A 72089-nucleotide genomic window follows, 5' to 3' on the forward strand; every position below is an offset into this window, starting at 1 on the left:
CGTTATGTTGCAAAAGTATTCAAGAAATCATAATAGGTTTTTTTTACATGAAAAAAATAAAAATCTGAATTTCAATTCAGAAGTATTAAAATACACTCTTTTTAGTAGTTTTGATCATACATATATTCCAATTACCTTGTTACTTTCATATTTAAGCAATTTAGATTTTTCTTATAAGCCCTAATTCTTATTAGTGAGCTTTGACTAGTAGTAACTTTTTATTTGATTGTATACTTGATAAAAAAAATTGTATGCAATTGGTAATATAAGTCATCTACATGCTCAAGAAATTTCAGCCCAATCAAACTTACAGATTGTGAGAATATCTTTAAAAATTGCTCTAATGTCACTTGGTTGCCAACTTAAAAGGTGATGTAGAAGTTCCAACAGTGATTTTTCATTCTCCAACTATTAACTTCAACTCAAAATTAGAGTATAACTTGATCTTTATGTCTTCCAATTCCATGCAAAATTTTACCTTGATCTTACTAATAAATATCTAGATATCATAGAAATCCTATCTAACCCCAAACTGCCAATTTTTGATATGTTCTTGTACCAAAATCCAAATATCTCTCAATTGCACTGTTGAATAATCACAAAATTTCACAGAGACTTGAAAAACCTAATTAACTAAGCACTCATAAAATTTGAATTGTAGATGTGATACCAATTTTTTGAACTAGTTAAGAGTGCTAGCCTTAATTTCATTATATAAATCCCAAATTTCTAATACAAACCTTGACTTTCAATAACAATTGCTAAGTTCCAACAAATCGTATCAAAATCAGCCTTAAGTTTCTAGAACAAGCTCTAATCTAGCTCTCAAACCTAAATCTCCAATCTTCAAATGAAATCCTATTTTTCCCTAGGTGGTTGTTTAGTGGCTACAAGTCTGATTTTGACACTATCTCACAAATAGCCAACCTCCAAGTATCAATCTAACCTATCCTAAGGATTTTTTAGCCCAATCCTATCCTCAACTTAATCTTAGTATCAACTATACTAATTATTTATCTCTTCTAAATTGATTTTATCAATTTATGGTCTTTCTAAGGTAGTAAAAGAGTCTCTATAGCCTACAAGGTAAAATTACTAATTAACCTTCAACCTACTAACTATTAAGATAAAAAAAATAACCTAAGAGGCTTATATAAAAGTCATATTTAGATACCTCAAATTATTATTGAATCAAGATAATTAGATATTAATTATAAATTCAATTTTGATTATAGTTTCACTATATAGTCATATAACATGATGACAACATACATTAATTTGGTACATTTATTCACTCAAAAAATACTTTTTTTTTACCAACTTTAGTTATTATCCACGACTTAATACTTTTGACTTTTCAAAAGTTGATAATCTTGCGATAGAAGATTTAACAAATTTATTTGTCAAAGCTACATGCAACAATGAAGGTATAGTTGAAGGGAGCTCAAGAACAATAGAAGATTAATGCTAATGCTTATTGCAAGAAATGACCATAATGCAATGTAGATGACAAGGTATGATTATTTCATGACAATATCAAGACTATTTGTCCTTGTGATAAGTTAGACTATTGTAGGCTTGGACCTTTTTCTATTAGTAAACAAGTCAATCTTATTGCTTATCAATTATATCTACTGGAGTTTATGAAGATCTACCTTATATTTCACGTGTCTTTTCTTGAGCCATGTAAGATAGTGAATATCTAGAAAAAAAGACAAATGCCACCTCTTCCTATAGAAGTGGATAATAATCAAGAATTTGAGATAGAAGAAGTCATAGATTCAAGGTGGCACCAAAATAGGTTAGAATATCTTATTCATTGGCATAGATATGATATTAATGAATAAATTTGAGAGCTAGTAAAGATTTTTGTAAATACAACAAAGATTGTTGAGTCTTTTTATCGATGACATCTATCAAAACTTAGATGAAGAATAGAAAATCTTTGCTATAAAAGATATAAGATCCAAATATGATAACATTCTATCTTCTATCCTTCTTAGTAGCTTTTATATATGTGTGATATTAAGAAGATGGTGAACCAATAATCAATAGATTCAATTCAAGAATTTTTACTTGCTCACTGACTAAAGAAGACATTGCAATTGTCACAACCTTCAAGACAACATTGTTGGGTTAGAAAGAGTTTGCCTCAATAAAGCACTAGGCTCTTGGCTGTCACTAATTGTTCAATCAAGCTTCAAAATAAGAGAAGCCCTAAGTTTATATATAAAATTTCTCTTTTGGAGAAATTACACCAAATACATAAGCCTAAAGTAACCAACAACCCCCAGAATATGATAAAATACTCTAAATCCTTGTACATCCTTATGTGGAAATTTTTCCAAACTTCAATACCTTATAACTCCTGATCCGACCGTCAAAACTTACTGAAAATTTGTATGAAGTACTAATGTATTCTTATCAACTTTGATGACAAATTTAAACCACAAATTTATTGCGGATCTTGAAATATCTTGAAAACCCTAACAATAGCTTCAAACCCTAGTTTTTATACACTCATATGAAATTTCTTTCATATCTCACAAACTAAATATTCAAATGCCACAAAATTTATATTTTCAGTTTTTTAATACAATTATCTACCTTCTTGAAAAGGTTTTAACCAAAACTTCATCTAAAAACCCAAGATATGGCTCCAACCATTACTATGAACAAAATCACTTACTTATTGCCTTTTATTTGCATGCATTGACTTCAACCCTCTATAACTTCTTCATTTAAACTCCAAATTCATCAAATAGTATATGAAAAGTGTATTAAAAGAAGTTCTTTTTCCAATTCCAGTCTTCGATCTTTTATTGCTCTTTGTAAACGTATGTTATGTCCCAAAGAGTGACAGTAGGTATGAAATTGACACCTTAACTTTGAGTGCCAATAACTCCTTCATTAAAACTCCAAATCATACAAAATTTATATCCAATTTGTACCCAAAACCCTAAACTTGCTGAACCTAGCCTCTAAAGCTCGAATTACTTCGAAAAAGAAACCCTAATTCCTAATAAGGCCTCAGACAGCCTCCTTAAAGCCCATTGGGCATGGCCTTCGGCCAATAGGAATAAAGATCCCCATTCCTTGCCTTCATCCAACAATTCCTTACTATCTTACAAGTCATATGACATGTATCCAACTTATGAGGTACATGTCAAATTTATAGGGCAAGTTTTTAACATTTACACCACATAGCCAATTTCTAATACAAGTTGTTAAATGTACAACATATAATCAATTTATTGGCTAAGTTATCAATCAACTAATCACATATAAATACATATAAGGTCTAGACAGCTTTTGGAAATTTTTCAATAAGATATCAATAATTTAGCATACTTCTATTTATTTCTATATAACTTTACTTATTTAAGTAAATATGCTAATAAATATAGCTATTTATTATGATCATTCTATATCAATTAATAATATCTTAAAATAAAATAATATTGCTACATATATCAAAAATAGATTTAAGATTTAGATCAATCAATTTAATATTTTTATTTATTTTTATATATTTAATTTATATATATTATTATTATCTCATTTATTCTTATTCCATTAAATTCTTTTATTTTAAATAGTCTTAGTTAAAATTATATGTATTTTTTATAATTACTAATATTATTTTAAAAAATAAAATGAGATAAAGATATTTAATTTAGTTTAAAAAAACCTATATGATTTATAAGATTAAGAAATACTACTAAAGACTTTTAATTTTCTTAAAGACGTCTATAATTTTACAATATCATCTAAAAAGAATTTTGTATAGAATATTTATTATATAACTTTATCAAGACAATAAAAGCAACAGCTTAAGAAAAACCTCAACATCTTATGTAAAATATAGGTTTGAATATATCAAAGAAGTGGTTAAAAGTTTTCTCCTACCAAAAAAATTAACAATTAAATATTTTATGCTAATAGAGATCTTGGTTTCTTGTCTATTTTATTATATATATATTATTTTTGTAAGAATGAATTAAATAAATAAATGATCCACACACATACATATACATCACTTAGAATGTATTACTTTTGTATAGTTTTTCTTTTTCTTTTTTTCTTTTTTTCTTTTATTGTAGAAGTTCATGTTTTAACTATTCTTAGATATATTGGTTATATTATTTCTATTGTTTTTTAAGACAACAAGATTATAAATAGTAGAAAAAATTAGTAGCTATAGATAGCACCTTGATGCAATTAATCAAATTAAAAAAACAAATAATACTTGTTGCAAACCCCTAATTGGTATTGGAATTTATTCCATGTTTGTGATTACAAATAAAATAAAGATCAAAGTATTTAAATAATAAATAATATAAAATTGAGATAGAATATTGATTTTATTAAATAAAAAAGAAAGAGCTCATTACAATCTTATTAGACCACATTTTTTATTTTTAAACATTATATTTATATTATAAATATTATATTATATTATTTTTATTTATATTATATATATATATATATATATATGTTTTTAACTAGGACTAAAATCATGTTTATGATTGGGATAAATATAGCAATGTGAAAAATTAGATGCTCATTGTCTTAGCAGAAACAAAATTTTAAAAATTACAACTCTTAAAAGAAAAAGAAATATATATATATATATATATATATGTGTGTGTGTATTATAAATTATTACATTAATTAGAAGATATAATTAATAAATATATATTATGTGTTTTTAGACTTATTTTTTAAAAAAAAGTATGGGTTTTTTAAAGTTAGTATCTATAAAAAGATAATAACATACTTAAATGATTTAAAAATTATATTTCCTGAAATAAAACGAGATTAGCAAATTGCCACCTAATGAATTGTTTTTTTTTAATGCAATTCAGTTTTAATTGATCATTTAATTAAAAAGAAAGAAAAGACCTTAAAATCACACAATTAAATACAACAGCTAAAACTATCGATGTTGTTTAAGTTCAAAAAACTAAAAAATGAAAAAGAAAAAGAAAAACTCTCTAAAATAAACATACTTAAAATTAGTACATCTTACTAATTTCAATTCAGTTTTAAGAATATAAACGTTTTTAGTTTAAAAACAATGGCAACAACTGCATCGTCAATGGCGACGGGATCCAGAACACCGACACAGCGAGGCAGACATAAGTAGGCAGCGCCGGTTGAGCAATCCCGTTGGGGAGAAACCTGATGCCAGCCTGCGAGTAATCGAGTGAACGAGAGAAAAGTGGGTGCTCACAATGCATGCGCTCTGCAATTCGCTCTCGTTCTGTCCAACAACACACGCCGTCACTTCATCGTCAAAGCAGGCTGCAATTGAGAGACCGAAGCAGTTTTCGACGTGCTTCCAAATCTACTGCAGGAGGTACAGCCCATCTCCCCCACCGTGATCGAAACTAAAACTCTCCAGCTGGCCTGGAGCGCGCAGTTCAACGGCGATTGGGTTGGCAAACCTGCAGGTATGCCGTCCCCGCGACTGCTCTCCCTCGTGTGCAAGTGGATGCAGAATGGAGATTAGAGCTATCCCCACCAGCGCAATGGGGCGTTGCGATTGTCAACGATGGGGACCTACGCACAAAGTATCGCGCCACCTACTGATCCGCGTGCGAGTCGTAGAGATTCCGAATTCCACCTTGACTTCCCCTGCCTGACCTGCATCTCTATAAATGGAAATCGCATTATCCTCGAGAACATTCCCGCGCATCCCCAATCCTCCACATATTCCGTCGCGCCCGTCGCCTTGAAAATTGGGGCAAGTTTGACTGGGGGGGTATTTATCGACTGACGACGTGGGTTAGCTTCCCCTCAACGATCACTGTCATGATCATGCCCATTAGGGTTAGTTCTACCGTTACCGCAGTTTCACTTTCAAGCGAGTTGGAGGATCATTCTTTTGGCATCATTTCGCCTGAGATGGATCTCTTAATTCGGATTAGATCTGTTTAACCAATTTGGCTTAGAGACTTTTCAACATATGGGGATTTTAAAGTTGTAAACCAAGGGTGGCCAACTTGAAATGAAGAAAGAATATGATATTTCCACAAGCAAATCAAGGTCAAGCCCATGTAATGATACTGTAGTGCACAGTTTTGTGGTCTTCTAGTGCACCCAATACTAGGTTTCAGGGCATAGCCACCATTGTTGCCATTGGCCATGTCAAATGTCCCAACTTAAGAATAAGCTCCATTGCAGCCCATTAATCGGCCTTGGCAAGGTCAGTCTTGGCACAATAGAGGTTTTCCCATCAACATGTCATGAAAACTTCCTGTCCTGGTTGGGGCTCAGAGTGGGGTCCTGGAGAGCTACTGTAGAGCAGATAGGTGGCTTGAATGTGACTTTTGTTGGCCACCTTGTGGAGACTGCCTCATGTCTGCGTTTGCTGTGGTGCCATGAGCCCATGACACCCACTCCTAGGCCATTCCTATTAGCACCAATGGGTGGTGATGTTCTTAGCATGGTTGCATGGTGAGAAGAAATATATATATATATTTTAATATTAGCTATATTAATTTGAATAATTATTATTGTAATAATTATTCAAATTAATGGATGAATTGATATATTAGATTTCAAGTAGATAGTAAAATTATTTGCAAAGAGATGCATCTTCAAAATTAAAAATAGTAATATATATATATATATATATATATGTTCATTTATTTCTAATAATAACCATGATACAATTGAAGACACTTGGTAGCATTTTTTAATTTTTTTAATTTTAATTTTTATACTAGTGGATATATCATTTTTGATGGAATATGGATGAACAATGGAGTGGATGGGCAAGAGAATGGATGGATGGTAGTGCCAAAGATTGCAATGCGCAATGGCATGGGTTTTTGCCAGAAGATATATACACATATATAATTGTACCTCCCTAAACTGATTCCCACAAGGATATTATCTCTTTCTTGATATTGCTTCCAATTCACCAAATTGATTCTATGGCTACAAGTCAAGTTTAAAGAGGAACTTCACAACTCAATACCCTCTACTAAATAAAATTCTTCCCTACAAATCATATCAAATTAGAGAGATACAACTATATATGTATCAATTAATTATAAAAGTAGCTGTAATCTTTTACCAAATTAAAAAAATTAAAAATTAAAGTCAGTATATATATATATATATATATATATATATAGTATTTTCTGAATGTAGACTTTTGCTAAAATATATTAATTTTTATGCAATATTAAGTAAGCCAAAACCAAGAAGGCATGCAATTGGTGCAGAGCACACAATGAATATCTGAACACAGGATTCAATAATGTTTCTCACAAATCAACATCAAGTGAGTGAATATTCCTATTGCTAAACATTTTCCACCACATTTGGAAACACCATTTTTAAAAGAAATACTAAATCATTCATTTTCAGTCACAGACATTGGATTTAGTTACATTTAAAATACCACAAATCCATCTCCCAAAAAACACTTAATACACCACATTGCGTCGTCTGAGCATGCAAGGACTCGCATACTCACAACACCGTAACTCATCAAATCACTTCCATAAAACAAAAAAGTGTAAAGAGAACAAAAGAATCAGAAAACTAGAATCAACGGATATCCGACAACAAAAGAATGAGAGAGTACAATGAAGGCAAAAATGAAAGCACAAAGGAACAACCTGACCATTAAACAAAGGCGAAGCAAGAGCTTACAAAAGTGGCACCGAGGCGTCGAATTACGACAAAGTGAAAAGTGCGATTGCAGCACTAAAGACAAGAGTGAAGGAAAATTTGTACTGGAAATCACGGCAAAAAGACGAACAGTAGACACAGTGGTGGAGGAGAAGCGTGGCTGGGTGGATTTCGTCTATGGGGCCTGCCCTACCTGCCTGCTTCCGGCTACTCCCGAACTTCCCGATGCCGGCATTGTAGCATGCTATGTTCTACACGCGCTTCCTCGTGGATGACCAGTTGTCCTGGTGATATGTTTCACGAGCAGCCCCTCCTATTTTTCACGACTGCTACTGTTGGTGCAATCGGAGGGTGTAGAGGGAGTGCGCTCGGTGTTGTGGAGGACGAGACGGGAGTCAGTGGCACTCGGTAAGTATCGCTTGTCCTTTAATTGGTTTTTCAGGTGCTGGTGCTTCGTGTATCCCACAGGAGGATTCGGGAGCTGTCTTGGTAGTTCCACTGGATGCGAAATCTCGGTGTTTATATTTTTTTGATGAGCCTGGACGTAGGTTGCGAATTAGGACGTGTTTTGCAGCAGGACCAGCGTGCGAAAGATTCTGCCCGAACTTTTCTTCGTTCCTTGTCGTTCCAAGAGCAAGCAGTATCTGTAGTCGAAAATCCGCCTTCTTCTTGCTGAAGTTCTTCTGAACCCGTTGTGCTTCGGCTTGCTTTCTGTTCCTGCAAGAATTGCGGGATTCCATTGTGTTATTGTTCTTGGAGCTTAAGAACTAAGCTGGCGTAGGACCTTGTGTTTTAAACCTATATGATTCAATCGCCACTAGCTGAAGCAGCAATATCAGTTTCGTTTTTAGGAAATAGTTACTTCTGCTTTTGATATTAGATCTACCTCACTGCAATGGAAGATTCCTGCGCTTGCTTCGTTTTTTTTTTTTTTTTTTTTTTTTTTTTTTTAACTTACCCAAATCTTGTGCTAAATGGATGCAAACTTGGATCAGTGAGGGGCTTTGCTTGAGCGATTCTGTTGAGGACATTTCCATCTGTGTTGGTAATTCTATTGCAATTCGTAAACTTCGGATGGAACAGTATTGAGAGCATAGTATCGCCTACATGGAACACGAAGGATGCAGAGGGTTTAGGATTTATCCTGGTTTCACAGTAGTCAATAGCAACAGAGCTAATCTTTGGGTGGAGCTGGCTAGTTGTTATGAATCTGTGTGATGCAAACACATCGAAGACTCAGCTTCACAAATCCAGGATGGGCATTAAACAGCGCTTCTCGCTTTGCTTGCTGATCTGAAGAATAGTTGTGGACAAGAACCACCGTGTACGAGAGAACCTTGTGGGGGCATGACTGAGAAAATCTGTTGAAATTGATTGTAGGTAAGGTACGTCAAGGAAAACATTATCTGGGAACTTTAGAAGACAATTTACTGTTCGTGTAGCTCGGTGATCACTGCTAAGGAAGCTCTTCGGGGTACAAAAAAGTGAATAAGCCGCACAAAATGTTTCGCATGGAGTTTAGGGGGGAAATTATTGACTCGGAGTCGGAAGACGATGAGCCTTCCACGACATATGTTAAAAACGAGAATGGAGGCGTGAAGTTTGAGAGCGAGAAAAACAGGCACAAGATTGCGGATGATGAGGAGGATCCTCCAAGATGTTTCGAAGGTCGAGTGGGAACACTTGGGCAACTCCAGCGGGTCTCGATATCCAACGAGGTCGAGCACAGTGTATCACGTCAGTCTCCTGTAAACACCTCTAGTTCCACACTGAACTCCAGCGGTTCGGTGTCGAAGAACTGGGTCGAGGCTGATTTGATTGACCTCGGATCCCCTAAGGCAGAAGCAGCGTTGCAATCTGCCGAACCCCAACCTGCCCAAACCAGTACTGTCAATTTGAAGGTGATGAGGAAGACCGTGAAACCATTAGCATTGTCGGTAAACGTAACTCACCAACCTAGCGGAAAACGTATAGATAACGATGCGTTCGTCACGTTTCTAGAGCACCAACCTAGACAGGATGTTGGACTCCGGGACTTGCTCACAGACGGCGTTGACAAAGTGGAGGCACCATCTAGATTATCCCGGAGTGGTGAAAGTCCCAGGTTAGGGGTGAGGTCTAGTTCAGTGCAAAGCTCTCGCAGCAACTCTTGGAGCGACTCGTCGGATGCGGAGGTTAACGCCTCTCACAGGAATGTTAAAGACTCAAGGGAGAGAGGGAGCCCTGCTGCAAGAGCCTTCAAAAAGCTCATAAATAAGAACAAATCCGGAGCACCGGACGCTGTACGTCTCCCATATGACTGTCTCCAGCCACATGAGAATGTCTGTCCATTGTTAGCAAGTCGGTTGATAGCAATTTCTTCGTTTCGTTTTTTTTTTTTTTTTTTTTTTTTTTTTTTGCATGTGAATTGAAGCAGCTTTGTCTTGCAACTGGCAGAAATTCGTCAAGCCGTGGGAGGAGCCGTTGCTTGCTGTGCACGAGCAAGTGAAGTTGCAACGGAAGGCGGCCAAGTTGGAAGCCAAAAGGGTTGCGGAGGAGTCCGAAAGGGTTGCGGAGGAGGCCAAGAAAGAGGCTGAAAACGCGAAGCGCGAGGTAATGATCGACCCACTTCCGCTGTCGTCGCCACATCAGTATTTTGCGGTAGTTATGTATGAACATTAATATGTTCTTGTGACGCTTAAACCGTGCCTCTCACGACTGGGTGACCTTGATTGCAGCTTCTCAACCTTGCGAACCCTGTACCTGAATCTACACTGAGGAATCAGTCGGAGCATCATAACAGGCGCATAGGACGTAAGCAAACTTTTGAAGCCCGTCTACTGAAGAATTTCTTTGTTGTCTGCTTAATATGGATGTTGGGTTTTGACTTATGGTTAACTACATTGATTTCGCATCGTCAATGATTAGTCAAGCATGTGCAAATTCGTCCTTTCCGTTGGATCGTTCCAATAAGTTGGCTGTCTCTGGAGTTTCCTAATCCTGTTTTGTGATGTGTGCAATTGTGTGGATCCAACTATTATTATCGGCGCAGTACACAGACTGTTCAGCGGAGTAAGTGACCTTTTCGAGCCATGGAACAATCTGTCTTAGCCTTATGGATTATTCATAGGAATTATATATGTGTATATATTTATATATATATATATATATATATATATATACATGTTGCACGGGAGTGAGACATCCTAAACTTTAATTCTTGTTTCTTGCAGATGCATTCCAACTCACCGTCACCAAAGGAAAGTTTTGTAGCTGTAGATGCTCGAGAGTCAAAATGTGAGCAGTTGCATAATTTCTCCAGATCTTGTTGAAATTACAGGCCTCTCATGTCCTTTCCTGATTATTAATTCCTTTGTTTCCCTTTTCTTTGGTTCCTGCTTCAAGCCAGTGACTTGAGTGTGATTTTCTGGTGTGGCAGTGGTGATGCCAAGAGCCAGTCTGTTTGAAACATGCAGTAGTCCATCCTCCACAGATGTAGCACTAGCCTACATCAGATCCGGAACCCGACCAGTTGCAAGACAAGATATCCACTTCGCAACAGTTGAATCAAATGTGAGCGTTACTCGATCAATTTCTTTCCAACCTGAACATGACACTTCTTCTCATCTGTGGTAATGAATTACAAATCAAAACACCGCTGCTGAGTTTTATTGGACATGATGTGCAGCAACGTGATGTGGAGGCATGGACGATGGAACAGTACATGGCAAAGAATGCTAGGCTCGAGGAGTGGAAATCTAGGGTAAGCAGTTTTCTTGCATCTCTTTACTCAGCCATAAAACTGCCTCAGAGCACGTGTGTAGAGCACATTTGTGAAGTTGTAATAAACTGCACTGTTGCATGAAATTTTCAGGATGACGACGAGGAGTTCGGAGGAATTGAGGGCAACCAGCTGATGAACCGGTTCGACGACCACGATGTCACAAACAATTACGACAGCGACAGTGACTGAGAGACCTGTGAACCTGCTGTGTTTGTTTGCACATCATATGCCGACCGAGGTTTTCGACATGAATGTCTCAATACAGCATCGTCGATTGACTAGGTATATGGCTACAAACATGCCTGCTGGTACCAATTCATGAAGACCTGGACATGGAATAGCCTTCAGTTCTGTACATTATATTCACTGCAAGGACGAAGAAACTGATTCAAGGAGTCTCGCTTTCATCCTATCTGTGTGGCATTGTTTTGTTCACATTGTCTGTTTGATAGGATTGACATCTGGCTAGCTAGGACTTTAGGAGTTATAACATTAGTATGCTCCAGAAATAGCACCCATTCTCGCTTCTTGTTTTTTTCTTTTTGGATATCCAGAGCAGTTGGAGAGCAACTGCTGCTGTCCTTTTCATGTTGGATGACGGTCGCGTACTTGGCTGTAATTGCCTCGAATCGCCCGGAATAAAAGGTCCTTCAATGTCTTCGTAAAGAAAATCACTGTGGCAGTGCCTGTGTTCCAAAGAGTTTCAGTTTCGGTTTCGGTTCGTTCTCGATTTTGACCCCATTGCATTAACAGCCATAAGTTTCGAAGCAAGCTGGTTGCGTTGTGGTGCAGTTACTGAGTTTAATTCTTGCGCAGATCCTCACCATAATAGATTTTTACAGTGTCTGAACATGCTGCAATTGCAGCTGTTGCAGTTCCAAGAATGATAAGAATCTTTAATCCTGCTTGGCAGACTCGTCAGGTTAACACATGCGTAGCACAGCTATAACTCCCATGACGAATTCTCTTCGCTAATTTAGACCCATCCCACTTACCAATGGTTCCAAACAGCAGATGCGCACACAATCTGAATCAGTTGCTATTCGCTGACATCATTTACTCAAACCCAGATATTGTTCTCCAGGACCTCACTGTGTTACATCCACCGCGAGAGTAGAAAATACACATTCAAACAATATAAGAAGCAGAAAAAATCACATTCCTCCAAACTGCGGTTTACATTCGCAAAGTACAAGCATACGGATCACAAGGTACTTTGCTACTGTCCAGCTTCTACACAGAGATGGGGACAACGGCGACTCATGTAACCGATCAAGTGCCAAGTGAAGCAAAAGGTGATGGATGTGAGAGGGGGCTGCTGGGTACTCCCTGTGTCAGCGAGGATTGAGAGGTTACATGTGCTTGGAAGAGTCAAGAGTCAAGACTCGATCTCAATGGCAGACGACGCAAATTAATGGACAACTTAAATCAGTACACAACAAAAGCAAATAGGGGAGGAGGAGACATGGATGGGTTTGTTGTCATGCTGGTGGCAAGTCACCAGTCTCGTCAAGCTAACAATTCTCACAGAAAGACAAGGTTGACTGCCATAGCCTGTGACTCTCTTAAGGTTGCAGGAAAGACCCAGTGGGGTCTTTACATAAGTGGCTCCCACCCAGTTGTGCTGATTGTGATCGCCATTGCTGTCTAGAACTCTTCAACATTTTTGTGGCTCCGCACTTTGAACCGAAGGAGAAAAAAAAAGGGGGTGTGGAAAACGAGGCGGGCGAGTTTGAATTTTCCCAAAATTTTGTCTTTGGGGTTGGAGAACATTTGTACTGCCGCTTGGTTTAAAAGCTAGCTATCAGCTCATAGACCCATAAAGGAAAAAAAGAAAAAGAAAGAAAAAGAAAGAAAGACATGGGCTTTAATATCTTAGCTTGCATGCAAATCCAAACCCAGGTGCAACGGCTCAAATGACTTGGAGATGGTTCCATCAACATGAGACAATGGATACCATGAGATTTGATCTCCAGTCTAAACCCTAAACTTAGTGGGTGGTACAAAATTTATATCCAAAGGTAGCCTATGAGCTTGAGGTTTGGATAGGGCTTGCCCTTTAATTCACCTTTAAATTATTATATGTTTAGAACGAATGTGAGTGACTTTGGAGGCTCTGTTGCTACTATTGGGGCATTGATGGAAATTGATGCTTTAAAAAGAAAAGTGATGCGTCACCGTCCTACCCACACATGGTCCCTATTGGATTTGATACTGCCCAGCCCAATTTCCCCTAACCACACATAATCTCTAGTAATGAATGCTTTTTTTGTAATTAATGAATTCTATATTTTATTTTTTTATGACAATGCAATGAATGGTGAGAGAATGATAGTTTGGTCCAAAGCACTCAATTATTTCCAAAAACAAATAAACTTACATGAAAATTATCTCTCAAGATACCATGTTTTTGATACAAAAAAAATTGTATAAAATCTTGTGATATCGCTAAATTGTTAAATCACCTTATTTTTAGTAAAATCGTAAAAAAATTACATAAGTGAGAAGAATTGTTACTGACACAATAGAATGACTATGTGGCACCCAAAGGATTTTTTTTTAAAATTTAAAAAATTTAATTTTTATCTTCTTTATTTCATTCTTTTCAACTCTATTTTTTAAAAACAGCGTCATCCACTTCATCACGAGCACCAAGTAAGGAGACCCGCAGCCGAGTGCCTCTCGGTGATAGATTCCCAAACTAGCGGTAATAGGTCCGAAAACGTTATTATGTGGCAGCACACGACTGTCTCGTCCTGTCGGGCAAAAGGAAAAAAATTCAAAAACTCCTTTTCCAAGACGTCTAATTCAGTGCCCTGGCCGACAGAAAAAAGTTTTTAAAAAAAGCTATAACCAAAACCGCAGTTAAAAGTAGGCTCACAGTAAAAGTAAGAAGAGCCGGTCGCGATCAGAAAGACGACATGCACAGACTTGAACTGGAGTTGCGATTTTCCGAAGCATTTTATTTTATTTTACTTTATTTTTACTTGCTTTGTTTGTAATAATCTGTTCCAGCCATGGCTATGGTGATCCACTTCCTGTGCTGTCTTAAAGCCTTGGTATCTATTCTGCCACAGTGCCGCCCCCTTGCTTCAAGTCGGGCGTAGTCGGGATAGGTAGCCTTGCGGTCTTTTTTCGCAAAGCATCTGGTTAATCTTTTGCTCTTTTTCGGAAACAATTTGTTATTAGTTGATGCGCATGCGTCTCGTTCCATCAATCGATTCCATCTCCTCTGCCATTGCCTTAAGAGTTGATTTCGTTTCCGGTGACTAGCGTGTGATGTTGTGGCGGCTCAATTCGACGGTTAATCTGTATTCCGAGGATATTGTGTAAATTTCAACGAGGGTTGAGACGGTTTTGATGACAACGGTGAGTAGGGCTTTGAGGTTGCGAGTAGGTTGCAGGACAGGAAAGCGGAGAGCCTGATCAGAGGAGGCTCGAGGTTCCCTGGGAGACAGTCTAGAGGTGTAGGGTGAAGTGTCGAGGAGAGGAGCTGGCTTAGAGGTTGAGGCAGTTGAATTGGTGGCTTCGTTTGGAGGAGTTGAGGTGGCAGGCCTGGCGGAATTGGTGGAAGTGTGCGAGTTGGACTGAACCAGGGTCGTTGAGTTTTAGGAGAGAGGCGGAATTCGGAGTGGTGCAGTGGTCGGGGAGTTTTGCAGTGAATAATCAGGCGAGTGGCGGCTTGTGGGATTGGATGGAATTGAATTTGTAAGGTGCGACGTGATGGGGCAGAAAAGGAGTTCAAGGTGAGTGTGCAAGAGTTGGAGGAGATGACCTCAGGGAGAGAGATGACAGGGTAAAGAAGACGGAGAATAAGGGCTTTTAGGTTTGAGGTAAGAGCAAGGAGGACATGGTGGGAGTAGACCAGGCCGTCGGAGGCGACTCTGGTCTTCACCCCGTCTGTATGTTGCTATGGGCTTGGGTGACGACAATGACGATGCTGCTGTCCTTTTCGGTGTGTGCATGGCACAGACGACGTATGCAACGTATGCGAGAAGGTAGGGTGACTCGTGTTGTTTTCCTTTATTGTACTACATTGAATTCTCTTCCTTCCCAACCCGCTGATCGGTCAACGTGTCTCTTATATTGATTTCACGATCGTGTGAGTGAGTAGCCACAAGTGTCCGCTCTGGGCTTCCTTCTCTATGGGTTTCGTGATTGTGACTTGTTGGTTCCGTTCATTCGAACGTGGTTAATATGCGCTTCTGGTTACTGTCCAAGTTTTCCTCTCAAATTTATTTCCGGCCGATCGAAATGTCAGTTCAAATGCCTTGGTGTTTATCTTTGTTATAGTTTCGTGTCTGATCGGTAGTACGTGAATTGATCCCTCTTGCTTTTGTCTCAGTGCTTGATCAGCAAAATATACGCCCTCGTACTTGCAATGTGTTGACTTGCCTACTCTGCTGTTGAACTTAATGACGGTGCTGTAGTGTTGCAAAAGCTCGCAGGGCATTTTGTGGAATTTCATGTTAAATGCATTGGGTATTAAAGCATCAAGTTTGTGACATAGTAGAGTTTTGCAACATTTTTTGGTTATGAATTTATAACATCATCTTGTTCGGAAGTTGAAACTGAAGCATTACTACAACTATAATACGACAGGTTCAGAAGAGGTCCGATTCAAGTAGGTTGGAGGTGGTTGGACGTTTTTCGGTTGTGGGCCTGGATTAGGTATTCTTGATTCCACTAGCGATTGTGATCATTGTTGCGTGGTACGAAGTTCTTCGTGTGATGTATTACTAGGTCGTCCAGATGTTCATACGGGGCACAATGTCAAGAAGATTTGACGTGCTCACTTGATACTCTGGTAGTCGCTTATACCATTTACTGAGTTCTTGAAGTGGTGTGAACAATTTTCGTACAACCTAGGTGAGGTACTCTTATTGTTTACATCTTTACAGTATACACGGTTTTTAACACCAGTGTTTTGACATTTATCCCATGGGCAGAGTGTAATTAGATTTTTTAGTTATCAAGAGATCTTTTAGTCAGTGTACCTTCGTCTTGTCTAAGTTCCTTACTGCTGTCTGTGAGATGTTCAGTCACTTCTTACGTCGAAGACGCACTCTCGTTGCATTAAACGATATGATGTAATTTTGATTCTTTCACTTTTTAACGTCCCTATGGTTTAGCCTGGTGACCTAGAATTCCAGTGGTCTCTACATAACGTGATTCTTGAAAGAATGTGTCGTCTTTTGGGCTTATTATCGTGTGAATTCTACTTGATAGTGCTGTTTTATGATACAAATCTTCGACATCTGAGCAATTTTTGCTCAAGCTATTACTGATTTTTGAGTCGCAGGCAGCCTCTCACTTCGTTAACACGTCCGAGCAATTATGATTTGGTGCTTCAATAACGAGATAAAACTTTACTACAACCATATTGTTCGCTCAGATTTTGCGATTTTTTGCCGTTTGCAGCTGGAGATTTAGCTGCAGCTATTCGACTATCCATGAATGACAATCAGCAACAAATCGTCGTCAATATTCCCCCTGGCGCTATCCCTGCTCCAATTGTCAGAATTGATAGCTCACGTACTCAGGATGCCAGAGTCTCACCTGCAGCTGATGTGCCCAGCATCAAGATTATACATGAGCTCAAGGACAGCTTGAGTATCGGCTCACTCTTCAAAATGAAGCGCGACTGGCTGGCGAGGTTTGCAATATAATCCTTCTTATAGTTTGATAATTTTGCGCAACTTCTGCTAGGTCGATGACATACGTAACAAGTGAAAAGTTGTCCATTTAAGGTGGAAAATTCGAACGTAAGTTACAGTGATGTGCTGTTCGTAGAATTCATAGAATAATTGGCCCATGTAGGAGCAGTAAGCTTTAGTACTTGAAGCAGTTCAACCGTACATCTATCTTAAATTCGTATATATTTCCTCTCTTTTCAGATCTACTGATAGTATCCAGAATAATTTGAATGAAATATAGTTCAATAGTACTTGTTATTTAATAATAAGTTATCTATTAGCTTAATTCAGCGGTACCTCCAACCTCATGTCACTTCAGACAGCCTCAATTATCTAAAACTTCATGTGCTATTTTAGAGAACTGTCTAAAGGAAAGGATGGTAGCAAGGGTAAACCCTCTCCTGCAAGGCATGAGCGGAGGCTTTTGCAGATTGTTGTGCGTAGAGACCACGTTTTCCAGGATTCTTACCTGCAGGTATCTTTTGCTATTAGTTGTCTTGTCTTTTAAACTAGTAGAGCAGCTATTTGATTATGCCATACTTTGTTACTTCTTTTTTCGAGATCAGGTCCCAGCTATTATATCAACATGCATATTGTCTTCATGCAATCTTATTGAAGGGATCCCTGTAACATTTTGCAGTTCGCATCCCTCAGTGATGACGATTTGCGGAATCCCCTGTCGATTCATTTTGTTGGAGAGGTGGGACGGGACGATGGAGGTGTCACCCGCGATTGGTACAGTGTGCTCGCGAAAGAGATATTCAATCCACAATATGCGCTATTTACTCATAGTGCAGTGGATGACTACACATTCCAGATCAATCCAAATTCAGGCATCAACCCTGATCATCTGGACTTCTTCCGATTCATTGGCACAATAGTTGGCAAGGCTCTATACGATGGTTGTCTTTTTGTTGCCCATTTTACCAGATTTGTATACAAACAGATTCTGGATGAACCAGTTACTTATCATGACATGGCCTCTGTCGACGTGCAGTTTTACGAGAGCCTTTGTTGGGTAATTATTCCTCTTTGATCTCAATGCTATTACTTGCCGTACTCTTGGGGACGCCCAAAATGACATGTTTCCAAGGTGAAATTCTGAGAGAAGGGTTGGTACATTTATCGTAACAGCTTGTTGATAGACTCTTTAACGAACACCCCTTAGTCCTCTTGCCTGAAGTTTAACTAATGATTTGTGAGGTGCAGCTTCTTCAGAACAAATTGGAAGGCATGGACTTGGGTTTGACCTTCTCTGTTGACACGGATAATTTTGGCTCCTATGAAGAAATTGAGGTTTGCGAAAATGTCCCTCTTGATCCTGTTTGTTAATCTGACTTGTAGCAGTCTATTATGTTTGCTGGTCTGATGTGTAAGCTGTTTAAGTAATCTGTTTTAATTCCTTAAGGTATGGTATTGTTTTAATGAATAATAAAGGAACCCTAAAATATATAAGTATATAATAATAGATTGCCGTGGCTGTCAGCAATCAGCTAACTGAGGTACGAGTTAAGTTTTCCATGTATCTAACGCGTGGCCTTCTTATTGGCTGCAGCTCAAGAAGAACGGAAAAGAAATAGCTGTAACAGAGCAAAATAAGCGAGAGTATGTCGATCTGTTGACAAGCTGGCGTCTGAAAGGTTTCTGTTTCTCGAAGAACAATTAAGAAGCTTTAATGTCACAACTTTATTTCTTTGTGATCCTTTTGGGCGTATTCTGAGCACTTGCTTGAAATGGGATGTGATATTTTTGCTGGGAAAACACTTACCCTGTTTCTCCTTCGATGTTCTTTGTGATACAGAAAGTGTAGAAGCGCAATTCGGAGCATTTCGAAGTGGATTATCTCGGATAGTAGACCCAGCTCTTCTGCAGGTTTGTGGGGTCTGAAACCGCTGTCTTGGCTGGCTTAAGTGGTTGGTCACTTATCCTTATCAATCAGTTAGCCTCAGAACATAGTCTCAATGTTTCTTGCTTGTTTTAGAACATACTATTTCTTCTGAGTTCTTGGATCTGATTCTGTTTTCTTTTTTTCTCAGCACTTCGATGAGGCAGAGCTCGAATGGCTTATTGGGGGGCTGCCAACTATCAATGCTGGTGATTGGTGGGTTTATGTCTCACGTCTGACACTGAAATTGTTGGCTGTGTCGTGCTTGGGTTATGGTCGTACTTTCTTTGAAAGTTAAGATCAACGGATGTTGTAGCGATCCTGGCTCTGATTGTCTCGCAGTCCCGCTTATTGCTCGTTTATTCCAACTCTAGTATTTATGAAAGAAATGAATTTGGTGTGCAGGAGGAAAAACACGGTATACAAGGCAGGGTTTAGTGACTCTCCCGACTGTCATGTAATTAGGTGGTTTTGGCAGGTACCTATTCATTTTTGCTCATCACATTCTCGCCACCTGCTTGTGAATAAATCCTTGCATATTTATAATTGAAAATATATCTTAAGCAATGTGTAGTTGATGGAACTTGTAAGAATAGTACATGTACTTCAAATTTGTCTTAATTTACTGTTGTGGAAAAGCTTCTAGTTGCAATCACAGGTTTGCATCCAGAAATTTAGTCTAACATTAGTCTGATATTTTCGCTGCAGTTGGTTGAATCTTGGGATCAGGAAATGCGGGCAAGGCTCCTGCAGTTTGTTACTGGCACATCGAAGGTGATAATTTGAAGATGCCTCAAACCCTAAGTAAAAAGAAAGCTCTGCGAGAATTCTTTTGTTTAATTCAGATGAAAGCATGCATCCACAGGTAGTTAATCATTTTGTGGGATTTTTGCAAGCAGGTTCCGTATCCTGAAGGTTTCAAGGTTCGCTCCTTTTACTTACGAAAAAATACTTCGTTGAGTGTTGAACTGCTCGTTGTGTTGCCATTATATCATTCCCAATGCCTTGGAATGTGAATTCTCATGCCTATGAAGTCTTACTTTTGATGAATACAATTTACATTTGGCTGCAGGGTTTGCGAGGTAGCGAAGGATTAAGAATGTTCCACATTGTTCGCGTTTCAGACTCCACAAGGTTACCGCAGGTGAAATCCTTTAACATTCTATGCGGATTTTTGAACCTAGTTTTCATTAATGGGCCGTAGTTTGTGCAGAAGTCAGAACAGCAACTTCCCTATGGTAGTCCTATGAAGTGGATCCTTTCGATCAAATTTCATGTGCGTCTGAGTCTTGAAATACCGTTGAGCATCTTTTTGTCTTTTTATGAAGCACGTTGCTTTCCACACTGTGTTTTGTTACTTGGGGATCGTTACAGTGGCTACCTTTTACAAGTGCATACACATGTTTGTCATTTCTACAGGCGCATACATGCTTCAACGAACTGATACTACCCGACTATGATTCATATGAAGAATTACAAAGGAATCTTAATACTGCCATCTTTGAGACAGGAAACCAGTTCCAGCTTCGTTAGTCGTTGTCCATGAATTACTTTCTCGTCCTTGATTTGATAAGGCATTAGCGTCAGCGCAATTTTATGCAGCGCAATTGGTCATGGTTACCCAGAGCTGGATTGAAGATACTCTGGCAAAGGTTCCACTGTATAACAGCCAGTGACAAGTTAACGGTCAATGCGGATGTGTGTTGGTTAAGATTTCAACGCCCACATCCTTTTTCGTTTTTTTTTTTTTTTTTTTTTTTTTTTCTGTCTACGAATATGTAGGCCGACGGGCAACTGAGATTGAATACGAGTTATCAAATAGAGGACTTGACAAACAAGTCCTATTCTTGGATTTGCAGTTTTCTGCAAACCTAATCAACAATGTTCGTAGAAGTCGCCAATTATTACACAGCTATTCTATGCCGTTAAAACTTTTTTTCGGAGAGTTTAGATGATACCTGTACTGATTACAGTTCTTGTTGTGGATCCCTATCTGTACACATCCTGTTATAAAGAATTACGGTTTTCCTGATGCATCGTGCCTCATCTCCAAGAGTCGTAGACAAGTATTGCGGTATACAATGCTGTTTGCTCCATTTGCACAAGTTTTTCTCCATATTCCAGTCAGGCTGGTCCCAATCACAGCACAGTTAGAACTTCTTGGTGATCTCTACAAGGCATACGCAAAGCTCTGCTAAATATCTTGAACATGCCGAATTCCGTCATGTCAATTCTAAGGTTTCTAACATACCTCACAAGCATCTTCTGGTTGTTAGTTCTATACGTCGTGCAAACCAATCAGAGTTGTAATTACTTTGTATGCAGGGCTGTGGATCGGAGACTTAATTAGAGCAGTAGGCAAGCCGTAGTTACTCTTTATAAGTTACTTTGTGAGGAACAGCCTCCATGAGTTGCTCTTTTCAATGGTTGAAACTATACCAGCAATGTGATTTAGTGGTGGGCTTTTCAACCTATCAGTCAATATTATGCACAATGTACAATTGAGCACACAAAGAAAAGTTTCGTATTTAGCGTTATCTTCAAAAGTACTTCGTAACCTGTGACGTAGCTATTGGAGAGGAATTTGAGCACATGGCCTGTCTCCACGAAGAATCTGAAAGTGGATTCTGGGCCAGGAGAGATTGTAGAGGAACCAAGACTAATATTCAACAGCATAGAAAGGACGATTGAAATGCAAGGTTGTGGCACAGCCACACCCACCCCTTCGCACGGGAAGCATCGCCGGAAGACTCCTGGGAGACGTCTCTTTTTCCTGCGTTACTTCCTCTTTCCTGTGTTCGCCACACGTTCCACACAAATCTCCGGATAAGCCTGGACTGACACATCTCTCCACTTTGCTCTGATTCTCTCATGTTGCCCATGTCACGTTTGCAAAGTGGATTTATACCTACGAAAGTCGCAGTCCTGTCCCAACTCGTGGAGGGTGGAAAGCGCGTGCTAGTGCTGAAGTTGCAGACTCCGTTGGGTTGCAATTTTTGTGATTGATTCTAAGGTTGCGATATGGCGGCATTGGCAAATGGGCTGTCTGCGTTCTGCGGGGTGGCGATTCCAGCTGAGGCCGCGCCAGTGTCTGCTCGAGCGGGGAGGTCGCAGAGAGTGAGCTTGGCAGTGCGGGCGGAGGCTGCAGAAACCACCACTGCGTCGTCTGCTCCCATCAACCCGTCCATCCGCAAGGACTCCGACAAGGTGGTAGACACGGTTCAGGCTGATGAACTCTCCAAGCCATTGACGGCTTACTGCAGGTATTACTCCATAGCCATGTCCTCCACCACCACCAACTTACAAAGTGAAATCTATCGCTGCAGTCTGCGTCATGCAGTCTTCCCGTGAGCTTTTTCGGAAGTTCAATGGTGGTGCACGCTTCCATTCTTTTACTTGGTATCAATCGCTGAGAGCGTAACTTCTCTCATTCTACTCCCTTAGCATTGTGCAGAGAGATCGAAGCAATTTTTTGTTGCAGTGATCGTTACAAAATGGGTCTTTTATATCTTATCTGCTTCAAATCAGTCAGTTTGATTTTCTGTTCTGTGGTGACACCATCCCACAACAATGCTCTATGCAGGCCTAGTCTTAAAATGTGAAACTCTGTCCTCACTGTGCTGGGTTTTTCTTATTTTGCAGATGCTGGAGATCTGAGACTTTCCCCCTCTGCAACGGCGCCCACGTGAAGCACAACAAGGAAACTGGTGACAATGTTGGTCCTCTTCTGTTGAAGAAGTGAAGACCTTCCCAATTGAGAGATCCATCACGAATGAATTCAAAGAGTACAATGCCTCGGGTGTATCGATATCATCTGCTTCAGCCTTTTCCAATACCAGTTATTCTAACAGTTAGGTCTGATAATTCAGACATATGTTTGTAATTTTTAAATGTTTTTTTTTTCTTATTTTCCTGGGGAGGGGGGTCCCTCAGTGATCTGTAGAATTTCAACTTGATAATGAGCATAAGAGACCAAACCTCTTGTTTTTTGATGATTATTGCTGGTGCACATGTGGTATTGAGCATGTCCATCCGTGAGACTGTTAATATGTATGAATCAGTGTCATTAATTAATTTTTGATTGGTGCTTGGTGCCTGTACTCTGGAATGGCCTCCCTATCCATGGATTTAGCTCGTTATCAACTGTGGGATTTTATGAGGTCTGTTGTATGTTATAAAGCAACCTGACTATGTGTACCCGCCAGCCCATTTTTCACATCGAAAGTCTCCTTTGCCGGAGATGACGATGTCTTCAGTCTTGAAATTGTTGTCATGTTATTTTGTAATGTGAAATGAAAACTAGTATAATGATAATGATTTTTATTGAATTACTTCACCTTTTTTCAGCTGTTTAAGTGGAAATATTGTATCTCATGCAACATGTTTTCATCTTCTTTAATCACAAAATAATATATCAATTATAATTGCAAATTTCTAAGATTACATCATGCATTTAGAAAGAAAAAATAAAATTACTTTCATTCTTTGTTGCAAGTTTTTAGTCTTCTTGTCTTTAGCATTAGCCATTTTAGTCTCTTCTTATATATATGTACTTTTTTTTCTTTTTCTTTTATTACTATATTCATTTTTTGTCATCTCCCTTTGATATAAATTTCACTTATTTATTTATATTCTCTAGAGCCTTATTCTTAACATATCAAAAAAAATACACTCATAATATCAAAAATTTATCTTTCTTAATTAAAAAAGAAATTATTGCTTTTTTCTAATAAGATAAATTGTATTAGATGTTGTTAATTATCTACTTGTAAATTGATATTATTCTCAAAATATTTTTTATATTTTTGTTCTTTCTCTACTTTTTACCATAAGTTATAGAAGTTTTTTTTTTTTTTTTTTTTTTTTTTCTTCTTTGGTTTAATAATGAAAAAGATTGCAGAAATAAAAGGTGCAATGGCACAAATGTTAGAATAAATCAAAGAATCAATACTTGTTATGCATCAACTCACTTCATTACCATAGCCAACATCAAAATTGATTAGAAATGAAGATGTTGAGATAGTTGGAGTTACTTCAACATCAAAGACTAAACCAATAACTTATTCTATGGTATAGCATCTTCCAATATTACCACTATTATTAAAAAAACTAAAAATTGGCTTATTTAAAAAAAAATTATAATACAAGATTAAAAATTTGAGGATTTATCAACAAAGTATATTTAGTGATGGAATTTTAAACTCAAAGCTATCCAATTTCAAAACCACAAGTCAAGTTTATTAAAATAATATTTTTAGATTATGCCTAATTATGATTTTATCCTTTTTTAAATAACATGATCAAAAATTAAATATCTTAGAAGTTTTCTTGGCAAAATTTTGATTTGTATTTAGATAGCTTGATGTAGTTTGTATTGTAACCAACAAGATTTGGTCTCATACTAAGGGATTTGTTCAATCTTACTATATGCTTCACAATTTTGATAGTTAGAAATTGATATTAAATGCGATCATATAGCACTTAAAAACTATTTTTTTATAGATTGCAATATGAGGTAAAACAATTAATGTTGAATTTATTTAATCTTCAAATAATAAACCAAAATATTAAATTTGCTATTAAAATTGAAAATTAACTTTTTGAATTTTGATTTGAAAATTATAAAAGTATCCTACAACATCTTTATAATTTATTTGCTATTTCAACATCTTTTCAGGACATGCATTTTAAAGTAGAGGATATGCAAATTAATGCAATATACTTCAAATTTCTTACTTAAGAAGCATATGACATAATACATATTAAAAATAAATAAAAATAAATCAAAGACTAATATTTTAATCATGTATGGACATTTTGAATACAATGTTATGTTTTTTAGACTTATAAAAACTCTAATTGCTTTTCAACATCTAATAAATAATTTTTTTAGGAATAATTTTTAAAAAAATTATTTTTGTTTAAAAATATTTTAATATATTCTAATATCATAAAATAATATATGCAACATATTTAATATGTATTATAAAAACTTAGAGATATAAGATTGTATAGAAAGAGAAAAATAATGTATATTTCATATAATTTAAGTTAATTTTTTATTTAAAAAAAAGCTTCTACTTACTTTGGAAGGCTATAAATAAGGCAGAACAAAGTGAATTTGCAAATATAATATTGTATGCATCGTTAGGTAGAAGTAAAGAATAGCATTTAGAAAATATTATCTAAAAAAATTAGAGATTAATACTTAGAGAAGACTAGTTGTAAACAAAGGTTGAAACAAGAGCCTAAGAGAGATAATTGCACACCTATGGTGATTATAGAGTTCATAAGTTGCTTGGAAAGCAATGTTAAGGAGCATGCTTTATAAAGTTAGTCAAAGCATTGATTATGAGTGATTTGGGTAGATATTGACTATTTTAGAGTTTTGCAAAGTCAAGGGTTGTTTTAGATGATTCAAAGTTGTCCAAAGTATAAAAGGGTTTATATTTTGGAAACTTTTGCATGCATTTTAGAAAATTGACGGATGAAAGTTTGTAGGGTTATGATTTTTTTTTTTTTTTTAATTGTGCTTTTTTAATTAAATATTTATTTAAAACAAGATCAATGGTTTGATTAATAATTATTGAAGTTTTGAAATTACTATAGGATTTACTTAAGATGTTATTAAGATATTTTTATGATTTTATTAGTATTTGGTTAGGATTTTTTGAAGATTTTATTAAAGTTTTTTTAGAATATTATTAGAGCTTGGTTAGAATTTACTTAATATTTTATTAGAAATTGTTAAGATCTACTCAAGATTTAATCTAGATTTATTAATATTATTATAAGATTCCTTTATGATTTCTTTAGGATTTTTTATTAGAATATTTTTAGGATCTTTTTATGATTCTTTGAAGATTTTATTAGGATTTTATAAGGATTTTATTAAGATTTTCAGATTCTTTGTGAGTTGAAAATACAAGTTTATTTTCCATAGCCAAGTGCCTAATACTTAGGTATAGAAAGTAAACTTGTATTTTTTGATAAACAAAGAATTTGACAATCTTAATAAAATCCTAAACAAACTTCAATTGAACTTTAATAATTCTAATAAAATTTTATTTAAATTTTACATAAATCCAGAAGAAATTCTAAGAAATCATAAAATAATTCCAAAGAATTTCTTAAATAAAGAAAGAAAGAAAGAAAAAAAGAAAAAAACCCTCAATTTTTTCTAAAAAAAATCATAATAAAAACACTTCACAAACCATAATTGAATTCTAAAGATATCTTCATAAAATCCTAGAAAAATCCTAAAAAATTCCTAATTAAATCCTTATAAATTCTAAATAAATTTTTAATCATATCTTAATCAATTTTAATCAACTTTAATTAATCTTTATAGCAGTCTTAAAAAATTCAATAAATAATAATTATATTGTTGTCCATACTTAAAATTTTGTACACATTTTAATTTATAAAATAATATCAAAGATAAAAAATCTTTAAAAAATCAAATATATTAATTGGAATAAAAAAAACTTGTAATTTTCTTGGACGTTTGTCATCCCCCTTCTTGAACCTTGATGTCAATCTATTAGCAAAAATAGCTCTTTATTATACTATTCACTTGCCTTCAAAATTTGAAAAAAGATTGCAAATAAATATCACTATTTTCTAACAAAAAAATCGCTTTAATTCAAATTGTAGATTGTTTAAGATCAAAGAAATCCTTGGTAATCCTTAAAATTCAAATTCTAAAATCTTGATCTAATTCAATTTTAATAATCTTTTATTTAATTTTTTAATTAAATTTATATTTATAAAATATATTTACAACAAGTAGATTCAAAATCTTATATTTTTTTACTTGTTAATTTACTACAATGTTCACAAATTTCTCAAAAATAGAAACCTTTTTTTTTTTTTTTTTTCAAAATCCCAAATCATCTAAAATAATTCTAACTATATAAAGTTCTTACAAAGTCAATTTCAATCCAAATCACTTCAAACCAATAGTCAAAAAATCCCTATTTAGTTTTCTCTATAATCTTCTTCTCTAATCGGCCATAATACCTTGCAATTGCTGTAGGTGAATGACTTTGTACCTTGAGGTCTGATTTCAATCCATGTTCAAAATTGATCTTCTTATGGTATCAATATCTAAATTCTTTTAGATATTTTTTTCTAAAATCTACTAGTTACTTCTATTTAAATATGTATGTAGTATTAGTTTTACTAATCCATTGTATTTTAGCTTACTTATGGACCTACAAAGAAAATAAAAGCTCTTTTTATAAAAATAAAATATTAATATTAAATATTTTGACTATTTTTTTTATCTTTCACATATATTTTTTTATTATAATTTTTAATTAAATTCTTCTCTAATTTAATGCATATTTTTTTCTTCTTTCAATCAATAGTTGTATTTTAATACAATATTGGTGCATTTTCAAAGAAGACAACATATAATAAAACAATGTGACATTGAGAAAAATTCTTCTAAATCTTATGATACTTCTAAGTTTGATTTTAAGAAAAATCATATATGTTTTGAAAGGCCCTTGTATATTCCAAAAAATGAAGCATAATTATATACTCTTTAAACTTGTCATATTTTTTCAATAGTAAGAAATTTAAGATATACTAAGATTTTAGAGCTAAACTTAAGAAAAATATAGAAGGCAATAAAAGATTTTGTACAATTATTTGATATTTGTTCAATGTCAAAGATCTCTTATCTTCAATCTTATATACTTCTATAACTATTATCTATTCTTAGATTATTATAGTTATTAATTTCTATGGATTTTATTATAGATATTTTAATTTTAAATTCTTATAATTCTATATTTGTTATAGTAAATTACTTAACTAAGATGACATATTTTGTACTATGTATAATTACTATTACAAGTGAAGAAACAATTAGACTTTTTTTTGACATTTATTTCTATCAAGGTTTATTAAAAGATATTATATCATATAAAATAAATCAATTTGTACTTAAATTTTAGAAAATTCTTTTTAAGATATTGAAAGTAAATATAAAATTATCCATGGCCTTTTATCTTCAATATCTTAAATTGAAAAATTAACCAAATGAATCAAGTCTATTTTTACAAACATAGAAAATTAATAATCAATAGATTCATTTCAAGAGTTGTTATTTGCAAAATTTTCTAATGAAGCATATTGATTGTTTCAACTTGGATGATATTGCAATAGTAATGAAGATTCTTAAAAAAACATGTTTTTTTTTAAATAGATGGTGAGATAGAACATTGTTATATTATGTTAAAATCAACTTAGAAATGCATTAGGCATCTGGGCATGGAAGAGTTTAATTTTATCTTGAAGTTGGATTTAAAATCTTAAAATAATGCATAAGTTGTTTAGAAATATATTTTTAGTAATCTAAAATAGTTTGAAAAAGTTTCCAATTATGCTAAATATACCTTATCAATTTTAAAAAGATATTAAAACCAATCTCAAATAAGCCTTGAATAATCATTAAAAATATTAATTAAATCCTAAATAAATCATAATGAATTAAAAGAAATCGTTAAAAAATCCTTAAAAAATAGTAACCACATCTTAATTAACTTTAAAGAAAACCTTAAAAAATCCTAGTGAAATCTTAATCAAAATTCCAAAAAACTCTTATTCAAATTCTATGTAAATCTTAATAAATCCTAATTTAATTCCAAGAAATCCTAATTTATTCCTTATAAAATTCTACAATATCCTATTTAAATTCTAAATAAATCTTAATAAATTATAATTATATTCTAAAATAATTTTAAATAAAATCTAAAAATTATATCCTAAGTAAGTAATGTAGTATATTTAAAATATCAATAATTATAAACATAATCATTAATTATTAATATTTCATTCTATTATTGGATAATAAGAATATAAAATTTGAAAAAAACCAAAATTACAAAATTTGAGAGAAAACACTCAATCTACTTGGATATTAGATTTTTTTATTTTTCTACTTTAATGTTAATTTTCTAACATCAATATATTTTTTTTTTATATTATTTACTTGCTTTAAAAATATCTATAAAATTTAAAAACTGAATTATCTATTATTTTATTAAAAACTCATTTTGATATAATAAAAAAATTAATAAAAATCAAAAAATTCTTACTAATCTTAAAATCCAATTTTTAAGATCTTAAATTATATTTTAATAATCTTTAATTTAGCTATTTAATTAAGCTCGGTTTTATAAAATATATCCAACAAAATTATTCTTACAATTTTTTAGCTATAGATTTGCCACAAAAACTTATATAATTCACTAAAATATAATAAAATTTTTATTTTACAAAAAATAGAGTCACCTAAAACAATCTTGATTTTGAAAATCTCTTAAAAATTTATTATCCACGAAATTATTTAAAATAAAATTTCAAAGATATCTTATTGAATATGTTTATTAATTATATTTTCCAATAAAAAAAAATCTTCTATATTTTCTAGATGCATATAATTTTGTGTGTTTAGATTTGATTTTTGATCAGGATTTGCAATTAGTCCTTTGTAAGTATAAATCTAAGGTTTTTTTTAGATTTTTTAATTTTTATTTTTATATTTAAATTACTCATTGATTTCATCTTTTAATGCCTATAATATTATTTTTACTAACCTACTTTATTATGTCTTGTCTATGATTCTACTAAATATGTAAAAGTCTTTTCTACATAAAATAATATTAATACTTAATTATTTTACTACCTTTCTATCTTTTACATATATTTTTTAATTTATTTTTTTAATATTATATTCAATTAATTTCTTTAATAATATAATATCTTTCTTTCTTTCATCTAATAGTTGAGTTATTATATGATATTAGATGAACTTGTGTTATTGTCATGAAAAACATGATTTAAATGAAGCTATTTTTGAAGATATGTTTGTGAGCCAAAGAATATTTTTCAAATATAAATAAAATATAATAAAAATAGAAAGAAATAAATTATACAATAGAGTTTTTAACTACAAAATAGGATAGGTAAATCCTTATTGTTATCACAGATAAAATACAAAAAATAAATAACTAATATTTATTTAATTAAATGTAGAATTTAAATTATTGTTTCTAAGAAAAAGAATCTTGATAGAATGAGAAGAAGTGCATCAAGAAATTGCTACATAAAATTAACCATGGAAAAACATAGGTTGTTGTAGATACAAACCAATATACTTTATTGATTGTCCTTAGAATTTATTTATTGTTATTGCAAATGCAAGATGGATTAAAAATTCATTTTTTTTAGAATAAATGGAAGTTATTTTATTGTGGAAGTTAATGTAATTTGTGGAATAAACATCAAGTTTCTAGCAAATTTTTCTCTGAGAAGTTTTGCTTCAAGAACTTGATCCATTAGTTGTGTAATTATCAATTGGATTCTATTGCAAGGTCTTTAGCAAAGAATAATATTTCTTAATAGCATTATTTGAGTCTCAATCTTAAAACAAAGCCTTAATCTAGCCATTCTAGATGGATTAAGTGGATTGATGAATTTGTCTAGATAAATATTATTGGTATCAATACCATCTTTGACAATAACTTCATTGGTATTTAAATATTTTTTTTCTTCTCTAAAAAATATGGCAATAATCTTTTCATGAATATCTTCTATATCATCATTTTATGTGGATAAAATGATTCTATTTCTTAAAAAAGCATCATTTGCTACACCGTCTTTTGCCAACCTTAGATAAATAACATCAATCATGGACATTAATTATTGATTAACAATCATGTGATTAAGAAGTGAACTATATTATTGCACAATAAGTTTGTATCATTTTTAATCTAGCAAGTAGCAAATAGAATAATAGTCAATAATAATGCAATTATAAAGAATTCAAATACACTACCAATTATGTACATAATGTGTATGTGCATTCTATACCTGAAGAAGCCAATTAATAAACTTAATATCTACTTGAAGTACTCTTAAATTCAATCTCATGTTTTCTTTTAATGTATGGATTTTTATTTGAGGCCAAAATATTGAATGTCAAAAAGATGCTACTATAATTTTCTTTTAAGTTCTTTTTCTAATCATTGGTAATATTTAGCAAAACTTTCCACCAAAAACTATTGTAGCTCCTTTAAATGGATGATCACTATCCAAAATGTTTCTAAAAGAATTATCAAGTGCCTCAAGATAATAACAATGTTGTATTAAAAGTTCATTCCAAATAATAAGTAAAGTTTGACAAATAAATTCAACATGGTCAAAATTCTTAATAATTGAATAAAAAGAATATTTGTTTTAATCTAGTAGAATCTTAAATATAAAATGGGTGGTTCTTCTTTTCTCAAGTGGCAATATGACAATTCTTGATGATACAATACATATGATAATCTTTTGCATCAATCAAACTTTAGTTGCCAAAGTGTTGTAAATAAATATTTTACTACTTCTTGCAAGTCTATTTTAAAAAAAAAACATGTATCCAAGCTCTTCGATTATAGATGCTACAATATCATCATATGCCTTTTTTTGTTCAAAATTCAGTTGTGGAATATATTGCTTCAAATTTTCTTCTAATTGTTGAATGTTCTATGTACTTTCTTCAATAATAAAATGATTTTCATTAATTATTGCATTCCAATTTTTTTTTGTAATGGTATTAGAAATAATTTTATAAGCATTATCATACTATGTGTTTTCTTATTTGAAAATACATTGGGCACCTCATTGTGAAAGATGAAGTTATAGTTTATAACTATTCAAGAAATCCTAATAGATTTTATCCATATAAGAAGAATGCAATTTGAATTTGAATTCAAAAGTGCTTAAAGCCAATACAAAGTATTCAAAAATACTCTTCTTAATAACCTCAACTATACACAAACTCTAATTGCCTTAACACTTTCATAATTAGGTAATTTTGATTTCTCTTTGTAAGCCTTAAGTTTAGCCAATGAGCTTTAGCATGCTATAAATTTTAATCTGACAATTTATTTAATGCAAAATTTTGCATAAAAATACTGCTATAAGTTTTTTATATGCTTAAAAAAATTCAAACCAAATTAACTTATAGATTATAAGAAAATGTCCAAAAATTTGCACTAATGTAAGTTGGCCTCCAACTTGAAAGTTAATACAAATATTTGAGTAGCAATTTTTCTTTCTCCAACTATTAATTTTAGCTCAAAATTGGTGTGTAGCTTGACTTTCAAGTCTTCTAATAATTTTTTATCAAATAAATGGTCAGATTATGTAAAATCATGCTTTTTTTTATTTTTTTTTTATTTTTTTTTTTATTAGTAGATCTTTGAATATCAAAGAAATCCTATTCAATTTCAAATTGCCAACTTTCAATATCTTCTTGTATCAAAAACCAATATCTCTCAATTATACCATTAAATTAATATAAAATTTTATGTACACTTCACATATTTAATAAAACAAATATTGTCAAATTTTAAATTATAGATGTGACATCAATTACATAAATTAATTAAGAGTGTTAGTCGTAATTGTATTGCATAAATCTAAAGTTACTAATACAAATCTTGACTTTGAACAATATTTACAAAGTCATCTTAAATCCAATAAAAATAAACCTTATGTCCTTGGAACGAGCTTAAAGCTAGCTCTCTAATTCTAGTCATTGATTTCTAAATGCCTCTATACTTTGCCCTAAGTAGCCATTTTTGTGGCTAGAGATCTGATTTTGACCCTTTTCTACAAATGATCAATTCTCAAATATCAATCTAATCTATTTTAGGAAATTTTTAGTCCAAATTTATCCTCAACTTAATTCTAATATCAACCATATTAATTATTTTACTCTTCTATTCTATTTTTACTAATTTATGGCCTTTTTAAGGTAATAAATTTATTAATCAATCTTTAATCTATTAGCTATTAAGACAAGAAAATAAATTGAGAATCTTTTATAAAAGCCATGTTAACAATATCTTGAATTATTATTAAACTAAGATGATTAATTATTAAATATAAATTAATTTTTGATTATATTTTTACCATATAGTTGTGTTACAATATGACAACTTTCTATCCAAGACTTATAAAATCTTATCCAACAAGAAAAGTCCAAAATCCTTAATACATTCCTTCATTGGATTTCTTATTCCATGTTCTCTTTGCAAATGGATATTGAGATCATCTAAGATACTTTTTCAAAACCTTTTCCATAGGTTTGATGGATTTAGCTAATTTTTGCTTAATAGCAAAACAACAAACAACATCGTCAATTGAGATCGAGTTTATATTCTTCATGCCTCTTTCAAACATTGTTGCTACTCTCTATCATCTTCAATCAATTCTAAAGTTGTACATGTACTTTTAATTATTGGATGGAAAATTCCATGAATAGTCTTTAAGTACTCAAATGATTGTGGACCTTTAACATAGATTAACAGAAGTCTTAAATAATATCTTTCTTCCATTATTGGATTTGTAAAATATAATCTTTTAATAGTACATCCATATTTTTTTAGCATCTATTTCTTTCTTGTCTTATGCAAAACAAAATATTGTGGAAACTATTGGTATATTTATTGTCTTGCGACTACTATTGCTATACACATTTCAAATAATAAAGTTAATATATATATATATATATATATATATTTTATCTTTCAGTACATTTTAAAATTGTAGCTATCTTTTCATTTGGATTATATAAAACTTGATCTATTCCTAAAAGATGAATGGCCAAATGAATAACATTTGGTATTTTTTTATGGATTTGCATGCCAACAAGTCTCTAAAAGCCTTTGAAGCTCCAATATATCTTGCTTCCAACTAATGTTTGATCTCATCTTGTTGATTTTCAAATTGCATTGTAATACAATCATGTCCTTTATAGATGTATTTGTGGATATATATGTGTGAGTCATTGAATTAACTCACTTGAATATTTAGTATAAAAATACACTTATTATGCTTAAAATCACAGATTTTGTAAATTAGTAGTAAAATTTTTAGGAAAAAATAGAAAATAGATTACTCTTAGCAGATATATAGCCTAAGGTAGAATTTATTAAGACAAATTTCCATGATGAATAGTTTTTTTGTAATTAACATTAAATGATGACCAATGGGAATAGACTTCATAGTCAAAAGGAAAAAAAGAAAATTCTATTTTATTAATAGTTCTTAAATATATATATATATATATATAAATTAAAAATAAAAAAGAATGGAAAAAAATAAAGAATAAAAGAAGAAAAAAAAAGAAAAAAATGAAGGACAAAAAAAAGGAAAAATAATTAAATAAAATAAATAAAAAAGTGATCAAGGTAGGGAGAGGTTGCGTGTAAATAGCCGTAGTCCCCTTGTTGATAGGAATCCAACCACCGAATCCCTCACCCTCTGGGTTTTTTTTGGTTTTATTTTCCTCACGTCTTCACGAGCTCCGGGAGCTCCAAAAACAAATTTCCGTTTCCTTCATGTGGTGGATGTATTGCAGTGCAATATTTTCTTGTTTTGTTTTTGCTTGATTGAAGTGCTATGATACAGCTCTGCCTTGCCCTCTTGATTCTGGTTTATCTCTGCACGTGTCATCATTAAGTGGCGTTCTGGAGTATGTTTTTGGTGCAAGTATTACGATAATCATTGCAAGGTGCGGTGATGTAAGCTGACGTGCAATATAAGCGGCGTAGAGAGGTGTGCATTGCAACGTTCTAAGAGCTAGCAAGTCTTATATATTATTTCCATACATATTGTGTATCGGTGGCATAATGCTGAGGTTGACATTGGTGATCTTGTGACCGATGAATTAGCAACCCCAGCTAGATTTTGGGGTGTCAAGGATTCTTCCCATACAAGTATCGTGTGGAGGCTAGAGGAATATTCGAGTGGTATTGTAAGTTTACGAGCGGGATTGGATTGGAGTTCAGCGTGATTATAGGTGATAGCGCCTTGAGGTAGCGGAGATCAACAAAGACGCAATGGAAGTTGTGGTTAGCTTGTGGTGCGGCTCAGTGTAGAAGCTCACTTAGAATCATCGATTGTTTTTTTTCTTTAGTGTGCTGCTATTCTACACATTGTTTTTTTTTTTTTTTTTTTTTTTTTCTTGATCAATCTACAGTTCGGAGTTGTTGCCGATGGTGATAACGTTCTGATTTCTCATGGCAATTCTTCTCGTTTATTTGTCATTGGTGGTTGTGGAACTGAGTTGCAACTGGTTGATAGACGTTGTTGCCAATCGTTGAAAGATTTTTTGTTGCAGCAATCTTGATGCGATGGTGCTTACTCGACCATGCTAGGCAAAATAGAATACAACAATATTGCTGGAGGTTCGTTTGGGTCACGAACATATCAACACTAGTTTTTTTATTTTTTTTAAAAAAGGCAATTCACCTTGGAATTGTAGTAACATAGTCAGCATCGGGTTGAGCTACAACCTATGCCTTCTTCAATTACAAGTTACATAGGATTTGTTGGTTGTAATGGAGCACCTCTAAAAGATAAATTCTAAACTACTAGGAAGACGTCAATTAACATGGTCATCAATGTAGTAGGCGGCAGCATAATTAGGTTGTAGGAATAGTGGTCATATTTACGAGTGCATGCTACGCTGAATTAATAAGTTCAGGATCTTTTATTGGAACCACAACAACCTCTTGCAATACTACTCAAGTGGTGGCTGCTAGTATGCTCTCAAGCTCATGTAAAGATCTCTTCTAATAAAAAATTGAAGGATCTTTGATATTCTATACAAGCCCTCAATTGACGTCTTCATGGTCAATACTACCATGCAAGATCATTGGATAGGAACTAAGTTGTAATATAAACTTCGGAAGCTATCGAAGGCTACATGAAGGCATAACAGAAGGTTGAAAGCCATCAACTAGGCAATTGTGGCAGATTGGAAGTGGTTCACAAGTCGACCAGAAGCAACTTCTTCTAAGGCCTTACGACTCAGGTGAAGTCCTTCCAGTGCAATAAGAATGAATTGGAAAAGGCTGTGTTGCAGCACAAAAAAGTGTACATCCTGTCATTTGGAACCTCTGCAATTGTGGAATTGCGAGAAGATTCATGATCTAGCAACTAAGGAAGAGGAAGTGCTGTGGGCTAGGACTCTTCAAATCCATTGTTACAATTGGAAGGTGATTGGTGATTTCAAGTTTTCAAGGATTCTAGGATAAGAAGAAGTTAATTAGAATTACAATGAATTAGGATTTGTCGGATGAAGCAATCTGGATGGAATTTCAATCAAGGATGAATTTTAAAAATTGATGATAAATGGTGGATGGAGCTTGATTAAATTGGATGATTTTTTTATTTGTGGATGAAAATTTGTTTATAGATTAAAACTCATTTATGGATGAATTTTTTTTAGAAGAAGGTTTAATTTTGGATGAATTTTTATTAGATAATTAAATATTATTTATTTATTAGTTATAAAAAAAAAGAGGTTTTTGGCCTAAATTATAAATCAAGATCTTAAATTATTAAATTGATTTTAATAGAATTTAATTATAAAAAATTAGATTTAAAAAAAAAATTATTTCTTGTTTAAAATGAGGTTGTTAAGAAAGGTGGAGATAGTTGTAGTTAGAGTATGGTGAAAATTGATAAGAAGTTATTCTACTCTTGAAGCCACAAGAGATGGTGAAGGAAGAAGATGAAGAACTATTCTACTCTTGAAGCCATAAGAGATGGTGAAAGGTAGTTAATTGATTTTGGTAAGCTCATAAGAAGAGTCATGACAATATTTGTATCTTCTAAGGGCTTGTTAATAATTGCAAGCTAGTTTGCAAGTACCTTCACCTTGTTGATGTGTGCCATGATGTCTTCACCTTCTTCTATCTTGTAAGTAAAGAACTTCCTCTTTGTGTAGATGATATTGAATAAGTTCTTGCTCATATAGATGTTGCAAAGAGTCTTCTATGCTTCTGCTGGTTCTTTACAAGAGATAATGTGGGAGAAGTTGGCTTCATCTACATTAGTTTCAATCAATCCAAAAATCTTCTTTTCACAACATTTGTAATCCTTCTCCTCCTTCATATCAGCATGCATGCTTGGAGGCTCTTTATTATCATCTACAATATCCCAAAGATCCAAAGCAACCAACAAAAGCTCCATTTTTACCTTCCAATGGTAGAAATTTTTATTTCTAAACTTTTTAATTGCTCTCAAGCCTTCACCCTCACTTGAAGCCATGTCTAAGGAAGAGATGTATCAAGAAAGATCAAGAGAAGTAGTCCTAAAGCTCTTAAAATCAGGAAAAAAATATTGCTACTTTACAATCTCAAAATGACTTTTTTATAAATAAATTGATGTTTCCACTCATAAAACACTCTCAACTTCACTTCCAGGACCAGGTTCTATAATATCACTTGATGATTTAAATCAAATCTCACATCCAAAATGCTCTTAAAAACAAATAAGAATAAACCAAGATCTAAATCTAGATCTGAATCTAAAAGTTAGGAATTTCTAAACCTTAATATTAGTAACAACAACTTGATCTACTCCACACATCAATAAAGACTTCATAGAACTTCAAAGCTCATAAGTAAATGTGAGTGGACTTATAACCTATTGAAGAAAAAGAAGTAAGAAATAATAACAATTGGTATTAATAAGGTTGCATTCAAAGTTAAGTATGGAGTAAGATGACTTTTAATTCCCACACTCTTTATTTATAGGTAGAGTTTACATCCAATATAGATGAGCTTCATCTATATTGACTTTTATTCTTCTTTGCATCATCCAACTAAATCCTAGATTCATCTAAACCTAGCCATCTGTTAAAACCCTAGCCGCCACTATAGTAACTTCTTTTAATTCTTTGCTAACTTTTGACTATTAGCAACTTATTATGGTTAATTTCTATGTTGTAGTATCTATGCAAGTATTTGCTGATCTTCAACATGAACACTAAATCCTAAACCTTGAAATGAATTTTTTGAACCTCTAAACTATTGCAGGATAAAAAAGACTGATTTATATAGTATGTACTTAGCTAAAGAAGCTTCATTAATTATGGCATGGAAATACGAAGTTGATAGAAACATTCAAAAAAATAAATATGAAAGCACTTATATCTTAGTAAATCAGAATAAAGATTACATGTTCAATTCCTATATCATGAATAATTGATTATTTCAAATATTTTGAATGTATATGAGAAAACTTACTATTGATGGATGTTAACTTTGAAACTATGCTTCAAAATATTTTGCCTAATGTGGATTCCATGAATCTAACTCATGAAATATCAATAGAAATTATCAGACTTAAAATGAAGTAGTTGAAAATTCAACACAATATATGTTTATAAATTAAAGCGCTATAAAGAGAAAAAAAAAGAGAGAAAGAAAGCACTACATATAAAAGACATAATTTACAAGAAAAGACTATGTGAGTGCTACCATCAACTCCATCAGTTAAATGCATTCATTTTTATTTTTTATTTTTATTCAAGTATTACTAGTATTTATACTAATTTAGTCAATTAGTATATCAAATAATATTGTGTAATTTAATTTAACTTTAAATAGGATATAAAGCCATGAATCAATAGAAAAATATCTAATTAGTAATTTAATAATCAATTGGACTCTACTCCAAGGTGCTTGAATCATACTAGAACACATCCTACAACAAAAAATGAATCAAAATTATGAGTTGACGTTAGCTTAGGTTTGAGGTTTAAGAATTATGGATTTATGGTCAAGAGCCTTTAATTGGACTATAGTTGGACTATATGTGTTCTCAAAGATAGTCCCTACTATGGAATATTTGAGTACATTTTATAATTACTTCTTCTCTCATAATTAAAAGATTCAATTAATACATAATAAATCAAATTTCTTAGATTCATGCCAAGATAAGCTTTCAAAATTAGATGGCCTAGTGTTGTCAAGAAGGTTACTGTTGTTGATTCATTTGTCTAATAGACTACTCCGGACCTTGACTTTTTTGACTTAAAAATGGTTCTTGGGTGAATCGAGTAGATCTCATTACCAAAGCTTTGATGGATTGATCCTTCCAAACTGATCAATTATATCTCTAATTTAAATATAGGAATTGGTTCACCCAACATTGCTAAAGTATTGTACTAGTGTGCCACTAAAGGTGTGGCACTGGCTATGGTGATGTATATTCTTCTATCAAATATGTGCCAACTTGGTTCCGCATGATCTAAATAAAAAATTTGCTTCTTCTCTTGAATGGTCATTGTATTTGTCTAACTTCTTCTATAATCTTCATAAAACTTCCTCTTGCTTGCTTAATTGTCTCTGATAAATCTAAACTATTTATTTGAATAGGTACATAATACATGTCAATTTTGATTCTATTCATTTTGTATCTTTTATTCAAAACATTATCTTCTGTCTTTGGACCTCACTTGATGCATCTTTTATGTAAATTATCCTATCAATATCTATTGCTAACATTGATGATTTGAGATTGTCTATCTGTAATTTGTGCTTGTCTCATTTATTTATATAAATTTCGTCACTTATTTTTAAGTAAGGTGTCTCCAACTCCTTCCTTTGTTGTTGTGTCTGTCAAACATTTTGATCAACATATTCCTAAATTTGACATTATTGAGCTTCTTTCTACTTCCAAATGTATTATGCTTTAGTTGCTTTGATTATTGAGTTACTAATATGTACTATTCTTTTCTGGTGGACTGCATTGATTAAAGAGTGAATTTATTTCTTTGATTAATCTATCTATTCGTAATCTAGAAGCGCTATTGAGCCTTCCTTACTCAACCCTTCTACTGATTTACTCAACTTTTTTTTTGATTAAATTTTCTACTTATATTTTTAATTGTGCTTTCAATTATAGATTTTATTTGATAATTTTTATAGTTTTTTTATATTATTTTTTTTCTAAATGATCCTATATTTAAGAGTTGCTATGCTTGGCAAAAAAATTTAAAATTCTTAAGCACTATGCTACCTTTTAAATCTCTTTAAGATTTTTTCAATCTCATTTACATCTATTTTGATCTATCTTTTATGAAGAGAATTAAACACATCTTTATTAGGTGATTTAAAAATTTCCTCACAAGATTAATAGAATAGATTGTTAATTTATTTTTAAATTACATTTGTATTATGTCCAACTTTACACATTTAGAAGATTGTTTTTTATTATATTATATATTTATTTTTATTCTTTTTATTTTATTTTATAAGGATAAAAATTAAAAGATTAAACATTAAATTTAGGTTAAAAATAAAAAATAAAAATTTAAGTTAAAATATAAAAGATAGTAATAAAAAGTAATGAAATAAAGTTAAGATTTAAGGTTAAAAGAAAAATGATGAAAATTAAAAGTTTTATCTTAAAAGATAAAGATGTAATAAAAGTCAAAATAAAAGATAAATTTTAAAGATGAGATAAATTTTAAAGACAGGATATAAAATTAAAAAACCTTAAAAAATAGTAGTAATTAAGATAATAAGATGAGTGAAGGCTTAATCCAATGAACTAGACACTAGAAAGTGTAAGTAAAAGATGATTAGGAAGAGAAGAACTTATCTTCATTAATATTAAGGATATCATCCAATCCATTAAGAATTTTACCAATAAAAGCATCCTAACTAGCACTTTATGTCCAAATATGCTTTAACATTTGATGAATATTTTGAAAGGAATGTGAAATAAGTATATATTGGGAGCTCAAGTGCACTTAATAAATGGTATCATTATATTGGGGCCTATATAAAAATGATGTAATATCAAATGTAAAGTCCAATTCATCAAGAATTTTGTAGATCAAAGTGTCCTGGCTAGCATTTCATGCCTAAATATGCCTCAATGTTTGATAGATAATTTGAAGTGAATGTGGAAAGAGTCCACATTGGAAGCCTAAGTGTGCACAAAAGATGGTGCTATTGTAATGGAATCCACATCAAAATGATGCATTATTAAGCACAACATATAATCCATCAAGAATTTCATCAATCAAAGTGTCCTTATTGGCACTTCATATCTAAACATATCTTAATGTCTGATAATTATTTTTGAAGTGAATGTGAAAAGAACACCACAAAGAACTGCTTAATATTCCAAAAAAAAAAATTTAAGATGATAGTACTTGAAGTATACTTCCATTAGCAATAACAAAGTTTTTTCTTTTACATTCTATGATGGTTGTACAAAAAAACCTACTTTGATTTGAACCATTTTAGAAATTAGAAGGTATAAGAGTGAGCATGCACTTTCATGCCTTTGAAAAAAGATGCAAAACAAGCTGCACAAATACAAGTGCTAAGCCCTCCATAAAAATACTTTCTTTGCAAAAGATAAATGAGAGAACAAACAATATTTAACATACAGATATGTTGCTCACATGAATCTATAATCCCAACCATGTTGCAAGAACAACATAGCAACAAAAATAGCAAAATTAAAGAGGGAGTATGCACATGGGTCGAATAACCACCTTGTCTCTTCTAAAAAGAATCTCCAAAAAATTGCGCACCTGTGGAAGAACCTCTTAGTCTTCACCCACCTTGCTTGCATGTTGCATCCCAATTATCTTAGCCATAAGCTTCCTCAACTTTGGAGTAGCTGTCTACTATCGTCATAAAAGCATTGAGATCATTCAATATAAAAGCTGGTCACATAATAACAAAAAATAGCTCAATATTGTCTTTGATGTACAATTTGAATGCGTGACATACATCTTCACATTTTCAATTAGACAACCATTCAAAACACAATCGTGTTAGATCTTTAAATAACTTAGATAAGAAACAAAGGATACTAACTTACAAAACAAATTAAAAAACTTATCAAGTTAGGAGCATCACCAGCCTTGTTCTAAGAGTTGATAACATGACACATTCGAAAGTAGTTCCCTCTACAATATTTATAAAATATACTTGTATCTATTTTTGTATGCCAATTAGGCAAATTACGAGATTAGATGGATAAAATTTGTACCAGGCATCACAGACCTTGACTTATTTTTGATCTAATACATTTGAAATTACCAACCCCCTCCACAAATTTTCTACCTAGTAATAAAGCCTCTTCTCAAGACATTCAATACTATCTCTTTTATTAAAGCTTAGAGATTCTAGGTTACATATTAAGGTTTTATATGGAATAGTTTTTCTCGTGCCAGAGATTTAGGACAGTCAAATATTTGAGCTTGGAATCCTTAACTATCCATAATTCATCCATAAGGTTTGAAATACAAAATCTGATTTCTAGAAAAAAAAACACTCCATATGCTTTGTGGTTGTTTGAGTTTTTTTGTATTGTGTGTAGATTGCATAGTAGGAAATCTACAATAGATGTATCTCATGACTATAGAATCAAGGATTTTTCTCATATCACTTTGAATTTTTTTATTTTAATTTTTTTTTTAAACATTTTTTTTCTATTTTAGACCTCTTTTGTAAAGAATATTGTTGCAAATGGAATAGCTTCTTGTGATATATTTTGGTATGACTTGGCTTCTCTTGGTAGATGGAAATCAAGGAGATTCTTGAGGTAAAAGAAATTTCAGCTTGGTAGAGGAGAATCAGAGGAACTTCAGAATACTATGAGATAAGTGCAAAAATAATGGTAAGAGAGACTACAAATCAAATGATTTTGCAAAGATGTCCAAATTTGTGCAAATTTGGATCCATTGGATCTTACAGTTGAGGCAACCAAATACCTTCTTGATCCGAATTACTTGTATTACCTACAAAAGGATTAGAAAATATTTTTTCTAAATTTTTTTCAAGGTCTTTTAAAAAAAAGGTCTTCAAACTGTGCAAGGAGGTTTATAGACGTACTTAAATCAGGTCCAATAGTTAAAGTCCTAATGTTTGACGACGGAGGTTTAACAATTCTTATAGACTTTGGATTTTCTAAGAGTTGTACTAATACAGGTTTATAGAACTTAGTGGAGTGGTGCATTAAATTGCTAAAATTACAATGTCATCTATAGTAAATTAAATACCAATATAGTTAAATAAGCCAAACAAGTAATTTTTAAAATTTAAATTTTTATTATCTTGTGTTCATTAACTTACATTCTACTTAAAGATTCTTTTTGACAAAGAAAGGCAATATAACACAAATAATCTAAAAGAAGAATACTTATTTGAATATCATGTCAAGTAAGACTTTTTTTCTTTTAGATTATTATATGAAACGACCTTGTGTGGAGGTGACCCTAAGCAACATTCAATATAAAGGCATTTTATTGCCAATATGGAGCTCAAGTTTTTTTTTTTTTTTTTTTTTTTTTTTTTTTTTTTTAATTTTTTTTTATCCTTTACATCAATGCTATTAGAAAATTATTCACTACGTAGTTGACAACAAAAATACTAGACGAAAAAGGATCTTTTACATGTATCAATCCAACTTGAAGGAAAATTAATTTGATTGCATTGCTAGCTACCTATGCACTTATCAATGAATCAACACCAAAAAATTCTAAACGATCTTCTTAATCAATCATGGATTATATTAAAAAGAAAAAAAAATCCAAGTCTTAAAAAAAGAAATAGATAAATATCTCTTCTCCTTCTCTCTCCTAAATTCTACCTTTCAATTACTTGCTCCTTGCTCTTTGCTACATACATATACACTAAAATTTTAAATAATTGAAATAATTCACAAATACTAAGAAATTTACTTAAATTTTTATTTCTCCAATGTTAAGTTTCTTCTTCAATCTCCTTGCTCCTCAATCCACAACCTATGCTAATTTAATAAGAATTTAAAAGCTTAATTGATTGTTCCAAGAGACTTACCTTAGAATGTAGCCTTTGAATTTGAATTCTATTCCTTCTTCTTCATTTTTTCTTCCATCTCTATTATTATTATTATTATTATTATTATTATTATTATTATTATTATTATTGTTTTTTTTATAATTTTCTCTTCTAAATATATTTTTTGAAATGTTGATGAAAAAATCTTCCTATACTATATTTTTAAATAGAAGAGGTATAGTAAATAGAAATAGTGATTAAATTCCTTCACCACTAGAAAATTGCTTCCAACATAGAATTTATAATTAGATGAAAATAGAAGTTACAAGAGGTGGACAAGGTGATTAAATCCCTTCAACTACTAGAGATAGGCCTTCAATAAGGAATTGATAAGGAGGGGAAGTAATAACCAATTTAAAAAAGAGCTCCATCTTTAATAAAGATCTTTATCTAATCGTAATTTAATTCTAATACTTAAAATAATTCTAAATCTTTAATTAAGCTTCTTTTTACTTATTCTAAAATTTTTCAAGCTTCTTCTTTAATTTGAATTCCTACATAACAATAATCCACAACAACACTAGGAGATTGTACTAGCATAAGATAAAACAATTTAGAAGCATGCAATAAATAAATAATTACTTTCTAAGCAATCCAAATATTTATAAGATTTATCTTCTAAATAAAGTACCAAAATATAAACTAAAATAAATCTATACTAGTTGAAAATCGAGTCTAATTCATAACAATTTAATTATCCTAAATTATTATAGTTATTGATTAGAACCTAATTTAATGTCCAAAGAACTCAACAACCTTCCAATTGTGAAATAAAATAACCACCTAATAGGTAATTTTATCTAATTCTTAATTGTTAATTAATTAATAAGCCACTAATTAAAATTCTCCTATCATTATAAGAAAAATCAACCTCATAATGAATTAAATTCATACTTAAGGAATCACTATCTACTATAATAACCACACAACAATATAAGGCCACATAAATAACTCAATCAATAATACAAAATTGAAGAATAAATAATTATATGATTTAATTTAAATATATATAATTTTTTGATTCTTTTTATTATTTATTGTTTGATTTTTATTTCTTATCTAATATTAAATGTCATCCAACTACAAATTTATCTAAGGTAAATTCCGTCCATGAATAAATTTTCATCTATGAATAAGATCTCATCCAAAAAAATTATTCATTTAAATCTTAAGTATTCATCTAACTTAATGTAATTCATTCTAAATCCTAAATTCATTTAAATTCTAACTTAGCTTTTTTCAATTGTAATTGTTCCTTTAATCTACCTTTATTCTTACTTAAGTCGTCTAAATTAGAAATTCTCACCATAGTATGGACAATGTTTAAAAAAAATCTCTAGATACAATACCATGGTTAAGCAATAGTAGCCAAGTTATGGAGCCACCCTCATAAATTATAGCATGTTGCTTCACACAATAATTTGTATATAAGATGTAACATCAATGGTTTAAGCACTTAAGTATTTATGTAGAAGATTGGTATATTGGAAGCACTAGAGGCATTCTCTCTTTGATATTGATCCTCTTCTACTACAACTTATTTGTAATTGCTCTTGATTTTTATATCCTTTATAGAACAATGTCAATAAATAAATCCTATCAATTTGTATTGTAGCAATAAGTACACACACCGTCAATATCTATAAATACCAATTGAACTATTGAACTTATACGTAGACCTTCTAAGATATCTCAAGTCTTCCCTTACAACAATTTTCTAGTGAGGGATAAAAGCTCAACTTAATTCCGCACGCATCAAGAGCCATAAGAAATATTCTACCTAACAATCATCTTTATAACATTTGAACAATTTTTTATTTCAACCGAGATCATTGTAAGCTCCTTAGAAGGAATAAGGTCTATCCACTCGATAATCTGTTTGCTCATTCAATCACTTTGATAAATCGTCACTATAGTCCACTCAATCTACAATACTACAACTTCACAAGGTATTTTTCTACTCTGATTTGAACTCTTCTTTATCACCACTTCTTCAAGACAATGGAGCATCTTTACGCAAATATTGTGGTGGCACTACTCATATGAGATTTAATACTAGATTGGTGTCAAGGATAAGAATTTAATAAAAATAAATAAACAAATGAGACTTTTCTCAAAGAAAGATAAAAAAATAGAAATAACTAAATACATATATTAAAAAAAAAACTGGAATGGTTATTGCCAAAAGACAAGAAAACTAGAGATCCTTGAAACTAAACTATCAAGAAGAAAGGAATTGATAAGAGTGAAGAAGGCTTCATTCTTATCTCTATATATACTATCTACCTAGGAGCTATAGGACAACGTTCTATAGGACCTCCAAAAACATATTGACTTTGCACAACACGGATCTTAACTCAGAAGGTAAGTTTTCTATGTGGGTGCCACGTAGTTAGCTTATTCCATAAGCTATTAATATGTGTGGCATGTGGTTAACTTGTTGACCAAGTTTCTAACCTATCAATCAAGTATAAACACATGTAAAGTCAAAGCAACATCTATGAAGCTTCTTTAGAAGATATTATAAAATTAATCTACTTTTACCTATTTCTACCTATTCATATTACCTAAGTTAGAATTATTATAAATACATATTCATGATATTTCATCATATTGTTGTATTTCATCACAATATTGTGATAAAATCTATAGAAACAAAAAAACATGGTTGTTTTGGAATAGGTTATGGTTGAAGAAGACTGAAAGGTTGATGTTGGGGAGTTTTTAATCTTGAGCAAATATCATATGATTGAATAAAATCTTTGATCGCCTTTCATATTTAGAACACCAAAAATCTCTAGATATCAACTCTAAAGTTTTGTTGTATGTAAAATATCAAGCTATTGAAAAATCAAGGCGTTCTTGAAGAATACGTAAATATACTTCTCTTTTTGGAATATATAGGTACCTTTTGAAATAGAGTAGGTTTTTTTTGAATTCAAATTTTGAAGCATCATAAGAATTTGAAGAAAGATTTTTAATATCATGAACAAAAAGATCAAAAGACATACTTGATTGAATTTGTTTGACAAAGGTTGAATCAACAATCAATATTGATTTCAATATTCAAAGATGAAAATGCTTGGATTTCAAGAAAATTATTCTTTATTGATTAAAAGTTACATTTTTTTTTTTTGGTATAACATAAGAATATCTAGAAAGGATGTTTGATAAACTTTATTATTTTTCAAGTTAATATTTGAATTTGAAATCAAATCTTGATAAAAACATGTTCCAACGGAGTTGGCGACAATTCAAAATATGTTTTGATATGAAATATTTATGATTCTTATAATTTATATATTTAGTGACTAGATCAGAAGCACCTTCTAAATAATGACACCATTCTTGAAAAGAATCTATAATTTCAAGAAGCTCTTTATTGTAGATTTTGTAGTTAATCTTGGTTGCTGAAAATCTCTTGAAATAAAAAGCTAATAGATGAAGTTTATTATCTATTCCCATTTATAATAATACGGCACTTAAAGCAAAGTTTGATGCATTTTTTTCCATAAAAAATACCTTGAAGAAGTTAACGTAATATAAAATTAGTATAAAAAAAAAGGTTATCTTTAAAGCTTTAAATGTTGCTTCCCTTTCTTGATTCCACTGAAGTTTGTCTTTACAAGTCAAATATGTAAGTAGAGCTACAACTCAAGAGAAGTCTTTGATGAAGATCTGATAGTGGTTGGCAAATCCCAAAAAGCATTAGACATCTTATATTATTTTTGAGATCTTCCAATCCATAATAGTTTAAACTTTCTTACAATCTATCATAAGTTTATGATTTGAAATGATGTAACCTAAGAAGTCAACTTGAGTAATGTGGAATAGAGACTTTTCTATCTTGGCATAGAGTCCAACATCTCTTAATTTTTGTAACACATGACAAATATAAAGTTTATATTTTTATATATTTTTAGAATAGATTAAGATGTCATCTCAATAAAAAAATAAGAAAATCATCCAAAAACTCTCAAAAAAAATCATTCATAAAATGTTCAAAAGCTGTTGATGCATTTGTAAGTCCAAAAGGCATGATATTATATTCAAAATATCCATATCTGATTCAAAATATAGTCTTCCATTCATCTTTTTCTTTGATGCATATCAGATTGTATGCTCCTCATAGATCTATTCTTATATAGATCTTAGCTTGATTCAACTGATTAAAAAGTCTAAATTTTAAAGGTAGTGGATATGTTTTCTTAATGGTGATCTTGTTGAATCCTCAATAATCAATACAAATCTATAATGATCCATCTTTTTTCTTTATAAATTTAATCGGAGCTGCCGTTGGAGATTTAAAAGGATGTATGAAGTTTTGGGTTAGATTTTCTTTAATATACTCCTTGAGATTAGCCAATTCATTTTGTAATAAATTTTAGATTGGTCCAAATGGCAATTGTGCTCCTTTTTGAAGGTCAATTGAGCAATCATAGGAACAATGTTCTAAAAGAATATCTACATTTTTTTTCTCAAATATATCTTAAAATTCTTGATTTTACTTTGTAATGTTGCTTAAAGGCTTTGTAATGTTTAGGTCCTAAAATAATAGTTAATATAAAACAAAAAAAGGATTATGAGGAGAGAATAGGACCTTCATTAGGTATTATATAAGGTTCTAGCCGTTCAATTTCTATTGTAGCTAGATAAATTTATTTTTCAATATATTTTCTTCTTTGACATTCATACTTTTTATTTTGTGATTGCATTGCTTCTTTGGACAATGTTGAGTAGTGTGCTTGGATTCTCCATAATATAAGGACAATCCTTCTTAGCAATGATAAATCTTTTTTTTCTTAATAAGAGGTTTGAAACATGATGTATCAATTTGAATATCCTCTACTTTCGAATGTATGTGATGAAGAGGTGTTGATATTTCTATTGAATTATAATAATATTGAAGCCCACTTATTTGGCTCTCAAATCAAAATTCAAAAAATCAATTGTCACACCTCACAACAAAGTCAATTTTTTGATTCAATATTTGAAGATTAGGTAAGTTGAGCATCAATTTCTCTACCTCATATTGTAATCCATAGAAAAATTCGATAACAAGTGCAACATTTTTTCACTTAATATTCGTTGCAAGTTATCAAAATTATAAAGCATATAATGTTATGGATTTATTGCTTTGTTGTAAAATATGGATTTTAATGGTTGCAACACTAGTTGCATAATGTTTTCTATACATAGATAAAAAATCTACCAAAAAAGCCTCCAAATTATCCAATATTAGATTGTATTGTTTAAAAAAAGATGAAAATCATAATAATGTAGAACATGAAAGAAGTATACCAATAAATCTAACTTGTGATCTTGAAGTTGGATAGCTTTGGAGTTGAAATTCAATCACAAGTTGTATTTGATTGATAAATCCTTGAAACTTGGATCTTATGCCATCAAACTTCTCAAGTATGATAATTCTTAGTTTTCTAATACTGGAAGAATGTTCTATTGTAGAAGAAGGGATATAATTTAGTATAAATGTTGAAGCACTTTCAATCATTTTTATATCTTTATTTTTTACTATTTTTGTTGCTCTTTGTGGTAGTAAAGTGAATTGATGCATTGCAAGTATTAACTTCTTCAATTGCTCTTGTATTTGTATCATTGCACTCTTCATTTCAACAAGCTCTGCCATGATAATACTTAGAAAAATAAAATCTCTAATTTTGCTCAAGTCTTATAGAAAAGAAGATTACACATCAAAATAGATACTAAAAATAATATCAGTTTAAAAGAAGATAATCCACAACTTTTAATATGCTTATATCTTATCAAGAAAAAAAAAATTCTATCCTTAATTAAAAAAAAATAAGATTGTGATATTATAAGTATACTCTTATAAGATCTATGTGGCGACATTCTATAGGACTGTTAGGGACATATTCCTTAGAACTTTCTAGAGAGAAGTTTCTAGAACCTTCTAGAAAACAAGCCTCTAGAACCTTATAGAAGAGAAGCCTCTGGAACCTTTTAGAGAGAAGTTTCTAGAAGCTTCTAGAAAGGAAGTCTCTGGAACCTTTTAGAAGAGAAGTTTCTAGAAGCTTCTAGAAAGGAATCCCCTGGAACTTTCTAGAAGCTTCCTAGTTAATAGAAGTAGCTCGAGAAGTTTCTAGAACCTTCTAGAAAGGAAGCCTCTGGAACCTTCTAGAAGCTTCCTAGTTAATAGAAGTAGCTCGAGAAGCTTCCTAAGTAGGAGTATATATAGGGATCGAGGCTGAAGAGTTCTTCAGTCTCGACAACACATCTCTTGGAGTTCTAGCTCACCTTTCTGGTATTGTTCTTGTACTCATCTGTTTAATCTAGTTCTGCCACTTCTTCTTGAATTTCTTGTTAGATTTCAAGTCTGTATTTTGTGTCCGTGACAGTTTGTCGAGACTACACTAACTTGAGATATCAGAGCTAGTTCTTTCTTAGTAGAGTGTGGATTACCCCTCTACTTGAAGGTATACTAGCATTTTTTAGAGGTTGCGGATTACCCTCCTCTAAATTGATACTTCTTCTGTTACAATATTGGAGTCTTATTCTTCTTGGAGAGAGTGGATTACCCCTCTTCTTGAAATTCTTAAGGCGTTTTATAGGTTGTGGATTACCCTCCTATAAACCAATATTACCTCTTATAGGGTCATTTTTGTCCTTCTTTTAGAATGGCCGGAGGTCAAGACATTAGTATGACAGAAAGTTTGGAGTCTAAGTTAGATGCTATTATGAATGCCCTCGCTACGTTATCACAAAGAACTGCAGAGATTGAAGGAGTGGTGGCAAGGCTTCATAATGATGGAGTATCTGGGATAGCACAATCTAAACTACACCAGCCTCAAATTTTGGCACTTGGAGAAACAACTTTACCTCAGGTTCGACAAGAACCACTAGTTCTACAACATAAGGAGCCTCGAGTTAGCCTTCTAGATAAGTTTGATGGAACACGTTCCAAGTTTCGAGGATTCGTCAATCAAATCAGGTTGATAACAGTTTTACAGCCCGAACGATATCCAACGGAGGAGTCACGTGTTGGGCTTGTTGGAACCTTACTTACAAGACAAGCTCTATCATGGTTTGCTCCTTTGTTTGAGAAACGATCATCCATATTAAACAACTTTGAAATCTTTTTGGAAGCATTTGCGGAAGCATTTGGTGAACACGATAAGGTTCGATGGGCTACAACAAAGATCCGGTCGCTACGACAGGGGATGTGTTCTACATCAGTCTATGCTTCGGATTTCAGGCAATTAGTATGCGACATCAATTGGAATGAAGAAGCATTGATGAGTCAATTCTATTGGGGTTTAAGAGATGATGTGAAGGATTTGCTGTTAACTCTTCCTGATCCACGAATGCTCAATGAAGCCATTAGCCAAGCTGTGAAGTGTGATAATCACCTATTCCAACGTCGCTAAGACCAACGCTCAAGACAACATACAATTTGCCATGCTCCAACTATGTCGGCAAGCAGTGTGAATTCGCATTCAGAGGTGGAAGACATGCAAATTGATGCGGTACGTATCAAATCTCTTACTATAGAAGAAAAAAAGCGACGTATGGAGGAAAATTTATGCTTGTATTGCGGTGGAGAAGGCCACAAAGTCGAAAACTACCCCAAAAAGCAAAATCGAGGCATAGTCAAGACTAGGGGAGTATTTGTTCAGAAAAACGAGGATGCCCAGCCACAGTAGGAACCGTGCGGCTGGACAATGAAATATCCCAACAACAATCAGGTTCCTTTCTTTCTACCCAACCTGCACTTTGTTTTACAATCCCTTTGTTTATCGGCCCTCAAAAACTGAGAACCTTAGCACTACTAGACTCAGGAGCATCTGCTTGTTTTGTAGACGAAGAATTTGCAAAGTATCATAAGATCCCTTTAGTACAAAAATCAAAACCTGTTCATGTTGAGGTCATAGATGAGCGACCTTTATTGTCTGGTAGCATCACCCATGAATCAAAACCTATAGAAGTAACGTTTAAAGACCATAGTAGTCATATTATTTTTAATATTATTAGAACCCCATCAAATCCTATTATTCTTGGTCTTTCTTGATTGAAAAAACATAATCCATTGATAGATTGGAAATTGCGGTGTCGTATTACGTGCTTTCCTGCTCGAGAACGCGTCGGGCGTCTGGCTGTAGAAGGTAGTATGGAGATTTGCCGATAGTCAAGCAGTCTATCAGTTTTTGACTGCTAGAATATAAACGACTGCAACAATGTACCGTAAATCTATACGGATGCTCTTCGACTGCTTGTCGAAGTCTTTTTTTTTTGCCCCAGCCAATAGGTCTCTAGACGTTATAGAGAACCCCGAACAATCCAAACTGTTAATCTTCAATATCCCTTTGTACTTACGATCTTGTATCCACTGACTGTCCTGTTAGATTAACCCAATAAATTTCATTCACTCCGCATACTCAATCCTATAGACACTCCTTTAATCTTTCAATCACAGATGCAACTCGATTTTACAAAACAGTCAAGAGTATTCAAACCCACTTCATTTAAAAATCCCGATTCACCATTACAACACTGACTTCAGCAGCGATTGCCTCAGTCTTTCCAAAACTCTACGAAGAAGAAAAATCCAAATTCTATGTCTTTCCTTCCCCGACCCGAAGCATGAAGCTCCTCTCTCTAATTCCCTTGATCTTCAAAAAACCTCCAATGAAAACCGAACTAGTAACCTTGCAAAAGCTTGAAAACTCGCTCCCCCCCCCGATTCCCCCCTAACCTTATCCTCTGAATTTCTTCAATCTTCCGTCTTAGATTCGGAATTGGCTCCCACCTCAAGCTTGGATCCGAAATTGGCTCTCGTCGTCAAGTTTTCTCCTCTGTTTTTACCTTTAAGAAATCCATTTACCAAAAACAACGTTCCCTGAAACGGCACAGAGAACAGGACAGCCTGAAACAGAATCGAACCCCATAATCGGGACCACATTGAGTCGCCCGACCAATTCAGGTCCTATATTGGGAAAGGTGCCCGTAGTAACCTGGATGTTCCCGTAATTGGGTCAAATTGGTCCTCGCGTCAGATTGGCTAAGACCCGTAGTAAGACCTGGATTTCTCGTAATTAGACCACATTGAGTCGCCCGACCAATTCAGGTCCTATATTGGGAAAGATGCCCGTAGTAACCTGGATGTTCCCGTAATTGGGTCAAATTGGTCCTCGCGTCAGATTGGCTAAGACCCGTAGTAAGACCTGGATTTCTCATAATTAGACTGCATTGGGTTGATCGGCCAATTCAGGTCTCATATTGGATAAGAGGACCCGGATTGGATTATCGAAATTGGATCCTATTGGCTCCTCGAACCCGTCGTGTGAATTGGTCCTTCTCTTCCTGCTGACTCCTGTTATTGGAATCGAACGGAGCATTTCAGTATGCTCCGGCTGACTGTAATGGAGTGACTGAACCTGACCACTCAGTATTTGTACTGGAGTTGGTCGATGCTCCCAATATTCGAGGTAACTGAATATTAATAAAATTCCCCTTTCTTTTTATTTTCACTGTATACTCGTGTTACAACACGACATCCACCCCCTTAGAACCTGTGCATCTTCTGGTATGCACCAATTTACCCAATTGCTGTTTGATTCAGAATATATCCCCTACGTCTTTGTCCAGTTCGTCTTCGTCACCTTCATGATCCATATCACTTTCATCTTCTTGCTGCGGAATCTCTGTACCTTCATTAAGGTCTTCCATATTCATCTCTACGTGTCTTCGTTTAAATATTTTTACTCGCTTCTCTGCAATTGGTATTTTCAATTTTGTACCATCTAACTCCCGTAATGAGTAAGTCGCATTATCATGAACAGTTGTTACAACGTATGGTCCAAACCAACGTTTTGAAAATTTTCGCAAAGTACTATGTTGATTATCTAGACTATTGTCATAAACAAGTACCCAGTCACCTTCCTCGATTGCTTTTGGTCTCAATCGATGTTGCTTATCGAATCGCGCCTTGTTTTGTAACCATGCTCTTTTTAACCTTTCCAATGCTATCTGGACATCTTCCGTTCTTTGCTCCAATTGTCGAATCCTAATAGCCAGAAGTTCTTCTCTTGTCAATCCATCTTCCCATGGTAGCATACTCCAAGTAAGTACCTTTTCTTCAATCGGCATAATTGGTTTTTGACCTGTCATAAGTTCTACTGGCATATATCCTGTTACCGAATTATGTGTTGTTCGATCAACCCATAATGCAAATGACAAAAGCCGTGGCCACTCTTTAACCTTCCCAATACAAGCTTTAACCAATGCTTTCACAATCGGCGGGTGACCACGTTCGCTTTTTGCATTCCCTTCCGGATTATAAGCAGTAGTCAGTGATAGTTTAACTCCACATTTTTCAAAGAACTTACGAGCTTCTTGTGCATTTAATTCTCCACGATCTGCAGTGATTTTTCCTACGCACCCGTAACGGCAAATGACATCTTCAAGCAAAAACCTACAAATCTCCTCTGTAGATTTTGTCCTCAATGCTCTTCCTTCTACTTAATTTGATAAATCTTCACGAGCTAAAACCAAATATCTCATCTGCCATAACCCAACCGGCATAATAACCAAATCAACAACCCATTTAAAATGAATAGCCAGAGGATACGTAGGATGAAGACCATCTCGATATCGGATATTAGAATACGATTGACAAATTTTACATGACTCTACCAATGAGAGCACATCTCGATACATATTTTTCCACCAATATCGTTCCTTGAGTTTAGCAAAAGTAGCCCAGATTCCTCTATGCCCTGCCCATAAACTATCATGAAAATCCTTTAATAATTTTAGTTTTTCTTCCCTTTTGCCTATCACTCGTTGTGGCATCCCAATTCCTTTCTTCGGTCTCTTCCATAAGAATCCATCTCAAAGTAAAAATCCATATGCTTTTTTTCTTATTTGTTTGAATTTTTCTGTAGACCAATTCCCCTGCTTAGACAAGGTATTCAAATAATGACCAATATCCAATAATTCTCCTTCATAAGATTCTTCAAGAAATAGCTTGTCTTCTCTGTTGAGATTTGATATTGAATAGAATTTCAATCCGACATCATCAATGTCTTCAACCATTTCGTCCTCCCTCTCGTATCTTGCTCGAGATAACATGTCTGCTACTAAATTGTCCTTTCCAGTGATATGCTTAAATTCTGGATTTAGTGACTTAATATAAGCAATCCATCTCAACATTGCAATATCTGGCATTGAACAGTTAATAATCATTCCAAGCAATGGCAAGCAATCTGTTTCAATTACTACTACTGCCCCAATCAAATAGTCCTTTTCAGCTTTCATAGCCGAAACGACTCCCCAAAGTTCTCTTTTGACTTGCGAATATGCACGCTGACGAATACTTAAAACTTTAGCCCCAAATCAAACTGCAAATCTACTCCCATTCGAATCATCTTGACCCACCGCCCATCCAACGGCAATTGGACTAGTGTCTACAGTAAGAATCACTGGTCTATTGCACTTATAATCAACCTTCTTCAATATTGGAGGTGACATCAATAATTTCTTCAATCTTTGCATTGCCTGAATATGCCTTTCTTTCCATTCAAATCGGTAACCCTTGCGTAACAGTTCATATAATGGATCCGCTATGTGAGCAAAATGAGGGATCCAGATTCGATAAAATACACATACATCCAAAAACCTGCGAACCTCTGTTAAAGAACCACAATCCTCTTTCATCCTTCCAATTGCATCAACTTTAGTCGGATCTGGTTTTCTTCCGTAAGATCCACATAAATGTCCAACAATTACAACCTCTCGCACTCCAAATACGGACTTCATACCCGATAATGTAAGATGAACTTCTCCAAGCCAAGTTAAAATCTTTTCACAATCTTGTATATGATCAACAACATATCCACGACACCCCCTCGTATCTAAAGTTTCATCCTTGTCTCCTTCTCTGCACCCTTTTATAGGAACATCATCCAGAAAAGGCATAGTCTTTTGCGGAATAAAATCTCTTAATACCTTATTCATCCCATTCATCATATGCGCAACTGAGTTGGTCGCGCCTTGAGGAAGAGTGCACATTCTAACCAATCCAAGCGGTGTCCTCATCGTTGTCATATCTCTACTTCTTTCGGCAAGTTGAAATTGATCATAACCTGAATATAAATCACCCATTGAATAGATCGCCCTTCCAGCAAACGCCTCAGCAAATTCATCCACAATAGGTCCAATTCCTGCATTCCTGACAGTTACAGCATTCACCGGCTGCATATCTTGAATAAACCGCAGTGACCCATTCTTCTTAGGTACCGTAAACCATCGACTAGAATACGGCGCAAATGAAGGTTCTAATATTTTCATCTTTATCTTTTCTTTCAATAGTTCCACCAATTTAGGTAAATGTGCCCTCGGTACTGGAATCGGTCTTAGATTCCAAGGTACATGCGGTACAGTGAAGATAACCATAGGTGTTATAATATTTGGATCCACACACCCAATTTCATGAGATTCGAAGGCAAACAATCTACCTTGTTTAGCCAACATCTTTTTGAAGCAAGTAATTTCCTCCGACAATAAAGAACCATCAGAACCAATCTTCAATTCTTCAAAAGTCTCTTCAGTAAACTGATGTCCAATACTCATTGGATCTCTTAAACTTGCTTCTTTTGATGCTTCTCCCATTTGTTCTTTAGAATCCTCTGGTAATGGTCCGGCAACAAGCTTTACCTTCTTATCTGCCATTTTATATCTCGTCTCTACTGTGACTTCTGGTGCTTGAAAAGATTCAAGCATGGTATAAACCTCTCTCGAATGAATCTCAACAATCTTATCATTATCCCCTAACCCAATAGATGTAATCAATTCCAATGAATCTTCCAGTCCATTTTCTTCATAAACACCCAAAATCCTCTCATCATCTTGCAATGTACCTATCTTGCGTAACTGTCTTTCAATATCATATAATCTTTTTCTTTCTTATACATAATATTTCCATTCTCCAATATACCAATAAAACTGGCATCAAAGGCACCTTCATCTCGCGAGAGTACCTCCTCTTTTGTACCTCCATAATCTCGCTTTATAGTGGTACCTCCCCAAAATCCTTAAATCCTTCAATAATCTTTGGCAATGGTTTCTCCCTCAACCTATCTCGATTCCGTTCATGGTTAGGAGATACTGTTAGAAATTGTACAGCTTTCCTCCCATCTTCGCTCCGTACCCTTGCATAAGCAGAACCATCGTCAAGTACCTTTGTTTCCATCCGTGTTGCCGTGATATAAGGTTGTCCTAAAATCAATGGATAAGACGTTGTATCTTGAACGAAGAAATGTTGCTCCGTCGCAACATCCCCAATCCGAATTTTGACATCTGGACAAGCTCCATATAATTCGCCTCGTGTGTTATTAGCTGCTCGTATTACCCATCCATGTTCCATATCAATTGGCCATTTTTGCTTCTTATAAAGATCTTTAGACATGAGATTTATTTCAGAACCATGGTCCACCAAGGCAACTATTGGTTCTTCTATATCTCCTACTTTCACCAATATCTCAATAGTTGCCCTTGCCCAATGCTTTCGAGTATAATGGCTCAAAGTTTCCATTTCCTTGTCACTAGAATCTTCGAAACGTACTCGCTGATTATACCCATTCTTTTCATTTGTTGGTTGCTTGTAACCAATATCAACCTCTTCTTCATCTCTACATATTCTTGCATCAATAGCATGACTCATTCCAGTTTCGCTCATTTATTGCCTCTTTCGCTTAATACTGTCAATGATAACATCATGAAACTCCTTCTTTGCAATTCCCAAGTCTTCTTTCAATGTGAATTCCACCTTAGCGTTTAATATACATTCTTCCAACATCCCTTTCAAATTTGTTGCCGCTTCAATGTCAGAAAGTAGCTTATAAGCAATTGATTTGCCCTTATCTTTTGTCTCCATTGTTTTTTCTCCCAATGATGCTGAGGTATCCTTTACAGGCAATTCTTGTGAAGCTGCCTCCTGAGCCTTGTCTCCTCGAGTTTGCCTCTTAAAAGAATTTCCTTCTCTAGTATCATCAAAATTTCCTCGTCTTTTTTCTTCCATCAAAGCTTCATGTTGGCTCTTAGCAATATATGCATGAACTAAAAGAGACTCAACAGGATCCTCCCAACCTGTTCTTCCTCGTATTGTAGCTGCAGTTCTCAATAACGCTTCTCGAGGTAATTTCCCTTCTTGCATTGTAGAAACGGTAGAAGCCCAAAACTCACTAGTTTCCATACTTCCACCAATTTCATCATCTACTCTAGCACCGTAACTTGCACTTTCTCGTACTACTGTTTCATGTTCTTTTAAGTAATCTTGAACCAATGCTCTCATTCCTTCCTTGCCAAAATTGGTTTGAAGAAGATCCTCCCTATCTTTCAATGCTATCTTCCCATCTTTCCAGCAAATAATTCCCTGCCGTATCATATTATTAAATTCATTGCAATCTTTTCTAGTGTGTGAAGCATCATCACACCAAATGCATCTTTGTACATATCCTTGTTTTGAAACATTCTTCGAATTGTTTATAGAAGTATTCTCTTCAAGTCTTGCCAATTTGATTTGAAGATCTCGCATTCCTCGTATAATTTCTTCTATACCCATATCTGCTTTCTTTGACAAGGATGTCGAAGGTTGAACTGTAGGCATTGTCGGTGGTGTTGTACGTACTGGAGCTTTGGGTGCTTGTACTGTTTTCGGAATATTGCTCCTATCCTTCCTCCTTTCTTTTTTTGTAAGCAATCCCATCGCATCTTCAACGTTCTTCCACTTCGTTGTCAATCCTTCATCTTCTTCTTTGTCTTCAAGAAGGAATTCTAATTTCTCTTGCAATTCTCCATCAGCAGCTTGAAGAAATAGATCAACTTTGTTCGGCTCCAATGTCAATTTTTCTACCTTTGATAATTGAGAGTACTGCCTCTCAAATTCCCTTAGTAGCTCTGTTGCTTAAAAATTCTTATTGGGCCGTTCAATCCATCCCAGAAACAGCTTCTTAGTAACGCGATCAGCATCTTCCAAGAAATATTCGCTTTCAATGCATGTGAAAAATCCTCCTATGAATTTCCACAACGATCCGTAATCGATGTAATGTGGTCCCTTATCTCCGGTATCGTCGCAAGTCCAAATAGTGCAACCATTTTCTTCTCAGAAACCCGATTTAATTCCATTTCACGAACATAACATCTTAAATACCTTGAAATATTCCTCCCATCAAATTGATCAGTTTTATTGACCACTGCTTGTAATGCTTTGGTTGCCAAAGCTTTCTTTCGATCATTGCTTTGCTGTTGCTGCATTGACAATGAGAAGGCTTGAAACAAACTAGCAATAGATGGATCCATGTGCATACCTTGTCCTTTAGAAGACTCCCCACCAGAAACTTCTCCCAAAAATCCTTCAAAATTTTTATTTTCATTTTCCATAAAAATAAAGATAAAATCAACCGAAATCCAATACCTTCTACCTCAAGCTTTCACGTCGGGTTCACCACTTATGTCGTATTACGTGCTTTCCTGCTCGAAAATACGCTGGGCGTCTAGCTGTAGAAGGTAGTATGGAGATTTGCCAATAGTCAAGCAGTCTATCAGTTTTTGACTGCTGAAATATAAACGACTGCAACAATGTACCGTAAATCTATACGGATGCTCTTCGACTGCTTGTCGAAGTCTTTTTTTTTAGACGAAGAATTTGCAAAGCGTCATAAGATCCCTTTAGTACAAAAATCAAAACCTGTTCATGTTGAGGTCATAGATGAGCGACCTTTATTGTCTGGTAGCATCACCCATGAATCAAAACCTATAGAAGTAACGTTTAAAGACCATAGTAGTCATATTATTTTTAATATTATTAGAACCCCATCAAATCCTATTATTCTTGGTCTTTTTTGATTGAAAAAACATAATCCATTGATAGATTGGAAATTGCGGTGTCGTATTACGTGCTTTCCTGCTCGAGAACGCGTCGGGCGTCTGGCTGTAGAAGGTAGTATGGAGATTTGCCGATAGTCAAGCAGTCTATCAGTTTTTGACTGCTAGAATATAAACGACTGCAACAATGTACCGTAAATCTATAAGTATTCTCTTCGACTGCTTGTCGAAGTCTTTTTTTTTTGCCCCAGCCAATAGGTCTCTAGACGTTACAGAGAACCCCGAACAACCCAAACTGTTAATCTTCAATATCCTTTTGTACTTACGATCTTGTATCCACTGACTGTCCTGTTAGATTAACCCAATAAATTTCATTCACTCCGCATACTCAATCCTATAGACACCCCTTTAATCTTTCAATCACAGATGCAACTCGATTTTACAAAACAGTCAAGAGTATTCAAACCCACTTCATTTAAAAATCCCGATTCACCATTACAACACTGACTTCAGCAGCGATTGCCTCAGTCTTTCCAAAACTCTACGAAGAAGAAAAATCCAAATTCTATGTCTTTCCTTCCCCGACCCGAAGCATGAAGCTCCTCTCTCTAATTCCCTTGATCTTCAAAAAACCTCCAATGAAAACCGAATTAGTAACCTTGCAAAAGCTTGAAAACTCGCTCCCCCCCCCGATTCCTCCCTAACCTTATCCTCTGAATTTCTTCAATCTTCCGTCTTAGATCCGGAATTGGCTCCCACCTCAAGCTTGGATCCGAAATTGGCTCTCGCCGTCAAGCTTTCTCCTCCGTTTTTACCTTTAAGAAATCCATTTACCAAAAACAACGTTCCCTGAAACGGCACAGAGAACAGGACAGCCTGAAACAGAATCGAACCCCATAATCGGGACCACATTGAGTCGCCCGACCAATTCAGGTCCTATATTGGGAAAGGTGCCCGTAGTAACCTGGATGTTCCCGTAATTGGATCAAATTGGTCCTCGCGTTAGATTGGCTAAGACCCGTAGTAAGACCTGGATTTCTCGTAATTAGACCACATTGAGTCGCCCGACCAATTCAGGTCCTATATTGGGAAAGATGCCCGTAGTAACCTGGATGTTCCCGTAATTGGGTCAAATTGGTCCTCGCATCAGATTGGCTAAGACCCGTAGTAAGACCTGGATTTCCCGTAATTAGACTGCATTGGGTTGACCGGCCAATTCAGGTCTCATATTGGATAAGAGGACCCGGATTGGATTATCGAAATTGGATCCAATTGGCTCCTCTCTTCCTACTGACTCCCGTTATTGGAATCGAACGGAGCATTTCAGTATGCCTCGGCTGACTGTAATGGAGTGACTGAACTTGACCACTCAGTATTTGTACTGGAGTTGGTCGATGCTCCCAATATTCGAGGTAACTGAATATTAACAAAATTTTCCTTTCTTTTTATTTTCATTGTATACTCGTGTTACAACACGACAGCGGAAGATGACTTTTTCCACAAGACCACCCAAGAAAAAACCTAGTAAAAAACCTCGAAAAAAGAAATCCTTATTCATTGGAGCAAGAGCGTTTATAAGATCATCTAAGGAAGGTACTCCATTTGTCATTTATGCGGCTCCAACTACCGAGGAGAAGATCTCAACAGCAAGTATACCGGAGCAATATAAAGATTTTGAAGACGTGTTTCAAAAGAAGAACGCCACATACTACCGGAACACCGACCATATGATTGTGCCATAGACTTGCAAGAAGGAGCACAACCACCTTTTGGCCCAATCTACAATCTATCGCAAACGGAGTTGGTAGAGTTACGAAAATACATCGACGAGAATCTAGCTAAGAACTTCATTCATCATTCAAAATCATCAGCTGGAGCATCCATCTTATTTGTGAAGAAGAAAGATGGATCATTACGGATGTGTGTGGACTATCGAGGCCTCAACAAGGTAACAAAGAAAAATCGTTACCCATTACCCTTGATTTCTAGTCTCTTAGAACAACTTGGACGTGTGAAGATCTTTACAAAAATTGATCTAAAGGAAGCTTATAATCTCGTACGAATCAAGGAAGGAGATGAGTGGAAGACAACATTCCGTACAAGGTATGGTCATTTCGAATATAATGTCATGCCTTTTGGTCTTACCAATGCTCTAGCGGTTTTCCAACATATGATGAATGACATCTTTCGAGAATACCTCGACGATTTTGTTGTCATCTACTTGGAGGATATTCTAATATTCTCTAAAAACGAGGAAGAGCATGAGGAGCATGTTCGTTTGGTCTTGGAGAAACTACGCAAGCAAGGACTATATGCCAAATTAAAAAAATGTTTATTTCACCAGACGGAGATGGAATTTTTGGAGTTCATTGCGACTACAGAAGGTTTGAAGATGGACCCCAAGAAAGTAGAAGCAATCATATCTTGGGAGGTTCCGAAGACGGTTAGAGACGTACAATGCTTTCTTGATTTTGCTAACTTCTATCTAATCTTCATCAAGAATTATTCTCAAGTTGCTGCTCCTCTCACTCGATTAACATGCAAGGATAAGTTGGAATAGGGACCTTTGGCAGAGAAGGCGTTTCAAGATTTGAAGACAGCATTTACTACAACTCCAATTTTGGTACATCCAGACTTTACAAAGGCCTTCTATTTAGAAACTGATGCTTCAGATTTTACTTTGGGAGCTGTGCTTTCACAAATGAGTGAAGATAAGAAGCTCCATCCAGTTGCATTCTATTCTCGGAAGTTCTCTGCTGCTGAAATCAATTATGAGATCCACGATAAGGAACTTCTTGCTATAGTGGATTCTTTCGAAGAATGGCATCACTTTCTTGAAGGAGCTGCACATCCAGTAACCGTATATACAGATCACAAGAATTTGGAGTATTTCATGACGGCTCGAGTTTTAAATCGGCATCAAGCTCGATGGAATATGTCGCTATCTAGATTCGATTTTGTTATCACTTATCGACCTGGAAGGCAGCAAGGACTATCCGATGCTTTATCAAGGAGATCGTATCTTGCACCAAAGGCTGGAGAAGCAGCGTTTGATCAACAATGTACAACATTATTGAAGCCAGAGAAATTTCAACTTTGTGCTACTATTGTATCATTTGATGTTGACTTCCTAAACCAGATACGTGCTATGACCATTAAAGATTCAGTAGCCATTGATATCAAGCAACGTACCAATGATGACAAGTTCAAGGTGGAGGGAGATCTTTTATACTTTGAAGAGCGATTGTACATTCCAAAAGGACTAGTACGACTCCGAGTTCTTCAATCTTGCCATGATTTTCCAGCTGCAGGACATTTTGGATTCAACAAGACCTTGGAGCTTATTTCTCGAGATTTTTGGTGGCCCCAAATGTGGAACGATGTGAAAGATTTTGTCCTCTCTTGTGACATGTGTTCAAGATCTAAGAATCCTCGGCATCGCCCTTATGGACTTCTACAACCATTGCCAATTCCACGTCGACCATGGTCTTCAATTTCTATGGACTTCATCACGGACTTGCCATCATCAAACTCATTTGATAGCATCTTTGTCGTGGTAGATCGGCTTACGAAGATGGCATACTTTGTTCCTTGTAAGAAGACATCGTCCAGTGAAGTCACAGCAAGACTCTTTCTCGATAATGTGTATCGATATCATGGACTACCAGATGATATCATATCAGATCGAGGTACCCAGTTCGTGTCAAAGTTTTGGAGATCTCTCTTTGGGATATTGAAGGTGGATATCAAGCTTTCTTCAGCTTTTCATCCTCAAACTGATGGCCAAACGGAACGGGTGAACCAAGTCTTGGAGCAGTACTTACGATGCAGCATCAACTATCAGTAAGACGATTGGACTGCATATCTACCGCTAGCCGAGTTTGCATATAACAACACCCTCCATGCGTCGACTCAACAAACACCATTCTTTTTCAACTATGGATATCATCCGAAGCTTGATTTATTGAGTCCATCAACAAATAACAATCCAGCAGCTGAAGGATTTGCGAAGCAACTATCAGAGCTTCAAACTATGTTGAAGCTTCAATTACAATCCGCTCAAGAATCTTATAAGACGTCTGCAGATAGATTTCGGAATCCAGCTCCTACTTTCAAAGTTGGAGACAAAGCCTGGCTTCTTCGACGAAATATCAAGACCAAGCGACCATGTGATAAGTTGGACTATCGAAGATTGAAACCATTTATCATCCACAAACAAATTAATCCAGTGGCATACCGGCTGGAGTTACCGGCTTCTATTAAGGTACATCCAGTCTTTCATGTTTCTCTGTTAGAACCTTATCGAGAGTCATCTTTTCCTGAAAGAGTGCAATGTCCGCCACTTAGTATTGAAATCGAGAACCACAAAGAATACGAGGTTGAAAAGGTATTGGATTTACGGTAAAGGTGGAAAAAGTTAGAATATCTTGTTCATTGGTGCGGCTATGATATTAATGAGCGAACGTGGGAGCCAGCTGAAAATCTTGCGAATGCGCCACAAAAGGTACAGGAGTTTCATCAACGACATCTTAATAAACCTAAATCAATTCGATGATAGCTTCTTTTTGAAGCTTGTTCTCCCAACAATATAAGAAAAGGGGAGAGCACCAGCAAAATTCATAGTTGATGTAGTTATTTTCTCCAAGATAGATCGTAGTTTGGTCTTTTGATATGGATAGCCAAGAGATAGATACTATGCCAGTCAGAGTATCGCAACCGAGTAGCTCATGAAGGCGACCCCGAGATGAAGAACTACATGTACCACGACGACGACGGAGGATACCGAGTAACCGATCACTGGTGATCGTATTTGAGATCGAGCATGCTTATGATGGTCAACCAGAAGGCGTGTTTGCAGGACAATTTCACAATGAGGACATGGAAGTTCATGCTTGGTCAAAAGTCGAAGGCGTGGGCCACTACCGTTGGCTTCAAGGGTTGATGAACCACTTGCCTCGTGAACAATAGTTGGAGTTCATAGCAGAAGTTATGCAACAGATCTTCATTTTCTTGCGTTGGTATTGATCAACAACATTGCTTCTCAGAGACCTCGAAGCTAAAGGAGGGGGTGATGTTAGGGACATATTCCTTAGAACTTTCTAGAGAGAAGTTTCTAGAACCTTCTAGAAAACAAGCCTTTGGAACCTTCTAGAAGAGAAGCCTCTGGAACCTTTTAGAGAGAAGTTTCTAGAAGCTTATAGAAAGGAAGTCTCTGGAACCTTCTAAAAGAGAAGTTTCTAGAAGCTTCTAGAAAGGAATCCCCTGGAACTTTCTAGAAGCTTCCTAGTTAATAGAAGTAGCTCGAGAAGTTTCTAGAACCTTCTAAAAAGGAAGCCTCTGGAACCTTTTAGAAGCTTCTTAGTTAATAGAAGTAGCTCGAGAAGCTTCCTAAGTAGGAGTATATATAGGGATCGAGGCTGAAGAGTTCTTCAGTCTCGACAACACATCTCTTGGAGTTCTAGCTCACCTTTCTGGTGTTGTTCTTGTACTCATCTGTTTAATCTAGTTCTGCCACTTCTTCTTGAACTTCTTGTTAGATTTCAAGTCTGTATTTTGTGTCCGTGACAAGGACCTCCAAAAATGTATTGACTTTAATGATACATATCTTAACTTGCAAGGCAAATTTTTTATATGGCCGCCACATACTTAGCTTGTTTTGTAAATTATCAATATATAAGGCACATGGTTAGCATGTTGACCAAAATTGTAACCTATCAATCAACTACAAATATATGTAAAGTCAAAATAGCATCTAAAAAGCTTCTAAAAGATTTTTTTAGAAGATATTATGGAATTAATCTATTTTTATTTAATTCTACATACCTAAATAATAAATGAGTATATATTTGTGATATATGGCTCTAAAGTCTCTTAAAATTTTATCCAAAAAAAAAATGGATTTTTCAAGCACCTAATTTTTTTAGACTAGAGGCTTATAACATAAGTAGCATCATGTGATGTAAACTCGATTTGGTGATGCATGTAAAGGTAAATGTATATCAAGTTCAATCTTAGATTGTATCATGTATGCAAGCTTGGGTATAAAATATGAATATTTGATGCAAAAGATTGTGCTATCGACTTACTTTTCATAGGCTCTTCACTATTCATAATAAGTTGTACATGTAATTAATTCTTTCTTTTCTTTAATTTTTGTAATTTTTTTTTTGTAGGCAAATATATTCACTAGATCATAAGGTACTAAATTCTTTAGGTCTCAAAGTAGATAGTACCTCTTCAATGTAGGCAAAGTGAAAGTATAATCATATGACTTTTTGTATTGATTGATTTACACAAGCACTGCAAAGTTTTATATATTTTATATGGAAAGTGCATAGATTTATATATTTTATATTATAATTTTATACATTATATATACTTGATAGTTTAATTTTATATATTATATTTGATGTATAAAATGTATAAGCCTTAATTGAAGTATAGAATTTTACATGGAATGAAAAAGTTACACAAAAAATGTAGAGTGGATTGAATTTTCATTGTGAATTACATTGAATCATAGAAAAATTAAATAAAAGTTTTAATTCATTAGGTAAGAATAAGAAATAATGTTTATTTATTACAATTGATTTATGTTAATATTTATTTTACTACTTAAATTTACTTTATTACAAAAATAATTCTTTGATTTATGCAAGTGTCCTTTGTCAAATTTTCAAATTTGAACTTTGTCTTTATTATGATCAACATTGAATTTTATTGTAGGTTGGATATTTTGAATTTTCTTTCTCTAGAATAAGCAAATGAATTTATTTGCAATATTTTTATAACAATCAAAGTTCACTTGCTCTATCCATGTCAAATTTATTTTTATTCACATCATAATTACAGTTTACAAATAAAAAGTTACTAGTAATAGAAAGTTTAATTAAATTAAAAAGCCAATTGGGAAGAAAATTCCTTTTTAGTACTCTAGAGTGTAGGTATGAAGACTAAAAAGTATAAAAGACAACCTTTCAAAAACCACCATAAATAAAAGAATTTTGTACTTAATTTTTTTGATTCTACATTACACATATTTTACATCATTTAAATATCATCTTTCTCTTTTCTAAAATAAAAGCTAGGATATCATTATTAAACACAAGTTTATATTGGGATTTCAAAGTCATTTTATCATTTTATAGTTTATATTAATAATTCTTATCTTAATAAATAATTTTTTTAATAATTTTTATCTTTATAGTTATATTTATAGTTTTTATAGTTTTTATAGTTTTTACAATATATTTATTATATTAAATTTTATATTATATCTTCATTGTAAATAAAATTCTTAAGAAAAAAAGTTTTATTAGAATTTTAAGAGTATTGTCAACTACAACAAGAATTGATGTATAAAAACTAAATTAAAGGAGTTTCATTTCTTTCTCTTATATGAATTTTTTTATATTCAACTTCATATGTATTAATATATATATATATATATATAAATAAAATAATAAATAATAATATAAGTTTTAATAAAGAATTAAATATTTGTTATTTTATTTATTTATTTTGATTTACAAAATGTAACATTTTGGAAAAATTGAGCTTTTTTTTATACCAAGCTGTTGTAAAAATATTTATAATTCTAATAAATAAGAATTTATAGATATAGGATATTTTTGTTAAAGTATTGTGGCATTATAATTTGACTAAGTAAGTTATATGCCCTCATTTTTATTTCATAGGTACTATGTAATTTTGTTAAAATACTTAAATAACAAGATTTTATAGGAATTTTAGGAGGTATAATTTTGACACTTATTAGCTTACTCCAATTTTTTGGTAGAAATCTAGCTATTATAAACAATCCAGCTTTAACAATGAATTGAAGAGCAATTGCTCAACAACAACGTAGGAAATATTAGAGAGTATAAAAAGAAGCTAAAATAGTTATAAGTATTCAAGCCATATATAATCTAGGAAGGATGAATATTTTGTGTACTCATTGTAATATACTACATTAATTTGATGAATATTTAGTCCAATCACCAAGGAAGTTATTATTATTTAGACAATATTGTTGTCAAAGAAAAGTTTTTCTACCATCTCTACTTTCTTTGTCTTTGCTTTGGAAATGCTTATTTAAAAACCAAGATGCAAGAAAAAGAGAGTTTTGAAAAAATATCTCTCAATATAATGCTACACATGTATTGACATCCTTAGATACAAATATTGATTGATTTGTACTTTAAGAAAATAGTCCATATAATTGTAGAATAAATAGAGAGTTGTGCCATTTAGTAGGAGTATTGTTATCAAAAGAAGGTATTGACCCAACTTATGCACAACTTTATATCCAAAATACATCATTTGCATAAGATACAAGAATGATACATAATTTTGATTTATTGATCTAAATTATGTGATAAATTAGAAATTTTTTGAAGATAAATAATCTATTAATTAGATTATATACATAAGTATATGAAACACTATATTAGGCATGGAATAAATAAGTAGTGGAAGTAGATCTTGCTATTTCTTTGCACTTCATGAATATAAGCAATAAATACTATTATAATCTTTCTACTACTTTTGAATTGCTATTATATTACTTGGAGATAGATCAAAGCATAATATACTTTGTAATATTATTTTTTGCCTATATAATAATGTATTATTAAAAAAAATTCATGAGGCTCTTATAGCTCATTTGCCTTTTTATTATGTTCTTTTATCTATATAGAATCTTTGGATGGCATCTTGACCTAAAGGTACAAAATTTAGTGATGGATATTGTTAAAAAAAGAAAAGATATTAAATGAGAGGATTGGAGATGCAATTGCTTTATACGAATGGATTATTTTGCTTATCAACTTTTTTTAAGGCCTACTAAGTATTTTATAATTTTATATAGAATAAAGCTATCATAAGAATTTATGGTTGATAAATGGATAACAATTAAATAATCTCATTTGTAATATCTACATTACAATCAAGAAAATTTATAAATTCTTTTGTACCAAGGATTGGTAGATGCTGTTATAATTTATCAAAGTATTGGACTTAAAAAAGAATAATATGAATTAAATAATTTAGGATACATAGTCTTTCTTTCATTATTACATATTAAAAATATAAGACATATAATAGAAATACTTTAAGATTCTATGATAATTACAAGGTTTTATTAGCATCTTGATATTTTTATGACAATAACAACAAATCCAAGATGGTTCATAATCCAAAGACAACAAGTCAGTGACTAATCAAATTTGATTGCTTATATATTTGAGCTCAAGAGACATGTAATTATAGAAGATATAAAGAAGAGAGTTGTCTTTGGTCATGTTATTATATATATTTATACCATTTAGTTTTAAAAGAGAGATCTACGTCATATGCACATCTTGGTTTTTTTGGATAGAAAAAGTAAGATTAGATGCACTAGAAATGTAAATCATATGCTTTCTATAGAACTTCCAAATAAAAACAATGATTGAGAACTATTTGAAGTTATTCTATAATATATGGTACATGGTTCATATGAAATGTAAAATCCTCAAGGACCTTATATGAAAGACGATTGTTGTATAAAGAGGTATCTAAAGATATTTGTGATAGAAAAAACAATAGATATTGATGGATATCCTCAATATTAATGAAAAAATGATACAAGAACATTTGAAGTTCAAAGAATGGTTATTGATAGTAGGGATGTTATTCTATTTTATCCAAAACTATATCATAAGTATAACTCTTATATTAATGTTGAGATATGTGCATCTATTCGTGTTATCATATTATGAATCAAAATAAATCTCCACTATTTGGAATCCTATTCTAATTCACAACAATTGAATTATCTTAATATTCTAATAATTAATGATTAGTAATTATTATTATTATTATTATTATTATTATTTGATGTCTAAGAATTTTAATAACATACTAGTTTTGAAATAATACAACCATCCTAATAGGTGATCTCATCTAATTCACAACTACTAATTAACTTATGAATGATTAAATAAACAATTCTTTCTACTTATTAAGATAATTTAATCAATTTAAAAAATTAAATTTACACTTAAATAATTTCAATCTACAATATAAGCCATACAATAATACTAATACTACATAATTAAGAAATTATATATATATATATATATATATATATATATATATATATATATATATATACATATTTTTTTTATATCTTTTTTATTATTTAATTGTTTAATAAAAATTCATCCAAAATTAAACCTTCTTCTAATAATTTTTTACTTATGAATGAATTTTCATCCATAAGTAAAAAAATCATCTAATTCAATTAAGTTCCATCCATTATTTATCAATAATTTTAAAAATTCATCCTTGATTGAAATTCCATTCGGATTGCTTCATCCAACAAATCTTAATTCAATATAATTCTAATTAATTTTTTTTTAACCTAGAATCTTTAACAACTTGAAATCACTGATCACTTTTTGATTATAACAATCGATTTAAAGAATCTTAATCTACAATATTTTATCTTTCTCATTACTAGATCATGAATCTTCTTGTAATTCCACAGTTGTGCATGTTTTGAATGATAGGATGCTCACTTCATTGTGATGTAATACATCATTTTTCAAATTATTCTTGTTGCATTGGAAGGACTTTATCTCAGTCATAAGGCCTCAAAAAAAGTTGCTGCTAGTCAAATTGTGAAGTACTTCCAATCCACCACAATTACTTGGTTGATGGCTTTTAAACTTCTATTATGCCTTCATATAGCCTTTCGTAGCTTCCGATGTTTGTATTATAACTTGGATCCTACCTAACAATCTTGCATGGAAGTATTGACTATAAAGTCATCAATTGAGGGCTTATACATAATATCTTTTAATTTTTTATTAGAAGAGATCTTTACATGAGTTTGAAGGTATATTGGCAGCTACTACTTGAGGAGCATTGCCAGAAGTTGTTGTGGTTCTTATAAAAGATCTTAAAATTATTAATTTAGCATAGCATGTACTCGTAAATATGACGACTATTCTTACAACTTAATTATGTTGTCACCTACTATATTAACGACCATATTAATCGAGGTCTTTCTAATAGTTTAAAATTGATCTTTTAGAGGTGGTCCATTACAACCCATAAATTCTATGTAGCTTATAATCAAAAGAGGAATAGGTTGCATCTCAACTTGATACTCATTATCTTTTTATAATTTTAAGATGAATTGTCTTTTTTTTTTGAACAAAAATAAAAGAAAAAAGAAAAAAAGAAAAACTAGTACTGATATATTTGTTACCTGATTTAACCTCCAATATTATTATTGTATTCTATTTTGTCTAGGATAGTTGAGTAAGCACCTTCAACATCTAGAGCTTCCTACTACACCAAGATTGCTGCAATGAAAAATCTTTTGACAACCAACAACAACGTCTATCAATCCACTATAACATAATTTTATAACCATCAATGACAAATATATAAGAAAAATTCACACAACAAACGAGAATACTATTGCTACTAATATAACTCCAAATTATAGTTTGATCTAGAAAATAAAATAAAATAAAATAAAATACATAGCACAACCATACATCAAAGAAAAGAAATAATCAATGATTTTGAGTGAGCTTCTACACTATTGAGTCACACTTCGAACTAACCACAATTGCCATTGTGTCCTTCTTGATCTTTGCTATCTCAAGGTGCTATCACTAATAATTGTATTAAATTCCAATTCAATGCCACTCTTGAACTTACAACGCCATTTATAAACTTATAATGCCACTTGTAAACTTATACTACTATTTATTAACTTATAATATCATTCATATAATTCTCTAGCTTCTACATGATACTTATATGGAAAGAATCTTTGATATTACAAAATCTAATGAAGATCATTAATTCATCAATTGTAAGATCACCAACGTCAATCTTAATGTGATGTTATCAATGCACAATGCATATGAAAAAAAAATATAAGAATTGCTAATTCTTAGAATGTTGAAATATAATATCTTTCTATGGTGCTTCTACTACACATCAACTTATACCACCGCACCTTGCAATGACTACGATAATGTCCGCAAGGCCAAATCAAAAACAAACTTTAGAATGCTACTTGATAAAGATACATGCAAAGATAAATCAAAACCAAGAGGATAAGATAGAGCCACATTGTAACACTCCAACTAAGCAAAAACAAAATAAAAAGAGAAATAATACTACATTGCAATACTTCTAACATGTAAAGGAAATATATATTTTTTTTTTTGAATGCTTAGAACTCAAAAAGATGTAAAGAAAAGAAAAGAAAAGAAAAGAAAAACCCTAAAAATGTAAAATTTGGCAGCTAGATTCCTATCAATAAGGAAATTTTTGCCATCTAGGAGTAGTTTTTTGCCACCATGATCATCTTTTAAATTTATTTATTTATTTATTTTTCTTTATTCTTCTTTCATTTTTTTTTTGTCATTTTTATTTTATTTATTTATTTTTATTTAATTTTTATATATATTTTATTATTTAATTATATATATATATATATATATATATATATAAGT

The 72089-nt window shown here is 33.0% G+C and overlaps 3 protein-coding genes and 1 long non-coding RNA gene across 6 annotated transcripts; all 4 read left to right on the top strand.

The window, feature by feature from the left end:
* The first annotated feature begins 5096 nt into the window (after nt 1–5096).
* LOC149986345 (uncharacterized) lies at nt 5097–7560 on the top strand. Its single transcript, XR_016500501.1, has 3 exons — nt 5097–6462; nt 6735–6869; nt 7239–7560. It is a non-coding gene; the product is annotated as an uncharacterized LOC149986345 (long non-coding RNA).
* A 361-nt stretch (nt 7561–7921) lies between these two features.
* On the top strand, nt 7922–12084 carry LOC112276851 (uncharacterized). 2 transcript variants are annotated; one of them, XM_024508615.3, is made up of 9 exons: nt 7922–8058; nt 9031–9932; nt 10087–10242; nt 10368–10443; nt 10682–10701; nt 10863–10926; nt 11069–11202; nt 11318–11392; nt 11504–12084. In XM_024508615.3, exons 2-9 carry the CDS (start codon nt 9153–9155, stop codon nt 11600–11602), a joined length of 1404 nt encoding a protein of 467 aa, XP_024364383.1. In that variant the 5' UTR covers nt 7922–8058; nt 9031–9152; the 3' UTR covers nt 11603–12084. The 2 variants fall into 2 exon arrangements, with proteins under 2 accessions (XP_024364383.1, XP_090103070.1); XM_090246944.1 differs by having other exon boundaries at nt 8007–8058; nt 8199–9932.
* A 2362-nt stretch (nt 12085–14446) lies between these two features.
* Nucleotides 14447–21026, top strand: LOC112276669 (E3 ubiquitin-protein ligase pub1). Of its 2 annotated transcripts, XM_024508196.3 has the most exons (14): nt 14447–15411; nt 16016–16084; nt 16835–17069; nt 17467–17584; nt 17750–18127; nt 18319–18405; nt 18665–18749; nt 18911–18981; nt 19146–19210; nt 19400–19472; nt 19703–19768; nt 19894–19917; nt 20067–20138; nt 20414–21026. In XM_024508196.3, the coding sequence occupies exons 3-14, from the start codon at nt 16867–16869 to the stop codon at nt 20525–20527; spliced, it is 1356 nt and encodes a 451-aa protein (XP_024363964.1). In that variant the 5' UTR covers nt 14447–15411; nt 16016–16084; nt 16835–16866; the 3' UTR covers nt 20528–21026. The 2 variants fall into 2 exon arrangements, with proteins under 2 accessions (XP_024363964.1, XP_024363963.1); XM_024508195.3 differs by lacking the exon at nt 16016–16084 and having other exon boundaries at nt 14448–15411.
* Nucleotides 21027–21938: 912 nt separating this feature from the next.
* LOC112276670 (CDGSH iron-sulfur domain-containing protein NEET) lies at nt 21939–22992 on the top strand. Its single transcript, XM_024508197.3, has 2 exons — nt 21939–22257; nt 22637–22992. Exons 1-2 carry the CDS (start codon nt 22016–22018, stop codon nt 22734–22736), a joined length of 342 nt encoding a protein of 113 aa, XP_024363965.1. The 5' UTR covers nt 21939–22015; the 3' UTR covers nt 22737–22992.
* Nucleotides 22993–72089: the final 49097 nt, after the last annotated feature.

This window comes from Physcomitrium patens, chromosome 24, assembly GCF_059467195.1.
Source record: "Physcomitrium patens ecotype Gransden chromosome 24, ASM5946719v1, whole genome shotgun sequence".
Taxonomy (NCBI): Eukaryota; Viridiplantae; Streptophyta; class Bryopsida; order Funariales; family Funariaceae; genus Physcomitrium; species Physcomitrium patens.

What these genes read in the sequence shown, in the direction of transcription:
- LOC112276851 (XM_024508615.3), top strand. Translation starts at nt 9,153, where the DNA reads ATGTTTCGCATGGAGTTTAGGGGGGAAATTATTGACTCGGAGTCGGAA. An exon ending in CTGAAAACGCGAAGCGCGAG is followed by an intron (nt 10,243 to 10,367) that starts GTAATGATCGAC and finishes CCTTGATTGCAG; the next exon opens with CTTCTCAACCTTGCGAACCC. An exon ending in TCATAACAGGCGCATAGGAC is followed by an intron (nt 10,444 to 10,681) that starts GTAAGCAAACTT and finishes TTATCGGCGCAG; the next exon opens with TACACAGACTGTTCAGCGGA.
- LOC112276669 (XM_024508195.3), top strand. Translation starts at nt 15,264, where the DNA reads ATGGTGGGAGTAGACCAGGCCGTCGGAGGCGACTCTGGTCTTCACCCC. An exon ending in AAGCGCGACTGGCTGGCGAG is followed by an intron (nt 17,070 to 17,466) that starts GTTTGCAATATA and finishes GTGCTATTTTAG; the next exon opens with AGAACTGTCTAAAGGAAAGG. An exon ending in GACAAGCTGGCGTCTGAAAG is followed by an intron (nt 18,750 to 18,910) that starts GTTTCTGTTTCT and finishes TTTGTGATACAG; the next exon opens with AAAGTGTAGAAGCGCAATTC.
- LOC112276670 (XM_024508197.3), top strand. Translation starts at nt 22,016, where the DNA reads ATGGCGGCATTGGCAAATGGGCTGTCTGCGTTCTGCGGGGTGGCGATT. An exon ending in CCATTGACGGCTTACTGCAG is followed by an intron (nt 22,258 to 22,636) that starts GTATTACTCCAT and finishes CTTATTTTGCAG; the next exon opens with ATGCTGGAGATCTGAGACTT.